Source organism: Leptosomus discolor, chromosome 7, assembly GCF_034619465.1.
Source record: "Leptosomus discolor isolate bLepDis1 chromosome 7, bLepDis1.hap2, whole genome shotgun sequence".
In the NCBI taxonomy this organism is placed as follows: domain Eukaryota; kingdom Metazoa; phylum Chordata; class Aves; order Leptosomiformes; family Leptosomidae; genus Leptosomus; species Leptosomus discolor.
The window spans coordinates 7,661,206-7,733,294 of record NC_141397.1 but is presented as its reverse complement, the minus strand read 5'-3'; the positions used below and the strand labels follow the sequence as shown (position 1 = coordinate 7,733,294).

General features: G+C 40.0%; 1 protein-coding gene across 1 annotated transcript; it reads left to right on the top strand.

Moving 5' to 3' along the window:
* The first annotated feature begins 33,873 nt into the window (after positions 1-33,873).
* On the top strand, positions 33,874-48,970 carry MACC1 (MET transcriptional regulator MACC1). Its single transcript, XM_009946020.1, has 5 exons — positions 33,874-33,942; positions 36,896-37,010; positions 39,277-41,315; positions 42,958-43,146; positions 48,755-48,970. The coding sequence occupies exons 1-5, from the start codon at positions 33,874-33,876 to the stop codon at positions 48,968-48,970; spliced, it is 2,628 nt and encodes an 875-aa protein (XP_009944322.1).
* The last annotated feature ends 23,119 nt before the right edge of the window (positions 48,971-72,089 follow it).

The window sequence follows — 72,089 nt, the reverse complement described above, 5'->3', positions numbered from 1 at the left end:
TCTTATAGCTCTTGGTAGGCTTCCCATCCAGGAACGCCAGGCAAATATTTTGTTATAATACTTTCCTCACTTTCTGGACTCTTGTCTGTTGGCATTATTTCTGATATAATCTCAGTAGTAAAGATCTGCATAGCAAATTGTACGGTTTATCAAAGGTGGCAAGGTGCCAGGCCCGCTGAGGACTCTGAAGGTCATCACCTGCAAGCAATTGTAGCATGCAGCATCTCTCTGCTGCTCCCTTAAAAAGCTCTTTCCTGGAACAAATGCTGAAAGGCACAAATATGCCTGATTTACATCTGCTTGCTTAATTTTGTGTCTAGTTAGAATATATAAGCCAGTGATAGATCGACTCAATTTTTTTAGTATATTAATTAATGTTAAGTTTTTAAGAACTTTATGTAAACTAAAACAAAGCTTCATTAGGTTTTGAAAAATCTAAGTTTTTAGAAAATGCTTTATAAACTTCTTTTTCACTTCTGTTTTCCTCATAAATAATATTTAATTCTACATCTAATGATAAGCATAAATTCTTCATTTAAAATGTGAGTTCATCAAAATACAAATAAAAGCAAAATATGCTTTTATTTCTAATTGTATTATCCTGTTACAAGGAGGCTCTATGAAAAAGCACATGCTTTTCTGGTGATTGAGTACACTGTGTTTCCAGCCTTGTGTTTCATGGGGAAAGATCTGCTGTTTCCATAGGAAGAAAAAAAAAAAGCTGGCAAAAGAACATGCCCTGGAATAGAATTATTCCACTATCAAACTAATGTGAGTTTCCAGCCGTTTTTGTGTGTGCGTGTGGAATAGAGCCCTGTTATAGCAGCTTTTTTATTGCAAAGCTTTTAAAATATGACTCATGGGTGTTTCGTCAGTGGAAACGTTTGTAAAAGATGTTAGAGTATTTTTTTGTTTTCAAGATGTCTGTTAACCCTGATGTCAAATATTTATATACAGATCACATTCAATAATTTCTTGATTCAAATCATCGGAAAGCAAGCTGGTGTGGATAAAAATTATTTCATCACATTTTTTGTTCAACTTTCCATATGACATCTGCTACAGAATAGAGTCCATTTTTAAAAATAATGGGTGTTACTGTAGAAATTTAATTTTAAACACTTTTTTGTTTAAATATCTGACATCAGAAAAGCGTGTAAATGCACACTTTAACGAAATACAAATATTTCAAGTTAAATATATAACTGAAAACTTTTATGCCCCAGAGGTTCAATTAATAATAAAAATTATCTATACCACTGTGAATTCAATGACCAATAACTAATTGTGATAATGTCTTTATAGAAGAATTAACAACAACCACCAAAGGTCATAATTCCAAGAAAGTTGTTAAGGTACACATGAAGTCATTACGCATGCTGAAATGGCCTTTTATTTTATTAAGAAACATGACAGAATCATCCAAATACTCAAAATCAAAATGTAAAATCAGAACCTAAACCTCTATTAACTCCTGAACTTATACAATAATATAAAGTTTTCTGATCTTTTATAAGTGGGCTACTGCTGGTCTTCATGGTGAACATTGAGTAAAGGATAGTTTAAAAGGAAATCAGAAGGGGAAGGAAAGGGACAGGGAGAAAAGAGTACCTTTCATACTTCATGGATGTAACCAGATTTTCTATTTAGACCAAAAAACCTCTTGAGATGTGACTCCTGGCTTTTTACTTTTTAAAGCCACTGTGTTCCTGGTGATGGAAAGAAAAAAGGACAGTTCCTTTTTGTTTGTTTAATGGAAATCTTTTACTTAGTTCTCTGATTTGGTAAAATAGTGTTTTATTTCTAGCAAAGTGTTCAGTTAAAGAAACAAAACATATTCTGTTGAAATTATGATTTAGCAGTGTACTTCTGTCTCTCTGATTCATCAGTATTTTGCTGATGTTTAGAGCCACAAAGACATTATTTCACTTCTGGTAATGTTGCTCTTTCTCATGAAAATGAACCTGAAGCATTTGGCAGGACATCTCCAAAAGTAAATAAATAGTAAGTTTTTTTCTTTTACCAGACATAGCTCTTTTTCTGGTTTCCTGCTTTTCAAAAAAATAGTAAAAAGTGAGGGCAAGTGGCAATTACAGCAAGGCTGATACTTAGTGAAAGTTTGGCCTATGCCATTTGGGAACTTCCTATGAGGCACTGAGGTAAAGGTGCTTGTGGTGAGATTAGACTATGAATAAAAAATCTGCATCAGTCTTTTGCAAAATCTGTGTGTGACTTTAGGATGATTCATAAACAGAAGGAGAAATCAGAAGTTTTTAGTCAAAACCTCCTCTTAATTACTTTTTGCTATTGGAAATATTTTTAAATAAAAGTATTCTTTATGAAGTTCCCAGATCTTTTTGGGAAAAAAAAATGTTTGCAGGAAATGTTTGTAACTTTTTTCTTTTTCTTTCTCTAACATTCTATTTTAACAAATGAGTTACAACTAGTTATCTCTGAACCAGGAAAAGGTACTTCTTCTGTGGACAAGTACGAACCTAACTTTCTGACTTTCCCTTCGTCATTCTGCTATACTCAGATTGCTTTATAAAGAACAGTTAACATGTAACCCCAAATTCAACTAAACAGTTTCATTTGTCATGAGTCCTATATATTTTAAGAAATGTAGTAAGTAGTGATTGAACAAAATAATGAGAAAGTGTAATGTTTTTCCTGAAGATAAAATGAAATATACTTAAAATGAAATACATTTTTAAAACTTTAATTAAAAAATGGGATTCTATTTCTAACAAAAAGTGAACCTTTTTTCTTGATGTAGTAATGGCTTGTACTTACCAGCACCTGAAACAAGAGCAAACAGTGCTTGATCCCAGGAAAACAACTGAAACATTTAATCAGAGGCCAGTGAAGCCTTTCCATCTGTGCAGCTCTGGGAAATGAAACCCTTCCTCTGCTCACTGTAATTTGAAGATTTTCAGGGTTTCTATTTTGAAATCTGTGACAATGCACTCTGTTTCTGTGGTCATGCAGCTTTTAATTGTGAATAACTTCTGATTAACTACTCTGAAGGAGCATTTACTTAGCCTGGGTCCTCTAATTAGGAAAGAAGTTTGAGGCATCAAAGCTCTTGCTCTTCAAGCAACCACAAAGAATGCCAGTGACTTGGTAAGTTTTCAGTATTCACAAGAGAAGAAGGAAAAAGGCAAACGATAACAAAATTCTAAATTACATTCATCAGCTTGCAAGACCAAGGTTTGCACCACAAGATCACTGTACTGCATAAGCTGAAGAGATGCCTGCCTCTCAGAAGCTGAGTGCAACTTGATTCAACCGCTTTCTGCAAGCAGATGTGATCCCGATGCTTTACAACAACAGGAAAAGGGTCAAAACAAATGCACAATTCCAGTTACTCAAAATGAGACAACAGAAGTCATGGATCTGAAGTCTGTGAGGGCTATTTTCGCAATGTTTTTTGTAAACAGTATACGATTATGGTTGATGAAACAGCAAACTTCCCCAAGAAAAAGCAACTGACTTTATTCAAGCATACATGGATAATGACAGAAGGTTCATGTAGAGTCCACAAGATTACTCAATGTGGAAAAGACATTGTAATGGTAAAGTTACAGTATTTTACTCAGTCCTGAGGCTTAACAACTGTGATGGAAACTTCTGCAAGGAAGAATTTCCAATATTATGGAAAGCTTAGTAGCGTATGTAGTAAAGTGGAGCGGGCAAGGACTCTGTTTGCTCATTATAATGCCCGTGGCTGGAATTTGGCATGGCTTCAGCCTGTAAAAATACTACTGTTATGTGTGATATCCCCGTAGTTGTTTACCAAGCTATCAAATTTAAGTTAAATGACACCAATGAGATTTTTCAGGCCAAATAAAAAAGAGTCAAGATGACCTCATACGGAGCTTGACCAAAAGAATAGCACATGTGTGGAGGAGCACTGCTTTTAATTTCTGTGACTAGAATATGCTGCAACAGGAAAACTGGGAGATGTGCAAAGAAAGAATTTAAAATGATTGTTTGAACTGATTGCAAAGTGTTGTGAGTTTTAAAAATCACCCTTCTTCATACTAGTTATATGGAAAAATTTCAAAGAGGGTAGACCTTCTTTCCAATGCAAGCTGCAGCAAAAGAAGACAATCTTATTTCTGTTCACTCCCATTGCTGAAATCTAGAAATAAGATATCAAGTGAAGATTAGCACCTTTCAATTCAAATGGCAGAACGGGGCTGCAGTAGGAGGCTTTTCATGGTACAGTTTCAGATTATGTATGCAATGAGGAGCATTCACCTGATATGTTATTCTAGAAGAGCTCTAGCTACAGAATCCTTGGCAGAGAAGCAAGGATAAAAATCTGTGAAGGGTGTAATTTCTGAACTGCCACAGACATTTTGGCAGTAATGATTTGCCAAGGGTTATATTCTAGGACAATCCACCAAAAAGATTTGAAGTTAGAAATTCTTGGAGGTGCCTGAGATTCCAAGGAAGAGGAAAGTTCCAAAGAAAGCGTGGCTGACACATAAAACTAGACACTCAAATTCATCAAAGTATTTTATGGCTTTTTCATTGGCTCGTAAATACATTTCCCAATGTCCAACACTCAATCAAACTTTGAACAGAAGAGGCACCAATTATATAAGATCTGGAAATTCATTGAGAGGTCAGCCTTAATAGAAACATGCATGCAGACATGCTTCAGATGAATGGCTCTAATTGCAGCTATGATTGACTGATTTTCCAACTTTATTAACATATTTCCTTTCAAGGTTCATCTGCTTCAATGCATGAGGGAGATTCTGGATGATGGAAAGGCGTGTGTGAGGTTGACACCTGAGTCAAAGGGGCTGACATGGAAATAGCACTGTTTTAACCAGAGAATTGAGTCCTGGAACAAGTCCTTCTACATTGGGGCAACTATTAGCTACCCCTTGTTTTCTCATCATCTGTAGCGCTCACTCAGGATGCTCCCCTGCTCTGTAACCGAATGCTCCAGGTGTAGCTGGTCAGCAAACAGACAGCAGTGAAGGAACCAGAGTGAAGGCACAGCACGGGCCGTGCAGGAGATGTGGCCCAAGCTACAGAGGAACAGGAGACCACAGCCACCCGCACGCGCCTCCAGCTCAGTGTGTGAGACCCGACAGATTGTATCTGTTGCAAGACAGTGTCAGCTCACAAGATCGTTAAAGTCAGATCAGAAATACATATATTTGTTCAACCAAACACCAATACTGTCTGCTTTCAAAAGCAGCGAAGGCACTAACAACAGGCCTGGTGGCACTGATGATGAATGCTGTTCGTGGGCGTATTTAAGTACTCTCTTCATTATAACGAACTGTGGCTTTGATCCACAATTTAAGAATCATGACTGAACTTGTATATGATTTTACATGTTTATGAGGGGAAAAACAGGATGACTTACAGCTTGCAGATGTTGCTGAAGAATTCATTTTGAGACGCTCATTGGGAAGATTACTCTCTGGATTTTTTTCAGATCTGTAAGTTGTTCTTTTCCCTCATATTTAAAAGATTAATGTTTTAATAAAGAGTATTTTACTATGACTAAATTTGTCCACTATTAATAATGTGAGATAATGAGCCCCTATTCCAAAAAGTATTCCTTTATATAGAAATGAAGTCCAAAATGCCAGTAAACTAAGCCAGTGAAAAGAGTAGCTAATAATATGAAAGAAAAAGTGTAGGTTTTTATATGGGCAAGTGTTTATAAGTGCTTCTTATGTGGTTTTTCATTTGCATTACAATAGTCTAGAAGTTTTACTGAAGTGTGCCAGCATCACTGTCCAATTTATGTATGTTTTTGAGCTTGGCCTTCAGCAAGAAATGCATACAAAGGGAACCCTCATGAATCCTCCATGATCCAAACTGTTACTCAAAACCATCTTACTTCATAGACTGATTAACTTTCATGTGTTTGTTTACTGAAATGCAGCTGGGTTTTTTTTTGTTATATTTTGAGATGGCTTTACAGCCCTTTTTATTTGCAGTTCTTACTTGAACTTCCACTCACAGAGCAGTGTCACTGCTGGTCTAAACTCGAAGTTGTTTGAAGTCAGCAAAGTCGCAGCTGTTAACACCACAATCAGCCCGGGCGCAGAACTGCAATTTCATCACCCCTGAATGATCACAGCATCCTCGCTGCGTTTGTTTTAAAAGCCAACGAGAATTGTGTACAAGATTGGAAGATGACAGGTTAAGCACTGGTTGCATTATTTTGCTGGAAAATATTTCCTGAAACCACCCATGTCATTTAAAGAAGTTTAAAGTAGTTTGTTATTTGATCTTATCCTGCTCCTGAAGGTGTCAACAAAGATAAATCATTACATTCAAAATGAAGACAACAGGAACGAACCTTGCAAGTTCTGAGTGAGCACTCCCTTGAGCCAGTCAGCACGGAAAATACTCCATGCATTGCAGGAACCTGCTTTCCAGAACAGGTTCCATAAAGGCCTCGAAACCAAATATGCTCCTATTTTCACAATTTTCAGTTAACAGAGGCCTGGTGTGCTGAAGCAATATTCCATGTTTAACAGCTTTGGTGGTAAAAGCAGGAATCAGATCCTCAGAAGATGTAAACTGGAATTACTCCGTTCTCTTCAGCAGAGTTGTTCTGATTAATAGCAGCTGAAGATCTGGCATTATTTCTTTTTTACAACTGCATTCCCAGCATACTCTGTACTTAAATCATACTATTTATTACACCTTGCAGGTTTTCTCTAAGCTGGCAAAATTATTTTTAGTCGGAACCTTTGAAAGCCTTAAAAGAGAAAACTTAAACCAAAGAGAAACACGATATTAACAGAAGATGAGGTCAGAGTGTTGTCTTCTTGCATTACTATTATTCCTACATTAGCAGCCTCAATGCAAAAACTGTCAGTACATGCAGGGAGTGCTCAGCTGCCGCTGCCTCGTATGCTGCGGGGAATGGCCGGGGGTGCCAGCCGTGGGTGGAGGGCTGCTGTACAAGCACACACCGCTCTGGTAGCGTAGGCATCAATTACAGTCATTATGGTAATCAGAGCCAATTGGCAGTATTACTGAATAAGAGGATCTCTTTTAAGTACCGTGGGCCCAGAGGTGACAGCAGCTATTCCCTGAGCTGGCCACATCTGGGAGTGGCTTTTTGGCTGAAATGCTGTTGGGTTCTAGCGCTATTGCTCCTAAGGCAGCCAGAAATGCTCTTTCCTTTCGGTAGGCAACATTAAAGACCATCTAGGAAGGTCTTGGGGCCATTATGTGTGCTTCAGATTAGCCATGTGAGGTCACTTAGGAATTAAAGCTGGGTCCTGATTTTCCCTTGCAAGGATGATAATGCCAGGCCCCTTCTGAAAGGAGCGGGGTCAGTCTGCATTAGAAGGAAGTGTGAAGTGCTCATAGTGCACCAGAAATCTCTTGTCGTAGGAAAAAGACTTCGGTTCCAGAAACAGTGGTTTGCAGATCAGGTGGGTGTTTGTAGAGCTTTTGGAAAATTACATTTCAGTTATTAAAAGGTGAGATGGTATTATCAGGATGGTGACAGTATCTGGTTAGTCTCAGTTGCTTGTGGAGCTGAGAGACACGTACTCCAGAGCTTAGATTCCAGCTCAGAAAGAAACATATACATATGCAATGTAAGTGTGATAATACTGTTCCTAACAAGCAAAACACAAAAATACACAGTTAAATATGCATCTGAATTACATCAACAACAAGATTAACTGATGTTTTGCTGACTCAGAAACTGAATTGAATACCTGAGTGATTACATAGCTGAATAGTTTCTTTATCAATGGTGGGGGCTTTTTCTTTGCATTATTATAAGATTTTTCTATTGCTTGATGTGCCTGATGGTGAGAAACAGAGTGCCTTTCTCCAGGTAGTGAGTACACAGAAAGTGAGAGCTCAGATCTACAATTCTGTATCTCAAATCCGTGACAAAGGCATAGCAGAACTTAGCTGATTACAGCCACTATAAAAATAAATGTGATCAAATTATCTAAGGAAAATAGATGAAAAATGCAACAAAAACCTCTACATTTTTAATCTACAAAAATGATGTGTGAGTCATTGAGGAATAAAACCTGATCAATCCAGGTCTCATACAATTCTATGATAGTTTTATAGATATATTGGGTTTTTGTGCTATACATGTTATCCAAACCGCAACTCCTATTTCTAGTAGTATGCAACATTTGAAAGGAAATCTTTATACTTGTTTATCTGATGCACCACACAAAATACGGCTAATGAATACCTAAGGTATTAGACACGACATACCAGGTATGGTAGGTCAAAAATGTAGTAGACCTAGACTATTGCTTCAGTTGTGGCAGAAATATGCCATCATCTGGCTTATTGTAAGTGACCACATTTCAAGGAAACATCACAGTGAGCAACAGCATGTGGTGATTAAGGATGCCAGGCGATTGCAAGAAGGGACAAGAAGTCAGCCTTTAGCTCCACTCACTCGCTGCTGACTTGCTAGTTAGCTACTTTTTAGACCACAGTTCAGCAAATCAGTTACATTTGGGTTTACCATTAAATATAGGCTAGAGCATTACTAAACTCAAAACAGGAGAAATGTTTCCTACTAAACTGAGGAAATGTTCTCAGCTGGAGGAAAAAAAAATCAACCAACCAACCCTCCCTTCACAAAGAAGAGAACACTGGATTTGTGGCCCTAGGTTTTCAGGGCTTATTAGCTTCTATGTTAGTGGAGATACAATCTGTGTTAAAGGAATGAATAATTGGTTTATAGGTAAAAAGTTATAATTATGCTGTAATTGATAGATATTTAGCAAATAATTATTCAAGTTGGTAAGAAGGTACAACACAAAAATTTTAATGTTTGAGCCTTTCCAAAATTGTGTTTTTATTAATCTGAAGTAAAAGGAAGACACCACAGCTAGTAAATACTTATTTTCAGCTTTAAATGGCATAAAGAAAATTAAATTCCTATTATTTATGCCAGTGTTTAACCTCTAACAAGGAAACAATCAGTTTTAAGTTTGTAAAGGTGCTAGGATACGTTTTTCAGGTCTTACCCTGGTAGCTCAAATCTGATTTTCAGAAGCACCTGCTTTCCATACAGGCACCTAAACAAAGGCTTAACTTTCAAGCGCATCTGGTATCTCCTGTCTCCCAGTGAGGCACCCGTGGCCAGATTTTCAAGTTCTTAACGTACTCATTGCTGAAAAACTGGTCCATGTTGACAACCTATATGGTCAAAGCTAGCCACCTACTATTTAATTCAGTAAAGCTGATTGGGATCTCCATTGAGATCAGATTCTGCTTCTTTATGTCTATGTTATATAAACGCACATAAGTATCTTCTTTTTTTCCTGTACAGATGTTGACTAACCAGAACTAAAATAAAAAGGTATCCCTGTGGGCAAGAGGAGCTTCTGGAGCTGAATTTCACATGAATTTGTGCTTTGAACTGGATTTTCAACTGTTAAAAAGGGAAAACTTCTGTGGATTTTGTGCTTTGATAGCTTTCATTTGTTGTTTTCTGCGTGATTCTTTGAGGTCTAATAGTATTCCTCCACGGAGATCCTCAGCTTTCTCTTTTACTTGGATAAGGCTTTTAATGAAACTTGCAGCATTCTACCAAATCTGAGATTTCTGTCTCTGCATTAAGCTGAACTGGCTAATGGATTCACAAACCAGTGAAGAGGAGGATCAGTCGGAGTCTTAGACAGACATAGCATGATTAGATAGACCTTGTTTCCTGAGGAAATCAGGCTAAAAACAGTAACACCAAAATCTTATTCACTTCATCTCTAGTAATCAGTTATTTTCTATGCAAGCATGGCTGAGTACAGTGTGCTAATCATTTCTAGAAACACAGTAGAAGAAGATCTTCTGAGATGGAACAGTACTTTCTTGTCTCGCTGCTCATTACTCTTTAAGACGTGAACTTTTTGGCCTGGACCCTGTTCTTTTGCCTGCCTGCTCCTGCTTGCAGGGTTTTTTTTACTGTCACATGGAACGTTTTCCTTAGTGACATGCAATGTGATCCACCTTAATGAATCCGTGGGATTTAGTGACCAGCAAGAGCAAAACCAGAGTTTTCCTAACATGAAATGTGTTATCCTTTTGCTCAGTCCAATGCCACTATGTGGCCCTGTGGTCTACTGCTGCTTCTGCCTCGGATCTGGAGGTGTCACTGCAAGCGCTTCTGCAGGACAGCTCTCTGCAAAACACTGCTTGGGCCATGGGGGTCTTTGCCTGTGTCTTATTGAGCATGGTGGTAGGCTTGCATGCTCGAGCCAAATTTGTTTTCCTTCTTTTGAGGTCACCTAGTGCCTTTTCTCTGTGGGAATGGAGTAAGTGAATCGTCCCTGCAAAGCGCAGCAGGTTCGGCTGTGGGAGAGAGAGGTTTGCTAGCGACAGAATGAAAATGGTGTAAACACAGAAAGAAATTGTTTGTTCAATGAACACACTTTGCATAAAGTAATCTAGCAACTAACCAAGCTAAACAGCTTTAGTTACTGAGGGGAAACAAATGTTTTCATGGTACAAAAGACATCTTGTGAGTCCTTCCCAAGGGCACAAGTTCCAACCCACTTGCTGTTTCAGGAGAGAATGAGATCTTTCTCTACCACCTCCGGAGCTCTTCCTCCAAGCCCCTTTGGGCAACCATATGCTCACCATTCAGGAAAGTTCCTGCCCTGATCTCTAATGTTTTCATTAGAAAAAAAAAATCTCGCTTTTTAATATCATTTAGTGTTCAATCATCATAAGGGCATGGTATACTCATTCTTTCACTAAGATGAATACTAGAGGAAAGCAGTGATTTTCTTTGAGTTGTTGATATATGCAAATGAGAACAACTGTGTTTTCACTAGGACTTTCTGGAGGTATTCCCCCCCCCCCCCCCCCCCCCCCATTTTTTTAAAAAAACCCAAATTTCGGATCTTGGTCCAGCTCACGATAGAGAACTGATTAATTTTTCTTTTTTTCAGAGTGCAAGCAGATATAGTAACTGCAGATATAGCTTCTGCTCAATATAACATCTTCCTTACTAACTTCCATGCTGCACAGTGTTGTTTCAGCTTGGTCTGTCGCCTTCAGCAGTTTCAGTACATACTTTTGCTGCAGACTTTGTCTGCAGTTTCCCCTACTGTGGTGCTGTTGCCACAAGTTCTATGCGTTCATTACAATGCAATGCCACAGGGGTTTTTTAAACCAAGTCTTTACCTTGACTAAAGTCAAAGAGATAGCCCACTGAGGATACAACATGCTTTGAGAGCTGTTTTTCTAGTATTTAACATTGCCCAGAACTGTATCCTACCCTTCAGAAACCAGGTAAAAGCTTTCTGATTCCTTTGGTTCACTATTTATCAGGAAAGGTGGTTCTGCCTGCCTGGGTGGAGTATTCATTAGTGTTTGTAAAGCCTGCTTTGTGTTAGAAAATTTTGTTAGTATAAGCAATGTCCCTTAGGAATGTGATTTTTGGCTATGTTTGATACTGGCAACAGCCCTAATGTGGACACAGAACTGGCAGAAGAAGTGCTTTTGCTGGTATAGATTATACTCAGGGTTCTGGAATCAGTAAAAACAGCCAAAGCTGCTTTTACCAGCATAACTATAGCAAACATTTTCCTAAGATAAACTTGGCAGAACTCCAAATTTCACCCCCACACCTCTCTTGGTTATTAAATGTTATTTTATTGGGAGGTATACTCAAGCTGCTACCCCGTGTGTAAACATCTTTGGTCAGAATATTCTCTGCCATGGAAGTTTTTCTTCCATGCGTGGGGAGGAGGAGGGAGAAAATATTTGACCATGTCTGAGCAGCTTATTTATACCCAGAATGGCCTGATGTTGTACCTTTGTTTCCTGTCACACCTGCATGTGTAAATCATGGTGTAGTGGCCATAGCTAATTTTCATTGGCAATAACTGTACAGGTAACTATCACAAAGCCTATGGTTTGTGGTGTCCCTGTTCTAATGGTTTGGTGGGCAGGGGGGTCATATTTGTTTTCTCATGTGCTTTAGGAACAACTGAAACAGGCTGAGAACAATATGTAATGTACACTGAAGCCTTTAGTTACTGCTAAAGTTAGATAAGTTAGAATCTTATCATTCTTCTGATAAGAACTGCAGCAAAACTGACATCAGGTCCAAAAAGATACGCTACTTTCTGCCCCAGCTATTCTATCTGTTGCAGGCAAATAGAATATGTTTACAGACAGAACCTAAGTGAGCCCTTTGACCCTGCAATCATTGATGGGTTTAGCCATCAAAATGTGCAGTTATTTAAACAAACAAACAAACAAAAAAGAAAAAAAATCAGTGAAGTGGAAAGCCCATCCTGTAATCAAATGAAAAGTGAAGACATGGATGCCACTTCCCATGTATGTTGTGTTATGTTATGTCAAGCCAGACTGTGACTGTTTACGTTCCCAAGCTTTCCAGGATCCTGCCACCGCTACCAGTAAGGTTGCAAAAGCCAAAGGATGTGGCTTGGAGGCATTCACACACTTCCAAAGTGAGGCAAGTATCCTGTGATGTTGCTTGTGCCCTGGAGTTGGCAGCCCTAGATGCTGCAGACCAGCTCTTCTGCTCTTGCTACACTATTTGCTGTATTCATGTGGACTGACCCATCATGTCCAGCTTTCATCCAGGGCTTCCTACTGTACACGTGTTCCCAGCTTCCAAACTTTACATCTCAAAATTAACCTCATAGGTCCTGCTTCTGTCCCAAAATATTCCTCCCCAAATTCCATTGATTTCAATGACAGAAATATGTGAGAAGTGGATTGAACTTAGCAAACAAAAAATGTGAAAAAGATATTGCCAAATGATCCTGCAAGCATCTGCTGTTACTTTTGTCTGTGGGTTTCCCCTGTACGCAAACAGTGCAGTTAGTTAATTAAACACACAAAATTGCTTATTAACTGTCCACATACTACTTAGCATTCCTAAGGCCTAGCAGTCTAAATTTGCTTTCTGGAAGACTTTGCTTTGAAAATGAGTCAAACTGCAGAAAACCACAATGTCTCATCAAATGATGTTCAAAGAAAAGTTGTTGCAGAGTCTGGGTTTCAGCGGAGCCTGGAAATGGAAGCTGACTGGTCAGGTAGCAGGGTATGCAGCTCTGTCTTTTAAACACCTGTTTTAGATGCCTTCAAGGTAAACTCCATTATGCAACAAGACAGAAGTGGCAGAGTTTAATAAAAATGTGGGAACTAATAATTGGTCACTCTTGTACAGAAAACCCAGACAGACTGTTAGGGCTCAAGCCCTTTTCTGAGGCTCAGAGGTGAACTGAAATCCTGTAGAAGCTTCGTGTGGGTCAGCAGGATCCCACCTGCAGGGTCCCACAAAGCTATGACTACACATATCCTCTAGCCGAGAAACAGCTGAGAAGCATATTAGATTGGTTGAGTTTTGATTCATCCCTATAAAAAGGGATGTTAAAAATCATCAGCCTAAACTTAAAGTCATTCTGTTTAAGGTGAAGTACCACTAATACTTTTTAAATTAGTCTTTGAATCAAAAGAATGGATTGTCAAAAACACCTGCCTTTGAAAATACTTCTACTGGGAACCAACATTACTGCTATGAGACAATGGTCCATTCAGAGAAATGAAGCCTGGGGAAAAGTATCATGTCTAAACGGAAATTTTAAGGAGTAGTCTGAGATGACAGAAAAGGAGTTGAAATTTAGAGTTTAAGATACCAAGATCTTAATTTATTATTAAATTCTATTAGTATAACAGTGAGTTTCAACTTGTTTGGGGTGTCATTGTGATTAGTACTAGAAACACACGGTAGATAGTACCCACCTCAAAAAAAACCCCAGAAAATGAAATATATAACGAAAATTAAATACACGCTTTCTTAATAGGTCTGAGTAAGCCACTTAGTGTCTCTGGAAATGTTTTCATTCTCCTCTTGGTGTCTGACAGGGCTTTATCTGTCCTACATTTTCTATTTCCAGATCTTGACTTTCTAAACGACACCTTTAGAGAGGCAGTGGGAGTAGAAATGACTTAATTTTTCTGTAACAGGTAGTTTTAGTACAAAGTGAATAACCCTGCTCTGTTACTCTAACATCCTGCTTCTGGCACCAGGACAGAGCTCTCTCAAGAATATATCTGGATGGTTAAAGCATTTGGAGATGGGGCATCTCTTTTTTCATCTTTGTCACAGTCAATGCCTCACTTATTATACAAAATAGAAGAGATCCCCACCCCTAAATCCGTATGGTCAGATGGGAAAGGCTGTTTTCTGGATCATAGGGGAGGGAGCATTTAGTTCTCTGAAGAAACTGAATGGTGCAACAATGGATTTAGTTGAAATGGCATTGGGACCATTTCAACCTTTTTTTTTTTTTTCCAGATGAAACTATTTGCTGAGTTTCACCCCACTTTGCTACCAGCTCTAGTCAAATAAAACCACTTATTTTGGCATGTAGCTTATTTGGTGGAAATTACCCACCAATATTGATACTATCTCCTCCATAAACAACTCAGATTCTGTCTTTCTACTATTTTTTTTTATTATTATTGTGTTTGATTTATACTTCAGCTTTTTGGAGGCAGGCTTGGAAAGCCTGTGAAGCCTCTTTTCATCAAAGGGGAGTTTCAGCTGTGAGTCCTAAGTGCCACAAAAACACAGGTAGCAAATAAAAACAGGACAGGCAAATCATCTCTTCTCCAACTCCCTGGGACTTTCCTGGTTCACAGATCATTTATCTTACCTCTCTGTGGCTATAATATTTGTCCCTCTAATCTTTATCAACTTTATTCTACAAAATGCTGAAATCACTGAGAAAAACACCTGCAGTGTAATATCTGGGAAAACTTGTTGTTTCCTCAAGCTCATGGGGTGCTTTCCCCTCACCCTCCCAAATGTCTCTGCTTTCCCTCCTCTGTAGAAGTCTTCTCAGGCTGTTGCAACCCCTCCTTCACTTGCTTCCTCATACCCAGTTGTCTGATTCTCTCACATGCACAGAGATGCCCAAACCGGTCACACAGGTTCACGCAATTTTGGTCACTGTATTAATTGCCTACTGAATCTAATTATTTCTAACCTTGACCTGTGTCAGAAGGCTATCCTTTGCCACTCTCCCAGCAATTCAATGTATCTACAACATGGTGTGTGAAAGCAGAAAACCCTAACTCTCTTCCAGAGGCACACAAGGAGCACACGCTTCCTTCTCTCCTCTGCGTGCCTATCTCCCCTCCCTAAGGCGAAACTCCCACACCACCTCTCCTGGTTTCAGGTGTAATCATAAGCCAGCTGAAGGCGATTGTGGGTAATGTAGTTCCATTGCTCCCTCCTGTCTGTTTGAACAAGTGGTGCCAGGTACCTGCTAGACTGCACATTCCAGCAGGCATTGCTCAGCACCCCAAGAGTGAGGCACACCAGGTGTGCTCCCAGCGCCTACCCGAACCCTGAGCACGCTGGAGTTTTTCAAAGCTGGAACAAGAATAAGTCCCCCTTCAACAGTGCTGATGTCTTGAGCAAAGACATAATTTGGATCTAGGAGAAAGCTCTTAGTTTCCAGAATGGTGAGTCTGCTTTTTTTTTTCTTTCAAGTATCTTGCTCTTTTTGTTTAATATACTTTGGAAGGGCTGAAATATAGGAGTAGTTTTTTACCGAGTACTAATACTGCAGCCTAATACTCTCTTTCTGGCCATAGCTAGTGCTAGGTGCTTCTGGGGAAGGTGCAGAACCTGTGTACATTCTGAATTGCATGGTATTTTACCCTAGGGTGTTTTAGGATGTGGGGTGAAAGGCAGGGTGCTTGCTAACTGCTGGTGATTGCCTTTCCTGAGAGCATAAATAATGGTGAACGTCTTTCAGTTTTAAATCAACCAATACTAAGCTGGCCTTCTCTGTCTTTTTTTCTTTTGTGAAAAAAGCTGCTGTAGTTGTGTTTGTGTGTGCATGTGTGGCGTTTGAGGTTTGGGTTTCCTTTTGTAGGTAGTTGGTTGGTTGGTTTGATTTTATTGAAGAATTAAATGGATTGAAATACTCCACGCATGCAGCAGTTGGACTGGCCCCTGGCTTTTTGGGTTGGGGATCAGGAGCATGCAATAGGATGCTGAACATCACATAACAGTCCTCCCTGCTAACAAGGCCGCTATTAGAAATCAGAAAAATAGAGTTTAAAGAGCACATATACTTCTGAACTTTAAAAAATTCATTCTCTATTAAAACAATCCTTGAAAGGTAATATCTGCAGGGTAAATGGAGGCAAGAGTTCTGTGGGGGCAAGACCTATCACACTGACAGACCTTGAACTATCTCCCTTTATGGCTAAAAAATGACAAGCAGAGCTGGCCAGTCTGTTTAAACCCAGAAACATTTAAATGAAAGACAGGAAAGAAACAGTTCTTCTTGTCTTCACACCTGTTATTACTACTCTACTAATTACACGTCTTCTTTGATAGAGATTTCTTTTTTTAAGTAGACAGCTCAAAATCCGAACAGCTTGTGAATAATTTTTCACTGGCTTTACTACGAAATGGCAACAAGTGTCTTCCTGAGTGAGTGAGAGAGGGAGGGAAGGAAGGAGGGGATCTTTCATACTGGGTAGGTCTGGGAGGTGCAAATTGCCACACTGGCAACGCTTTCCCTAGCCCAAAACCATGTATTTGACAGTGGTTAATGTGAAATGCTCTAATGCTGAACTTACACACTGAAACCAGTTGCACAGTGTTGGGTGGGAGGTATACAATGGGATTTACAGCACAAGTACAAGCTGGTTATTGTCGTGCTAGAAGCCATAGAATAATGCTTACCTTGGTATATTAAAACCAAGGAATACCTACAGTCGTATTCACTATACTCTATAGTACAACACTATCCCGTGGGAATGTGTTCAACAGGCTAATTATATGTTGCAATAGAAGGTTTATGGAACATTTAAATGTTTCATTTAAAATGCTGTCTTTATCCCCGCTCTTTCTTCCCTTATTATGAGAATGGATAATCGGGTTCAGTTGCACACTTTGTCATCCAACTTCTTTTTAACTTTTTATCATAGTGATTTTCAACCTGTGACCCAGGAATATTTGTGTTTGGTGGACTGTCTCTGAGAGATTTCTATGAAGGGTATCCAATGGAAGAAAAAACTGAAATTCACTGCCTCTGAAGTTGGATGCCTTTCCTCTCTATTCTCCACAACAGATAAACTCAAGCTCCTTGAGAAACTACACTTGTTTATGAAACTGTAAACTTTGGCATGAGTCCCTGCAGGGAAGTCCACCCTTGAAATACAAATAAAAATGTAGGCTGAAGTAACACCACAAGCACATACTATGCAGAAATATAAATCATGTTGCTAGAAAAAGTGGAATGACAGGCCTGTCAGTCTGACCTCAGTGCCAGGGACGGTTGTGGAGCAGATCACCTTGAGTGCCATCACATGGCACGTACAGGACAACCAGGTATTAGGCCCAGTCAGCATGGGTTTATGAAATGCCAGTGCTCCTTGACTAACCTGATCTCCTCCTAGGACAAGGTGACCTGCTTAGTGGATGAGGGAAAGGCTGTGGATGTTGTTTACCTGGACTTTAGTAAAGCCTTTGTTTGACCCCATTTCCCACTGCATTCTCCTGGAGAAATTGGCTGCTGATGGCTTGGATGGATACACTCTTTGGGTAAAAAATGGGCTGGATGGCCAGGTCCAAAGAGTTCAGTCCAGCTGGTGGCCGGTCACAAGTGGTGTTCCCCAGGGCTCAGTATTGGGGCCAGTTCTGTTCCATTTCTTTATCAATGATCTGGATGAGAGGACCGAGTGCTCCCTCAGTAAGTTTGCAGATGACACCAAGTTGGGCAGGAGTGTTGATCTGCTTGAGGGTAGGAAGGCTCTGCAGGGGCACCTGGACAGGCTGGATCAATGGGCCGAGGCCAATTGTATGAGGTTTAACAAGGCCAAGTGCCAAGTCCTGCACTTGGGTCACAACCACCCCATGCAGTGCTACAGGCTTGGGGGTGGGTGGCTGGAAAGCTGCCCTGTGGAAAAGGACCTGGGGGTGCTGGTTGACAGCCGGCTGAACATGAGCCAGCAGTGTGCCCAGGTGGCCAAGAAGGCCAACAACATCCTGGCCTGTATCAGGAATAGCATGACCAGCAGGAGGAGGGAGGTGATCATGCCTCTGTACTCGGCACTGATGAGGCTGCACCTTGAGTCCTGTGTGCAGTTTTGGGCCTCCCATTACAAGAAAGACATTGAGGTGCTGGAGCATGTCCAGAGAAGGGCAATGAAGCTGGTGAAGGGCCTGGAACATAAGTCTGATGAGGAATGGCTGAGGGAACTGGGGCTGTTCAGCTTGGAGAAAAGGAGTCTGCGGGGAGACCTTATTGGTCTCCACAACTACCTGAAAGGAGGGTGTAGCAAGGTGGGTGTTGGTCTCTTCTTTCAAGTAACAAGCGATAGGACAAGAGGAAATTGCCTCAAGTTGCACCAGGTGAAGTTTAGATTGGATATTAGGAAAACTTTCTCTACCAAAAGTGTTGTTAAGCATTGGAACAGGCTGTCCAGGGAAGTGGTTGAGTCATCATCCCTGTAGGTCTTTAAAAGATGTGTAGATGTGGTGCTTAGTTACATGGTTTAGTGGTGGACTTGGCAGTGCTAGGGTAACGTTTGGACTTGATGATCTTGAAGGCCTTTTCCAACCTAAACAATTCTATGATTCTATGATTTTATGATAAAAGCCAAAAGACTGGCTTTTTTGCACTGAACAGACAGTTAGTCAACCTAATCTGATGGTCTCTAAAGGACGTCCCCCTGTCTGAAGAGTTGAGCTCTACAGTAGCGGCAGCTGCAGCACATCAAACTTCTGCACCACAAACTACGGTGTGTACTTGCAAAAATAATTGTGAAAGAATAAGCATAATGCTCTCTGGAACTACAGAGTCTCCCATCCCTTCTCCTACAAAATATTGCATAGGATCCTGAATTACCTCACAGATCCCACAATGGGAAATGGAACATGATTGGAAAGGAGAAAAGGAGCTACTTCAATAGCATCCCTTTCCTTTTGTTCCCATACTCTCCTGCTACCACAAAAAGTTTAGTCTAGTTTGACCTTTTATCTTTTTAACTACTTCTTCTATGGAAGCCTTTCCCTCTCATCTCTTACCCTCTTTCTTGAATTCTTTCCAGTTCATCTCCTCCAACTTTGTATCTTCAGGAGCAGAGAGGGTTTTTTCAGTAACTGAATTCCAGAGTAAAGATGAGGTCATATATCCATGGAAAAAAAAAAAAAATATATATATATATATATGTATGCTTTGTAACATTTTACCTTATTGTCATCTCATTCTCATGTCTGTTGTTCTCAATACAGATCACTATCTTATTTGTATTTCTGCACATTGAGCAAATATCCTTGTAAAACTGCCGAGGATCATGCTATAACATATTCTTAGAAACTACAACTGGTTTAGAAATCAATGTGTATGAGTAATTTTAAATTGTTGCTCTGAAAGCACCTCTTCATGTTCTTATTTGCAGCAAACTTAATCTTATGCTGTCCAATTTGTTAGGATTTCCAGTAGTTCTTCATAGTCTGCTCTAGTGTTAATAACCTCAGTTATTTTGGTTTGTGAGCCAACACTGACAAATCACTTTCTGCTGAGCTTCCCATCCTTTCCCACCCTCCAGAATTTACTCAAAGTGCCTGTTGTATACTTCAATAAGATGAAGCACTGGAGTATTTCCCTACCAAGGAGCAGTTGTGAAGTTGAATGAGGGCTTTAAACCACTGAAATCTTCAGAAAACTGGAACAAAATTTTGTAGCTTGCAGCAAGTGATGTTTTGGGCTCTGGTTTGTTGTCCTCATGGTGGAGAGGAAAAGCTTTTAGGTTTGGATATATGCAGACATCCTTTTCAAGGAATTTTACAGAAGACATATACTGCTTAATTTCGGTAACAGTAGGAGTCCTTTCCTTGTGTGGCTGAACTTCACCTCATAAGCCAGCCTGCTCAGGAAGAAACTGGCTGATTATGGAGCTGAAAGCTGCATTATATACCCCCAAATGCTGCCTCCCCCTTGCTCTGTGGGTGACTCTGCAGGCTGAAGCACTCTGGAAACCCAGTGAGTATTCTGGCAGCCCAGAAGATTCTTCTAGGTCTTCTGATTGGGACATGTATTTGCAAAAAGTCTCTGGATGACAATTATTTGAGTCCAAAATATAAATACTTGAATCACTTTGCGATTTTCTTCAGATTTATCAATGGGTAAAGGAACTTTTGGAATTATTAGAGGGAATCTGCCTTCACTGGAGACTCAAAGTACTTAATAATCTTTGTATTCCTCTTTACAACATACCTCTGAGATAGGGAGCTGCCATTTTACTTTGGGTAAGTTCTTACACTGCGTTTAAGCTGCTGTAATGGTTACCTGCTGCTGAATGGGGTAGTCCCATTTCTCATACCTTGCCATTATTTCCTACAGGCCAACACAGGCGAACACTGACTCATCGTGCCTGGGCCAGCTCCCTGTGAGACCAGATAAGCACCAGTGTGGATGCAAAGGAGATATAGGACTGCTGCTTTCTGGAGCAGCCAGCCAGCCAGCCACCCAGCCAGATGGCATCCCCAAGAGCAGGCTTAGCCTCAAGCGCAATGCCAGATGATCTTGTCTGTTGTCTAATACCTTAAAAACTTGGGAGACTATCCCAGGCTTGCTCTGAATTAGTTCTTCTATTTCTATCTCTCTCTCCACGGAGACATATAATAATTTCTGGCATTAAATGGGAGTTCACAAGTATTTAAATTGATTCTAAAATGTATTGGCTCATACTTGAATCTGCACTGACCTCTAGTTATAATGGTATTAATTGAGGTTGTGTCTTTACTTACGAACTGCCAACAGCCTTGCTTGTCCATTGTGCCAGTCATCTTGTGATCATGCCAGAGCAAGCAGCTCCTTTCCCACTGACTGCAATAGGCTGTATCACAAAACATTCATGCAAGAACTTGAGGAGTTGTTCAAGTTCCCACCTGAGCCCATGGCTGTAAAAAACCCAAAAGTTTCACCAGTAGACTCAAAGCTTGTGACCCGTCAGTGGCAAATCCTACAGCCTAATGTTTGTCCTAATCTAATTGGGGCTGAACTTTGGATATGTATTTACATGGAGAGTAAACTGTATTTCTACATGTACTAAGCTGCGTAATTAAAAGGAAATGACTTTGTCTGAAATAACTGGGGGGAGGGGAGGGGCCGCTGGCAAGACTTTTAGGTGGTTTGTTTTTATTCATACATGATCTCATGCAATACCAACTCAGAGCCCTGAAGAAAAGCCTATGATGTGATGATAACCTTTTCATGAGTTCACTCTCTCTGATCCACTAGCCTTAATTTAACAAGATCTCTGTAAAGGTGGGAGGGGTGTGACACAGCGGGGAGACAAGAATTCTCAATTTATTCGTAGTACTGCCCTAATTCCTGCAGCACAAATTGTCACCTGTTGCTCCTTGTAAAATTATAGTGCTACAAGCATGAGTAATGCCAGTTTGTTCTTCTGCTCAGTGATTTTTTTTTTTTTTTTTTCCCCCCTTTCGTTTCTTTCTTCTTCCTGTCTGAAATTTGGTCTGTTATTTAGTGTGGACACTAGTCCTTCAGCCCTGGATTGTGACTGTTAACTTGCTTCCGATGAGTTGTATACAACCGTCAAGCGAAATGAATAACATCACAAATATATGAGTAAAATCTCATTAGTTTTCCAAGTGAACCTCTAACAGTTCTCAGTAGAAGCAGCTGTTCATAATAGCTGTCCTAATGGGTGCAAAGAGGGGAGCTGTACTCAAACCTGTCCCCTCACTTTCCATATATAGGACAAACAGACAAGGAGCAAAGTTGGCTAGTCCTACAGCTAGATGGTACACAGGACATGGGTTGCACGAATTGAACCAAGCTTAAAAGCCTCCAAGCTAAACTCCATATAGTTTTGAGGAGAGTGTGGGAAGCTCGTGTGGCTTCCCCAGTGAGATAACTGCTTTCTTTTGGAGCACTCAGAAGCATTTGGACTCTGAGGTATGTGTGGGATTCCAGTTGTAAGTGCTTAATGCATGCATCATCCTAACATAAATAACTTAATTTCTTTATCTCATCAGTGGAGAGCAAGAAGTGTATTTAATGGCTCTCAGAGTTACCTTTTTGTCTGCCAGAGCACAGGTACTTATGCTCTGCCAGCTGGATTCCACCCACAGTTTCTTGCCTGGCTTGCGTTGTTGGGTGGATATTAATATGGCTGAGCAGAAAAGTGCTACTAATCTGGAAAATATGTAAGAGAGCCCTTCACACCTTGGAATTCCCTGGTGTATTTTTACCGGTAATAGCTGTACTCCAATCACAAAACACACAGGCAGGAGGTACTGTATGCACTACTGACATGCTCCCCAGAAAAGTAGGAATTACCCTAGATTTTTCCTCATCTCATGTAGTACATGGTAGCAGAAAGAGAAGGTCAATTTGCCTGAAGTCTGAACTTAATGGAGGTTGTATTCACCATCACTGTGATTTTTTTTTTTTTAATTTTATAATTTATTTTACTTGTTAAAAAAAGTAATAAATGACCTGAGACTTCTAAGTTTGGCTGCTGGTCAGTTGTTTTATCAGAGAAATGAAAACATGGGAGAGAGAAAACAGTGTGTGGGGGGTGTGTATATGTCACTGATTTTCTGCTACCTGTAACACGTAGCTACAGTTTACTTGTATCTGATTTTGATATGTGATTTCTGCGCATAACTGGAAAGGGAGGCCAAACCTAGCAGTGATGAAGGCTGTCAGGAGGTGTTATGAATACCTGGCTTGCTCTCCAGTTAATTGCCTTTTCAGGGTGTGAACACTTTGGGACAGAGAAGGGTTCTTGTGATATTTATGCAGTTACTTTCAAAGCCCTGGTCTTGGTGGCAGTTTTCTTCCCATGGCACTCGCACATCCTGTGCTCTGTCAGTGATTTCCTGAGTGGTCTGGGACAAGTTGTTTGGAGCCGGATTTTTAAGGGGTTAGCACATGTTTACTCAGTTCTTACGGCAGGGGTGGAAGACACTGGAATGTAGCTACCAGTCTCTTTGTGTTTTAGTATTTCCATCTCTAAACTTGTTTGTCTCCATTTTTCCCCCATCCCTGCCCTTCCTTGTCTTGTGCATTAAACAATCAGAGCCTTGTGACCAGGCTGTGCTTGCTATGTATTTGTACAGAGCTTAGCAGACGGATGCTATTCCAGCTAGTTCTACCAGTATATAAATGTAAACGTAAAAGAAAACCCTGGTTTGGATCCCAATAAACATAAACATCAGCTCTGGGGCCCAAAATTGGATTTTTTTTTTTTTTTTAAAAAGTTTCAGTTCAACAAAAAGTATTCAACTTGGCACAATAACAGCTAGGTAAAAGTCTGTGGCCTTGATTTTGCATAGGAAGATTAAAGGTGATTGCTTTGTTTCTTTTGGCTTTGAAATCTGTGAATAAATCAAATTTAGTGATTCTGAAACAGTCTGGCAACTATGGGAGCTAAGAGAATTTCAGCTTCTATGCCTGTGGTGCCAAAATCTGTGTGTCTCAAGCCCTGTTCCTCTTGGGACAGCTAGATCTGGGAGGCTGAAAACCCCACACGTTTCTCAGGTGCCAAATCGCCTCTCTCCTAATATGGAGAAAGTGGAGCGAAAGCTCACTCTCTTTCCCTTCAGGCAAAAAGATCACATACGGATTACAGGTTAAGCCTGAGGGTTTTTTTTAATGCTAATCTCTAAAAAACTTTAAAATGAAATTATTTGTGTGGTCGCTAGTGGTTCAGCATACTGAATGATGATGACAGACATTGATTTACCATTGTAAAATCTTGCTAAAATCAGCAATGTGAGTTGGGTTTGCACTGTAAAATAAATGATCTGAAGTAACTTTCACAACAGAACAAGCTGTTTACCTGTGTTTATCAAGACCGTCTGGGCATCCGGTCAGTTCTGCTTGGTGTGAAGTTGAGTGAAATCTCCTGAAGTTCTGAAGATTAGAACTTGCGCCAAATTAGAGAAGTATCTTCACATGTTCTCACTGATGATCTGCTGACTGATACTTCTGGTGGATGTGACACAGCTATATAATAGCTAACAGAACACCACTACATTATAGTTTTTTAGATCATGATGATTCAAGTTTTGAGCAAAGTTTAGATGAAACTTTGGAAGCACAACACACTTAGTTTGAGTTTTGATTTTCATACCTCGTGCCTTTCTTTCCCTTTTTGTACTAGATAGGTCTTTGTTGGAGAATCCTGTGCTCTGCAGATATCTACTTGTCATCACCAATTACCTGAAGCATAGAATAATAATTGCCATAAAAGGGAGACTGAAAATCTCATCCAATAAATTGCACAACCAGGATTACATGTGTCTATAGCAAAGAGATATAATAGGAGTCTCCTGACTCCCTACAGATGAGGATAAATGTCTTAAGCAAAGGAACTTGCCATCACACATCAAGGTGTGCGTTTGATTTGACATTTATAAGTTAAATGTTAAAATGATATCTACACATTATGACGGTTGTATACTTTGATCAAGGAACCTTGACAGTAATGGCAAGGATACATGTGTAATGATAGGAGTGAGCTGCTTGATCTAAACAGTCTTTCAAATGCACTGTACATGTGTGGTGTATGTTGGTCACCATAGAAAACTCATAAAATACCAAAATTTGTTAGAAAAAAACCCAAAGAGTAGAATTTTGCATATATGATTCTGCAGTATTTCACATAACACACATTTTGAACCCTTATTATTTTGAGAGGTACGAGCTAGTTAAAGGTATAAAACTCAAAACTTGCTGAGGTAGGGAAATGCTTTGATCATCAAAGTCAGTGACCTTTTGGAAAAGCTGTGAATGCTTCCTCCCACGTTTCAGTACAAATGGAGCAAGGACAGTAAACTTATGAAGATGAAACCAGAAAAAGCATTTCTTTACGGTTGGCATTTGGAAGGTGTTGCTGAATAGGCTGAATTCTCTGAGCTAACACATGGTGGGTGCCTTCAGGTTCCTAATTAGGAAAGTCAAAGTCCTGAAAATCTGTTATAAGCGTGGTCTGGATTTCAGCTTTTCACTTGTGTCCTCGTACCTGGTTTCTTTCTGTCTGAAGGAAAGGTTATTCTGTTTTTACTGGTCAGACTGAAACTGGCCAGCTAGAAGAACTCCAGCTTCATAGAGGTATTGATACCAAATGAAATGGCCCGTGCTGGTACCTTTAGGGACTTTGCGTGCTGGGCTGCTTTGTGGTATTTGAGACAGTTGTCTGTTCCTTTCAGTCTGCTATAGTCAAGCTATGGGACATTGCTGCTACTTCACTGAGGCAGGGAGAGGTTAGCCTCCCCTCCTGCAAGACCAGCTGTTAGGAAAACCTCAACTCCAGGCAATACATGAACATTTCCTTTCAAATAGTTGTGAAATTAATGCGGGTTTGCATGATATTTGAATCTCCTAGTGGTCTCAAATCAATTTTCTGTAACTTCTGTGGTCTGGCAATGGCCTATATAGCAGTTTCACTTCATGGACTAGGTGATTATTCTTTCTAGTGAATGGAGCATCATATGGCTGCAGAGGTGGTTTTGGATGATAAATGATGCCCAAGGTTTTTCTGTGTAGGAAGCCTGTGAGGTCGAAGAACTGCAGCCTTTTGGAGTCTTAAGAGCATAAAATACTGAGCTTCCTCAGTCTATACGAAATTGGAAGGTGAGCATGTTCAGTGTCTGTGAAGGGTGAGGCAGAACAAAGGATCTTCACAAGGCTGGGCAGTGGTCAGGTCTCGCAGAGACTGCCATATCAGTGAAAATGAATTTACTGTACATAAAAATTCCTGAAGGAGTGCAGGACTGTCTGGAGTTGTGTGGGCCTTTTCGGAGGGGGGACCGGGCGGGGAACAGACCGGGGGGGAAGCTGAAGATAACGTGTAGAAATGCTGTAATTATATCTAAGAGTTGCTGATCTGCAGCCCTCCACTTCTGCTAGAAAGGCAATAACTTCAGCTGCGGTGAAAAATAGTAAAGCTTGCTAAGCAGAATAAATGAAATAAAAAACTGGGCACACATTTTGAACTGATAGAGTACAATCCACAGCATTTCTGAATTGTTTTCCTGAAGATTTTCTGCAGGGTTATCTGAGAGGCAGTTTGGGAATTTGATAGGTTTGGGTTTAGTCCAACTTTCTGAGCAACTTGTAACTGCATCACTCCCGCTATTATTTCTATTTGAGGGTATCAGCCAGATTTGTTGGGGCAGATGAAGGCTTTTCTTCAGCTAAACTGCCTATTTTGGGTATAAAAGGATGATATTTGTGGTAATTTAGGTGTTGGTTTTGTTGGTTTTTTTGATTTTCTTTTTTCCCCCCTTTGACATGTGATTTGAGTGAAGAGTGTTCCTTATTATAGAGCTTGAGCCACCAACCCCCCTCATTTTCTGTCCTGTGCTAACTCCCTCCACATCTCATGCTATTCCTGAGCAATTGCAGCTTTCTCAGCTGCTTCATCAAATTTTGCCATCAAAAGTTAGTGATGTTGGCTCAGAAGGAAGAGCTGGGACCAGTGGGGAGGCAGGGTGCCTGTAGCACCCTGAGGGGTAGGGCTGTTAGGAAGAGCAAGCTGGAAATGCACTGTTGCTTTTGGGGGTGAACAGAGAAAATGGGAGATTAAAGTCATACGAATGCTTGGGCTAACGTGTGGGGCTTCTCCGATTTGTTGGACAATCATTGTTCATTGATTGATTTTGGAGGTTAGCCAACTGGCTGGTGAGAACCTCAGGAATGGTTTCTGCCTCTGAGCCCAACAGGGAGGCAGGACAAGGGAATTATACAGCCTTAAAACACTTCCAGTGGGTAATACTATCCATCACAGCATAATAGTGTGGTTTTCCTGGATGGGAAAACTAGCTTTCCACTGAGGTATTGCATCCAGGCTGATGGTATGCATCACCAGAGGGAGAACTGCTGCTGGAAAGAGAGTTGGGCACTGTGGTCCAACGGAGAGAATGAAGGTGCTTAAAGAATATAGGGATTGAAGGAAGAGGAGACCTGGAACAACTCTCTCGCATGTTTCTTTCCCTTCTGAAAAAGAACAGAAGAGAAAATCTTTGAAGCAATGACTTTGTCAGTGCTGCATAAAAATGGATGAGATTGGACATGTTACTCTGCTTATCGTACCAAACAGTTAGGAACAAGAGTATAGATTCCCTCTTCTCAACAGGTAGGAATAGATGGTTCGAGCAACGAGCCTGTAAGGCAGCTAGATTTAAGAACTAAATTTAGATGCATAAGGGTATGCAATTTGTTGGGAACTTGTGGCCTTAAATCTTCTCAAATTTGACTGTTCCTTTAGAATAAGATCCACAGTGATACTGTAGACTGATCACAGAGTCACAGAATGGTAGGGGTGGGAAGGGACCTCTGGAGATCATCTAGTCCAACCCCCCTGCTGAAGCAGGGTCACCTAGAGCAGGTGACACAGGACTGTGTCCAGACAGGTTTTGAATATCTCCGGGAAAGGAGATTCCACAACCTCCCTGGGCAGCCTGTTCCTGTGCTCTGTCACCCTCATGTTCAGATGAACTTCCCACGCACCAGTTTGTGCCTGTTGCCCCTTGTCCTGTCACTGGGCACCACTGAAAAGAGCCTGGCCCCAACCTCTTGACACCCACCCTTTAGATATTTATAAGCATTGATAAGGTCCCCTCTGTCTTCTCTTCTCCAGGCTAAAGAGCCCCAGGTCTCTCAGCCTCTCCTCGTAAGAGAGGTGCTCCAGTCCCCTCATCATCTTCGTAGCCCTCTGCTGGACTCCCTCCAGTAGTTCCCTGTCCCTCTTGAACTGGGGGCCCAGAACTGGACACAGTACTGCAGATGTGGCCTCACTAGGGCAGAGTAGAGGGGGAGGATGACCTCCCTCGACCTGCTGGCCACACTCTTCTTCATGCACCCCAGGACAACACTGGTCTTCTTGGTCACAAGGGCCCATTGCTGACTCATGGTTAACTTGCTGTCCACTGGGACTCCCAGGTCCCTCTCTGCAGAGCTGCTCTCCAGTAGGTCAACCCCCAACCTGTACTGGTGCGTGGGGTTATTCCTCCCCAAGTGCAGGACCCTACACGTGCCCTTGCTGAGCCTCATTGGGTTCCTCTGTGCACAACTCTCCAGCCTGTCCAGGTGATGTATCTTACTTTTTAAAAAAAGATGGAATCACTCCTGTTTTGGTCATAAAACTACCAGCAATACTGGAAGCCTGTCTGCCTCGTTTTCACATATAGGACTTCTTACTTCTTCCTCTGAAATGTGTCGTCTTCTGTGACCAGAGATGGATTATTAAATGAGATCTGATATTGCATGGCAGTTTATCTTCCTCTGACTTCGTTTTTGTTGCTGGATCATTACCATTTTAGAGTTCATCTGGCAGTCATATTTTTTTTAGTAAAAGTATTCTGTTAACAGTTATGTTAATAAGATGAAGTTATGAGTACAATTCAGAGATTCAAATGTCCTTCATTAGTGGACAAACTATCCATTTAAACATAAATCCCATTTCATAGAAATAAGAGGGTTTTTTGGTTGTCAAGTGCATGTGTAATTGCTATGTAAGGGAGAGTCTGCAATTTAACGAGAGGTATTCGGTTTGGCTTTTAGAGAACAAAATACATTTTTATGAATTCCTCTCCCTTCTTCCCTTCAAAATTACAGTGTCAAAAATAACTTTAAATATTGACAGTGTAAGTTAGTGGACAGCTTAGACTGTTATTAACAACACGGGCACAAATATTGTAAATGCGATGACGTCTTGCTGCAAAGTTCCGACCAAACTTTGGGGTTTATAATTGCCATAAAAAGCAATAAAGAAAAAGTGCACTTTCTGCAGTATACCTTGGAAAGTGTCCCTGCGATTAAGACTCCCTCTCTGATGCTCTTTTCACTGTATTCCTAAAGTGCCAAGGACTATTAAACAAGTTCTGCGGTCAAAACAGATCAATACACAAAAAATAGGTATCAGTCTTTCCTTGTAAATATTATCGCAATCTATCAAACATGCTATTTGTGCTGTTGCATATTCCCTGTGCCTGTTGTGTGGTCAGTCAAGCAGAGCAAAATGTAATTTGTGGATGCACTGAAGAATGATTATGCTTACAGTTATTAACTCTCTAAACCAACCTCTAATGACAACCAGAGGAGTCCTTGCCAAATCGATTTACTTTCTTCTACCATACTTAATGGAATTATTTTCCCAATACAGGTGGTTGCCTGTTATATTCATTTTTTTTCACATGTTGAGCTGGTCATGTGTCACTCATCTTCCATCGTTTCTGCCCTCTCAGTATCAACCTCCCTTTATATTCCCCAGGAGAGATGAAACAAGTGACTGACTTGCGTCCTGCCCTGTCTCCCTCTCCTGCCCTCCATTCATGCACTACACAACTGGAATTTCTTCTTGGCTAGTTTATACCTTTTGAATATTTGCCTGACGTAGTTTAAATATTGCAAGACAACCTCTCTGTGTGTATTGCCATATTAGCTTATTTTTTTGGTGGGGCTGTGTGTTTTGTTGTTTGTTTCTGTTTTGTTCTGTTTGTTTTTTTTTGTCCCCCAGAAGTTAACCAACACCAAACCAAAGTGGTTCCATATAAAAAAGTACACCTGACAGTGCAGGTTTTCTGACTTGTTTTGCCTTTCCCCTGGAGGAAAAGCCTGTCATGCTCATGGAAAGAGCCCTTTCTAGTCCCCTATCTCATCAAAAGCACAGCACACTGCAGTGTCCCACTGTATCTTTCTCCATAAACTCATCTCAGTTTGCTGAAAACAGAACACCAGAAGAGTGAAGGCATCTTTTATGTGCCTGGATATCAGGCTCAATTTACTTCAGGGTTCACATTGCATGTTTTGCCAATACATCTTCGATCTACATCTGTCCAAAATAACGTCAGTATCCAGACAGCATACTGACAGGCAATTTAGTCCCACAGTTGGATGTTCAAGACTGGGTCCTGGCAGTCATATCGCTTTGTTATATCGTTTTTAGCCTGGAACAGCAGAAAAAAATATCCTACATATTTACAACATATCCAGCTTATACAGCTACTTAAAATCTGTTGTTAATGTTAATTACAATTATAATTTTAAGAACTTTAAGAGCTGTGAGCAAGTGAAACACTGGCCCGTCTCTGCAGATGGGTTCCTTGGTGCATTCTGCTTTACCCTGATGCTATGAAGAGGGCACAGCTCTCGTAGGATTTATGTTATCACATCACTAGACCAGATGAGACAATTAAATGTTGAAAGTCAAGAGGGATTTTTCCCGTGCCTGTGCTCAGACCTTAAATTTAAGAGTAATTATTTATATGAAACATGTAACTCTAAGTGCCTGATTGGCAGTTCCGAATGAAGAACTACTTTACTACTTGACCTGGGCTTGAATGTCTGGAAACTGTATCCTTTACTTGCTTTTTGGGTGGATAGTAGATGTGCTGTTTCTGTATATAACTGGAAGAGTGTTAAACAGGCATACTAAGGATTTCTGTTTTTTAAAAAAAGAAATTTCCTTTATTACCCTCGAAGTTAGCTCTGAGATTGTAAATCATTCACTACTGTTCATGCTACTGCTGCTTCTGTCCCCCCCCACTGCTTCCTGCCCTCAAAGACCACAGCTTATATCCGTCCCTCTGCAAAGCTGACTTTTGTCGTTAACACATGGAGCCATGAGCCTTTCCTGGAAAAAAGCACAATAAGTAGTATGCAGAGTTGGGAGTGCTCTCTAAGCCAAGCTGGTGTGCAGGTACCTAAGGCTTTATTTCCACTCTCCACTAACAGGTAAGCTGCTCAGTTAAAGACCCAGTGTAATTCCTGCATGCAGCTTGGATGTAAGTCTCACTAAATAGAAAGAGAAGAAACCAGGGTAACAGAATAATATATTAAAGTAGTTTGGAGGTACTCTGTACTTACATCAATCACATCTGTAGTTCACAAGGATCCAAATAGCAGAGGTTATGAGATTCCCAGTTGCTCCCACTCCTCTAGGTTGTTAAAAAGTGTTGACAGTTGAGGTTTTTGTTTCATCCTAGCAAACATCAAAAGTACCGCAAGGATGGGCAGCAGGGCTCTAGTTTACATGCAGAACATGGTACATAGAGGCTTTGCCTTTGCTCTGCAATGTTGCTTGTATTGTGGTGGCATTGAAACTCTTGCAGCATCTAGAAATGGAAACTTTTACTGTTTCATGAAACTGCTAAACAAAAGGGCCTCCTTAAAGAGCGCTTTCAACACCCATTTTGAAGGAATATCTCTGTTGACATCACAGTCAGTAATAACTTGTAGTGTTGTAAAGGAGCCAGAAGTGTTTTCATAGGACCTCCAAAAATCAAGAAACTAGCTATGCTTCCAATGCATGCATGGTTACATACAATAAGTGCATATCCAGTGTGATGTTTAACTATTATTGGTTTTAAAGGCTTTTGAGAGGTGGTAAGGAAACGAGTTCATAGAAAAATTAAGCTAATAAACTTGCAAAGTTTTCTCTGTTCAGCAAAAAGAAGAAATATTACAATTTAATAGTAAAAAGTTGGATCATTTAATTCATATTTGTTAGCGATATCTTTACTTTCCATTTCCTGTTCTTTAAAAAGTTGCTTAGTAATGTACGTAGAAGGCAACATATTTCTTTTTTTCCTGAGGCCAATGGGAAATCATGGAGTATTTCAGAGTGGTAGCTGAAACCCAAAAGACAACATCAAAACTTAACTACACATCCTTGAGGCTTCTGGAAAGCGATATTCCCAAATGTAAAGTTTCTAATTGAAAATAAATGCTCTAGCCCTTATGCGAACAACAAGCATAGATGTGTGGAATGGGAGGAAGGATACCTGCCTTGTAGAGGGAGTGTCTGTGGTATAGCCATTTTTGCTTGCATAGTGTTCCCCAACTGGACTGTCAGTTCTGGGTTGTGCAGAGCTGAGCAGAGGCTATAAAAACCCACTTGTGAACATGTGGAAATCTACTGAGAGGATGACCCACTTCAAGTCCCATTTCTGTTGTGCCCAGACTACTCGCTCTGCCCTTTAACGCTAGCTCAGATGAAGTATTACGAGCCGTGATTACGTCAGTTACAAGCAGCAGCGTAGACATATGTTGGGTCTGCAGAAAGCTTAAACCCTGCGTTCAGGGAGGAGTGTGAATGGCTCTGCAGTTCCCATGGGGTGATAAATCTTCAGAAGTTTGAAAAAGCAGGTACTAAAGCGTTAAGATTGCTGTCAAGCATTAGTAAAGTAGGTAATACAGGGTTGAGATCTCTTGAGGTTGAACATTAAAAGCCATTTCTGTCACTGTTCAGAGTAAGATATAGCTGCATTTCCTTGACTGTCTCACATGCACCAGACTAAAAGAATAAGTCAAAGAGTTTATCACTTCAACTGAAGGTCTCGTTCTCTATCTTTTCCTATCACTCTCTACAGTATCACAGTTCAACCCGGTAATCAAAGATTGGTAAACTCGCATCCAGCTGCCTCTCAGCAAACTGTGCTCTGCGTAAGGCTGTTCCAGGCCACAAGTAATGAGGGCTTGTTAAAATACGACCTATTACTGTAACTCAAGTTTAGCTAGAAACATGTTAATCTGCTGAGAACAGGCAGTGTTTTAGGTTTGCTGGTGATGTGTAGTGCCTTCTGAAACCGTCTCTCTTCTGTGTATTGCTTTCTCTTTAGAATTCCTTTTCTTCTCTCTATTTAATATAATTTAAATAATTCAGTATACTCGGTATTTGGTCAGATCAGAATCACTGTATTTAACGTTCTGGTGAATACACCTTGCTCCTTTTTCAGACATAAACTTGTAAAGTAAGTCCCACAACCCAACCTATATAACTCAAGTAATTTTTCCCCATGACACCTAAAAGTGAGCGTGAGGAATGAGGCACATCTCCATCACCTGCTTGTGTTGTTTGTCCTGTCTTTGCTAATGCATAAGCTTCATCTTCTGGACACAAAGGCCATGAATCACTGTGAATAATGGTATGGCTGAGTAGCACTATCTGTGCAAGGGACATGTAGGAGTCCGTGGGGAGACACTGTCACAGAAGAGCTCTGCTTTTAACACAACCTGCTTTTGAAGAAGGCCAAACAGGTTTAAGGTTGAATGAAAGGCAAATTGTTAGTGTTTTGCTCTGGGATGTTGATACTTTAAAACCACAAAGGAATGTGTTCCCTCATTTTTGAGGGCAAAGGCAGTGGGGAAGTGTTTGCTTTTGGGCTTTTTTTATTTTCTCCCTTACCACTATTTTAAGCACAGCAGGACATGTTTTCTTTGGTAGAGAGACTGGAAAGAAAAAAAAAAAAAAAGGAAAAAAAAAAAAAAAAAGGCACTTGAATTTTAAAAGACCTGGGAGAAATTTCTGGAGTTATCACATGCGGTAAAAATCCCATTTACAGCAAATCTATCTCCTGACTTCTCTGAAACGGAACTTTTTGTCTGAGACTTTCTTCTTCCTCTAATGCATTTTTCTTCCTCTGGTAACAGTGCTGCGATGTGCCTGCCAGCAGCATTCTGGGTCCTGAGTCCCCTGCTCTTACGGGTCAAGCAGTGCACTCCAGGCTCGAACAGCAGAGTGCACCTGGCAAGCTCTTTCTTGCCCTTGTCCAAGAAAATGCCACATCTCTCAGCAGTCACTCAGGTTCACTCACTGGTCACCCCCACAGCTGATGTCTTTCCAACCTATTCACTTCTTCATTCCCTGCTGTCTTCACACTGTGAGCTGACGTACCATCAGTCAAATAATTCTTTGCATCATTAAGCATTTGCCAGTTTGCATCTTTCTTACTCAGTAGCTACAGCAAATGAAAAGCTTAGCTTCTGATTCTTCCTATGCATAATTCCCTCTTTTTGCAGCAAAAGGGTTTCATACCTTTTCCCTTCGTCACTGATCAGCATGGCTTTATATCCCACATGCATTGATCTCTCTCCTCTTGTGGATCATCATTCTTCTGGATTTGTCCAGGTAAGTTCCCGATTAATAGAGTTGTCCTATCGAAAGTTTCATTTGGGATGCTATTTTGTCATAGAATGTACCCATGGAAAAGGGGGAGCATTGGGTTTTCTTATTTTCCTAGTCTCATAAAAGGCATTTGGGATTTCTGCATTCCCAGCACTAAGGCTGGAACACAGGAGAGGCAGGACCCAACCGTGGTGTCAGATCATGTAACTCTATTCAGGAGGCACATTGCCCGGTACCCGATGGCGTGCGTACAGCTTGTCCCCAGCATTTCCCACATCCCTTGACATGCTGACCAAATGTGGTCATCTTTTGCCCAGGAATGTTTATATCTCCCCCCTTCTCTCATCCTCTTCTTGGCTGGCCTAAATCACAAGGGCTCCCTCATCAGGCTCTCATACCAAGGAATGCTTTCAGAGGTGGCGGAGGGGGGGGGCACGACTTATTTTGGAAAGTGGTTTTCCTTTTCAGTATCTGTCTTTTCTGTCTTTGTGCCAGGCTAGTGGAGAAGTTTTTAAGGAGTTCCCAGAGGGAACTTTTAGGAAATGGCTTATTCTATGCACAGAAGTTCTTAGCGTTTATAAAACTTCTACACGCAATCTTGTTGCCATGTCTCTGTCGATATACTCCCACTGTGTAAAGAGATTGTTTTTCTTTCTTCCTCCCTCTCCCTTCCCCCCAGAGTTTCCTGTTTTAGCACCTGTGCATCTACTTGCACTCCTGTGCTCTTTCCTCATCCTTACTTACTCTCTCCCACTTCATACAGCTACCAAAATAATTGTGGTGTTTTTTTTTTTAACTATTTAAAGAACTGTACTTAGATTAATATGTCAATTGATCAATAAGACATCAGAGATTAGTGCTGGCAACAAATACACTGGTCTTGTGAAAAGTAGACTTTCTTTTTGTACACTTATTGGAATTTTAGACTATGGATACTTTACACTCGTGATTAAACCTCCCCAATCCCTGCAGTAGAATCCTGAGATAAAAAGTTTTGCATCTGTGTGTTCAGTTTTTCAACATTTTGAGATGCAGCAGAAAAGCAAAACTTGTTTCCTTTGAAGCAATCAGTACACATCACTAAAGATACTGTCCCTTAGTAGAGATGGGAGGAACAGTGATATTTTTATACAGGTGTGGGGTGTCAGATCTTGGAGCCGCAGTGTTGGGGTTAAGGATGTATTTTAGTTTCCAATTTGTTTCTGGTGAGGCATTAATAGCAGAAACCACAAAGTATGGCCCTGGAGGCTGGCTTTCACTACCATCTGAAATCAGGACTTCTAAGGCCAACACCTGAGATTTCTGGTAACAGAGGAACCTGAAAGTCCATACAGTCCTGTGACAGCAGCGTGGCTGGGTGACTGTCAGGCTCAGCCTGACCTCAGCTTTGTGTCCTGCCTGAGTGCAAATCAGCAGCTGAACAGATTGCCATTAGCTGAAGGTAGCTCCTGTGGGAAGAACAAAAAGTACCAATTTACATTGGCAGTGGAAAAAAAAGATGTCTTAAACCATTGCTTTGTGCAATGGAAACAGACAGCTGACTTCCAGTTTCTGTTCAGTAATGCTTTGATATAAGGAATGCTTCCTTTTTCCCAGAACTCACCTACTAGAACTGTAACTGAAAATTCCTTTTTCTTACAGCCACAGTAAAACCAGGCCCAATGCAGCTTTTTTTTTTCTTTTTTTTTTCTTTTTTTTTTTTCCCCATTTTAACATAATAAAATGAGATCTGCTAAGGCTACAATTGCTGCTGCAGAAGTAGCAGGCAGCAATGTTTGCAATGTTTCAGCCTCCTGAATGAAGCTGGCTATTGTATTCTGTGGATGGACACTCCCGAAATTATGGCACTTTTACCTTTTCTTCTTTTCTCTTTTCTTTTTCCCTTTTTTGTTTTGTTTTGTTTTGTTTTGTTTTGTTTTTTTAAACAGCATGTCTTAATGTATCTATGCCCGTCAGCATTTATACCCTACTATGTACAGGATCAGTCAGAGGATTCTGTGAAAGTCACTAAATGATCTCTTGGTTTATAGCACTAATTTTAATGAGCCCTCCTGCACAAAAAGATCTAGAACATTTTTTGTTTCTGGGACACAGTGACTTCAGCATGTACGATACCCAACACTCCTTTGAAGACCTGCAACTCCTCTTTCTGGGCAGCTGAAAATAGCATTAGGCAATGGTACCTTGAGAGGCTCATCCTCCTGTTGTCTGCCTCAGAGGGATGCCCCTCTTGCCCTACCCTTGTCATAGGTTTGCTGTTGACTCTCTCTCTTTCAACCACAGCATCTGGTTTACAGCTCTCACGTGGCCCAGTCCATGTGCAGACTGCGTCAAAACCAAACAGAACTTCTTGTAGCCAGAACAAGGAAGAGGAGAGACCTGAACATCCTCTCTTGGGCTGTTGCTGTGCTGGCCTGGGTCCTAAGGAAGGGTCATTATTGTACAGATTAAAAGGAAAATCTGACCTGATGTTCAGTCAAGGAAGAGAACAGGAAGAATAAGAAAGCAGAAAAAGCTGGAAATATTTTATATTAATTGGCAAAAGAAGGAACAGATCTAGCTTTCCCCTGTACTGTTTCTAGTCAAACTTATCTGAAAACAGGAATTGGGATGTTTGTTATTTTTTTGAAAAGTTTTTATTCAAGACCTTCTGAACGGAAGTTATTGTACAATTGGCTCAGTTCCAATTGCAAGACGTCTAATTATGTGAGTTATTGGACTGGGGTACCGCATTGTACTGCAGCTGTAGCATCTGGTGTTTTTGCTGCAAATCAGATAGTAAGACTCAGTATTGTGGTGCTCTTGGGAAGACTGTAAATCTACTCCTAAAATGTTACTTTACTTCTTTTCTTCATGTGTGTCACATCACAGGACCAAAGCTCAATTACTCTTCGACATTTTCCCCTTTTTCAAATTGCATACTTGCTGATGTTTTATATGTTTAACTGTTTCCTAGGAGGAAAACACTTCCAGTAGTGGAACAGTTTCCCTAACCAGCGGGGAGATTCCACGGAGCAGGTCAGAGGGGACTTTGATTGATGTGGATGACCGGACACCTTCAGCCGGCTACAGTATGTCTCTTCTGCCATTTTCTGTACAAAGGCTCTCCACCTAGAGTCTGTATTTCTGCAAAACTCTGCACAGTGTCAAGAGCTATAGCTAGCTACTCTGTACACCCTTGTACACCAGGTTTTTTCATTATTTTTTTTAATTATTGCTTGTGTTTTGCACTGCTCAGGCCATTGTAGATGTCACTGGAGTCAGAACACAAGGGGTTGTCACAAGGGCCCCTAAGAGAACCTTGCTGGCATGTAAGAGAAGTCCTCTGTCCCCATAGCAAACATGGGTGAGGCAGGTTGGAAGGAAGAGCTGGAACCTTTAATCTTGCAGAAATAAATGCTATTTGGGCTATGTTTATTGGGGGCTGAGAAGAGGGAGTTATTAGCCAAACTACATTAATTTACAGTTTTAAGAACCAGGAAGGCAAGCTAAGGTTAGCCCAGTTTAAAAACCTGAGTTATAGCCAGCAGAAAACTGGGTTGGACTTCAACTGTTAACCTGAGTTAAAACCAAAGTTGTTTTAATCTTATTGCTATTTTAACCCAAAAGTTAAGAAAACATTCCCCTCCACCAGGTAGGCATTCTCTAAGCTTTTTGTCCAGTAGGCAATATGAGTAACGGTGGGTCTGGCACTTGCTGTGGGAGTTGGGGAGCAGTAATTATTTCCTCATTAACTTCCTCCACCCCAGTAATCTGTGCTATTACCTTGGCATGAGAAAGGGTCTAGCTGAACGGCTCAGGCTCTGCCAGAGTTCTCTGCTGACACTTTTCCTGTAGAAACATGCACTTTAAGATGGGGAAAAATCCAAACAGAAGCCTTAACATTTCTTTTGGGATTAATTAGTTTATTTTTTGATAGATAATAATGAACTGACTAATAGCATCACAGGGCAGAGAAAGCTTTTGGCCTGCAGGCAGAAATAAAAGGACTTTTCATCTGGTTCTTGAGCAGCCCAGCCCTGCCTGGTGGCCCTGGCCGTGGCTGGGTGCTGTGGTGGGGAGAAGGCCACCACTGGGCTCATTCTCCACCCCCAGCAGCTCACCCGGAAGGCTCTTGTCAAGACAATGTTAAAGCCTTGCAGGTGGGCATCTGGGAAGCACGTAAATTCCATTTTGGTTCTTCCAAATTGGGATTTTTCTGGAACTGTGGAAAAACTTCATGGTTTTGGCTTTTTTGGTCACAATTAATGACAAACCAAAAAAAGTACTAACATTGCAATTTTTAGGTGTTTGGTTTTTTTTTTCTCTTTGCGGCTCAATGCACTGTCATTCTTGCAATTGAACAATAATTAGTAACCTTGGAGACTGGAGGTACTATGGAAAGTGTAATAATGAAGGATATAGATATGCTGAAAGAATAGCAATGCTGAATTTTCTCTCTAAAATTAAAATTCTTTACAAGAATGTACAAAGAAGGGATGTTGTAACCTCTGCACATAGAAAAATAACGGCAAACCGAAGTGATAGCAACCCTTAGGACAAAAAGTTGCAGATACTCTATTTGTTGCAGGAAGTATGAGTCTTAAACAACCTATAAACCAGCTTCTGTGAACAGCTATTAACATAAAATACAAGGACATCTTGTCTTCGGAGCAAATAGACATTACTGTTAATAATGAGTATTTTTATTAAAAAGCATATTTAAATATCACTTATACACCCCTATTTTCCTATTTAAGTGCAATCCTAGAAAAATTAGTAGCCAGAAAAACATTTCTCTCCAAATTTCAAATTGTACAAGACCTCATAAATTATACCAGTGAATGCAAAGCCAGTATAACAAATTCCACACACACTGAGATAAACTGTAAGAGTGCTGTTACCAATTAAATGCATATGCACTAGCATAAAAGGGAATCCTGAATAATACATTTATCTGTACTGTCTACACTGTTTGAAAAATGAAACTGTAGTTGCTTAATCTTTGCAGAGAGACAAAGACAAAGGAAAGAAATCCGTGGCATTTTGTAAGAGGCCAAAGATTACTGGAATATCACTGTTTAAACCTTATGGGTCCTTAGCATACTCCATGCCAATTAATAGTTTTAGGAGTTAATAACCATCAGCACCTCACAGAAGATGCTATACATCCTTCAGCACTAATTTGTTAGCACTCTTTCTGTTACCAAAGATTCTTAATGCTACTTAGAAATCTGTATTTATTTTAAGAGGATAAATTTCGTCACCTGCTAGCTTATCAGACTATCAGTTGGAAATGAATGGAATGTCTCAAGTCTTTGTGCTTTAGGAAATGCTTCTGTTTTTTCTTTTAAACAGATGTCAATGAAAGTAAATTGGATTTGGATATTGACTGGTCTGATGTATTCAAACATGCCTGTGCTGTTTCCAAGACTAATCCTTTCTGGAATGAACTGTCAGCCTCCAACCCTTTCGTACACGACATAGCTGCTTCAAATAGAAATGAAAATAATAAATACCTTTCGATCTTAAAAGAAAAACCCTATTTATTCTCTAAAGTTTCTAGCAACAGGGATTCTTTGGCTTCCTCAGGTGATGAGCTAGATATTGATTGTCTTCTAAGAAGGACTTCAGCAAGAAGATCTGGACGATCCAAGAGCATCTCTGACTTCCTGGATATTGTTGATAACCGAAGATTTCATCCCCGCAAGGCAACACCTCAAAAAACCATAGCTCCAGACATAACATGGCTTCAAAATGACCGTGAAGCTTACAAGATGGCTTGGCTGAGTCATCGACAGCTCACCCGGTCTTGCCTAGATTTAGAAGCCATGAGCCATAGTCCTGGATGGGCACAAACGCAAGCTACAGACATTCACGTAGTTTGTAAACTGAATCATGAAGGGGGTTCAGTACAGCTACCTGACTCAGATATTAACATTCACGTCCCTGTGGGTCATGTATTACCTGGGGAATTCCAAGAAGTTGGCTTAAAGGCTATCCTTAACCCTCCATCATCGTTTAACAATGAGCTGTCTAGCACCATAAGCCCTCTGATAGAACTTACGCTGAGCAACCTCAACACGAGGGAAGCCATTTTCCTAGAGGTGAAAGTTGCGGCTAAAGTAAAGAATGATCCACTCAGCCAAGTTATGAGTGATATTGTGTGTTTTTATAGCCTCAATAAAGAAGGGCCTTTTAAGAAACTAGAGAACTGCTACACTTATCAAGATACCATACAAGTGAAGCTAACAGACCTAAGTCACCTGATGTATGCAGTGATTGCTGTACAGGCAAACAAAATCCAGCCTCCAGCAACTAATGTCTGGGACTATGTTCATAGAATGGTCTCAGTTGGAATTTATGGTCCCAAATATATTCATCCATCTTTTACAGCAGTTTTTACAGTTTTTGGACATAACTACATTCCTGGAAAACTCACGATTTGTGATATAAAAAAGGGGGGGAAAAATATGCCTCCCGTTGTGTTTCAGCTGTGGGGAAAACATACATTTCTGCTTGAAAAGCCACAAGATCTAAACATTTCTTTGGTATCCTGTGATCCAGATTTTGAAGTGAAGATGGAAGACCAAAGCAAAAATATTAAAGAGGAGGAGCTGAAAACTGGTGAAATGGTCCGCCAACAATTCCTGTTTTCCATGCTTGGATGTCGGGAGATGCATTTCTTTGTTTTCCTCGTTCAGATTAAAGTCTTAAAAAGTAGCCAAGTAACACAGTTCCATGTTACGACTCCTGACCCAGCTCCAAAATTAAGTGGAATTATCAATAGGCCAAAGCGTTTGCAAAACCGAAAAGAGATCAAGTCCGCGCCTTTGCTTTTAATACCCACAGTTAAATATCCCAAGTTTCAAGATAAAACTTTGAGTGTTAAGACTTACGGAGTGGCTATGAAAACTGTGTTACGTCAAAATAAGATTGACTATTTGCTAGAATATTTTAAAGGGGACACAATAGCACTTCTTGGTGAAGATAAAGTAAAAGCCATGGGACAAACTAAAATTAAAGAGTGGTATGTAGGAGTCCTCAGAAAAAAGATTGGTCTTGTACATTGCAAAAACATAAAGGTGATTTCCAAAGAACAAGCTATGGACACTGCTGATAGTGAGCTAACAACCAGGAATCTTGTTGAACAAATTGCACTGCCATTCAAAAAATTGACTTACATCTACTCAGTAGTTCTGTCTACAGTATCAGAGAGCGTTTATGACTGGAGAGCTTTGGCTGAGGTGCTAGGATATTCACATATGTCTTTGGATGACTTTAATGAGGCACATGCTGATAAAGAATCGGAGAGAGTTGCACACGTTGTGAAGAGGATGAAGGAAGACTGCCATGCTAACAAAAAAAAAAGACTATTTCTTTATGAGCTCATTGTTGTAAGTATTGCATGAACTAAGTTGGTTCTGAATGTATTGCCAAGAAACTGCTCAATAGTAATGTGTGAACAAGAAAACATAGTCCTGCAGCCTTATGGGAATCTGTACAAACCTGACCATGTTACTAAAAGTTGTAGACACCTATAGATGGAAAATACATCCAGACTCTCATGAAGAACAATACTTTGATGAATTAATTCTAAACAGTATTCTGTAAATGTTCTAGGAGCTTTGCTCATTTAGTAGGTTGACTGGGTTGACTTTTTTGTTTTTAAAAGGCCATTATTGAAATAGTTTTCTCTTTTGTCACGGAAGTCATCAGCATAAATTTCTTCTCTAGGCAATTCACATGCCCATTGTAAAGTATTTAGTAACCTTATAGTGTGGAAACTCCATTATTTATACATATTTGTGTACCCTAAGGTGCATGTCTAAGTTAGCTTCATATGTTTAAAGCAAGGAAATCCTGACCCCCATGTTGAAGACAAGATTTTCTACCCACATGTGACAACTTCACAGTCAATGTTGTAGTGACCTAAGGACAATATTGCAAGTATTTCGGTACATATTTTCATGGCCTTCATTTGTAAGCCACTGGACAACTTCTGTGCAGTTCAGTACTGTTACATGTGAATCAAAAGTGGTTGTATTCTAAATTCTTCCAGGTAATAGGTTGCATTGTTAACCATCTTAATTTAGTTATGGATCTGTGAGCAAATTAATTTGGAATTAACGACTACTCAATACTGTCCTTGGCTCTGACTGAAAAGTCTACCAGCCTATTTAGGGACAGTTTGCAACCAGGATTTTTATGGAAAAATGTTTTACAATTAAATCACACAAATGTCTTGATTTCTGCAGAAATGCGTGACATTTTATTAAAAATCAGTATCTAATAACCGAGGAAAGATTCTGCATTTTGTTCTTGATCTTTCACTGAAAAAGTCAACATTTCCAGTGGAACATTTTGCTGTTAATTTGATGAGAAGAAAAAACCAGCACCTATTTTTGTCATTAGCTCTTATCTAAACAAATGAAGAATGGAGAATGCAACATATCTGCGTTTCTGGGTTTCACTCCTGGAACTGTTTTAATTTGTTTGTTATCAAAAGCTCGTTTGGCATGGGGGAGGGAAGAGTTTTGTGCTTGCATTTCTGCTTAATGGTCATCAGATTGTCATTTCTGTGGGACGAGTAAATCAAAAGGTGCTGGCCAATGTAATCAATGATTTTCCAGAAAAGCAGTAGACAAAGAACCACACATTAGTATAACAGTCCTCTAACTTCTTTTTTAAGTTTCATGTCATACTTTTAAGAAGTTAAATTTGATGTCCCAAATATTTTTGTTGGAGAAGCGTATTTTTCCTTTAGGATCTGTAAGCTTGGCAGGATCCACTTGACACTGGAATGCTGAAGCAGCTGAATGCCAGCTTAATTTTTTTCTTAAGCTTGTGGGCAGTTTTCCTGTGAAACTGTTGGCAACACCTTTTTGTAGGGAAAAAAGCTACATATTTGTAAGAACACAAAATAGACAAAAAGCCTTCCTGTCTGCTTAGAAATGCAGAACAGTGCTATAAAAACAAATCGTGATGTCCTGCTTGTAATCAGTGGTGAAGGAACACTAATGAGAATTATTGTTGCAGGCACTTTTGAAAATAGATTGCCAGGGATTAGTGGCACGTCTTACCCAGGACACCATCATTTTGACTTCAGCTGTCAAGCTTGGCAAATACTGGCGGGAGCTTGCAGAGAAGCTAGCCCGACTCACAAAGCAGCAAATCGAGGCTTATGAAGTACCTCACCAAGGGAAAAATGGAGCAGTAGCTCTGGAGGTAAGGTGCTGGTGTAACGGGGAGTGTACACTTACTCCTTGGCATGAACACAGCCAGGGACATTTCTTCTTCCTTGCTCTGTGCACTTCTTTCCTTTTGCAGTTCGCCCTACTTATTTAATTTTTAAGCCCTTCCATGCAAGGAATTCTCACCAACCTTTGCTCGCCTTTATCTAGATATTCCTTTGAGGCTGGTTGTTCAGTGTTACTGTGCCAAATTAATTTGCTGTGGAGGTCCTGGTCTCTGTCTTGAGCTTCAGCTCTTTACTCCCACCCCAAGGGCCATGTTCAGTCCTTTCTTATCGTCCTATCCGCCTGTCAACCTTACTCACTCCTCTGCTGTCCTTTCAGGCACAGTGAGGAAGACCATCCAGTCCTTGCAGGAGCCACTTCAAATCACCCTCAGTACAGCTTTTGCTCTTTTCTCTGAAAGGAAGCTTCCCTCCACCATTAACGCTTTTCTCTTCTGAGCCTGTGTAATTGTCATCATTTAGCTCAAGTAGCATGACAAGAGGTTGGAAGCTCTGACACCAATTCCACTTCTGTCCCTTTACATGAACATGGCAAATCCATGGTTTGGTTTCATAGCTCGTCAGGTAGGTCATGCTAATTATTCTCCTTTGTAAAGCACTCTGCTTATACAGAAGTATGAGTTCTAAATACAAGTCAAATTGTCCTCTTGGATGTATTTTAGTGTGTGCACATCTGAGCAGCAATTTAGGTGCCTAATTATATCTCTAGTGCCATTTGAGGTGCCCAGAGGTACCCATGGCATCCATGCAATGTCAGATATGAGACTTAGGGTGGGCCCTTGTCCACTCCTCTGAGTTGAGGGCCAGCCTGTGCTCCTGGCACAGATTTGGCAGGGCAGCCAAGTTTCTTCCTCCATTTCTCTACTCTTACTTTAACACCGAAGCATGCAGTAGGTCCACTGCTTCCTACCGAGTTATGTGCCAATGACTTCTAGATCCCAGGCTGGGTTTTAGCCTGAACAACCTCTTTTATAAGCTGCGCTGAATGATGCTCAAGCTGACCTTTCTGCCTTGAACATTTACATTCAGGCTCAACTCTCATTCTGCCTGTACATCTTTCCCTGATTATTGCAGGTAATGGACGTGATCTAGCCTGAATTCCTTCTCTCTTACCTCTCCATATCAAAAGAATCACTATTTCCCATTCACAGGTTCACAACTACTCAAGATATAGTTTTTCCTTCCTCTTTCTTTACCTGTAGCTGATTCTTCCTGTTCCCTGCCAAACACATCTTCCCTTCCGCAGTCTGAATCCAGAGAGTCTTTTGTCTCAGTTTTATCTGCCTGGTGGTAGCTGTCAAGACATTTCTGCTCTAATTATGAAACACTGTCTCTTATTCCCTTTGAATGCTCCATCCTCCCTCCTCAATCAATATTTGACCAAAATTCCACACATTTACTCACCAGGTTCTGCACTTTTCTGCAAAATTATCTCTATCGTTTGCAACACTGCCTCCTCCTCTGATCTTGCTTTTTTCTTTGAGCTATTTTGTCTATTATTTTTTTTTTTTTTGGTTGTTTTGGGTACATTACTTCTGCCTGGATGCACGTTCCTTCTTAAATTTTTTTCCATAAAACTCTCATCTCTACCAATCCCTAGTCTACTACTCTCTTTTACTGAAAAAAAATCACCGTTATTGACTCGGTTTTTGCACTAGCTTATTCTAAACTACTAAAATCAAACAGAATGTGAATGCTTGTCATTTCCATTAAATTTTTTTTTTACTGTTACGCTGTACCTTGTCTAGCTAGATTTTTGTTTTACTTACTAAGCTTTCTGTGTTTGTCTGACAAAACCCCAGCTTTCTACAGAAGGAATTATAGACGTGAACAATGTGCAGCTCTACTGATCTCCATGGTATTTGGACGTGTTTTCTCTGTTGCTAACAGACAGCAGAACTAAAATAATCTTAAAACTTTTTCCAGCACCATACCTATTTATTTTATATATATAAAAACATAGAAATATATTAAAAAAATATAAATTTGCTTTGTTTTAAATGGGTGTCTACTTCCATGAAGCCCATCTTCTGCCTCATATGTCCTATTCTTTTATTTTCAAGAGTTTTTTACATTAGTTTTATGATAAATCATCTGCAAAATTCTCTGCCTTTTGGTGACAGTGTCTTCTGTCAGAAGATAGTACAGTCAAATTCATCATAAAAAAAGCCAATAATAAAGTATGCTCTATTTTTTAAGAGAACATTCAACAAGCAATCAAAGATCAGAATTGTGCTTTATTTTTATGTAATTTCTCAAGGCTAAAGATGGGCTCATGGGGAATTTATTGGTTTTGTGTGAGCTTTGTAATAATGCTTGTCCACATAGGTATGAGTTCAAAGCATACCAGATTTCTAGCACTGGTATCTCATGTGAACACTCAGCATCCTCACTGTCCTGTGAATCTAACCTTAAATTTCAGTACTTTCTACTGAATTTCACTGCTCTCTGGTGAATTGAACTACATACAGAAAGCAATATTCTGTTTATAAAGTTTGGTGTATGTTGTTCAGCAAAACGAATGTAGCTAATGCAGTGTAACTTCATACCTGTGTGGAGGTGCCCCCAGCATAATTACCAGGTTAGCATCAGCCTGAATAATTTCAGAATGATTGCTGATCATCCCATTCACTTAGCAAGTACAAAAGAACCCTGATTAAAATCATATTATCCCAGCCTGGAGTTTTCTAATAGAAAAACATTGTCATTGACAGTAGTTGTTGGCGTGAAATCAGGAAACCAAACAAAGATGGGGGAGTAATAAATTTCGAATAAGTATTGAGGATTATCTGAAAACATTCACCAATTTGTTACCCATCAAGGACAGTTCTACCATCAAGAGGACTGATTGGTTGAAAAATGTTTCTGTTTGAAACTTGATGTTTTTCTTAGGGGGAGAAATCTTCTCTCAGATGACCACAGAGGCAACTTGAGGTACATACAATTGGTGCCTAGATTTTGAAGTGCTTTTCATCAGTAAATTCCAAATCACTTTACAGAGGATGTAGGTATCATTATTACCTACTCAGCAGAGGCAGTGGGAGCAGAGTCCTGCACACAGCTGAGATGAGACTTCCCAGGATGCTGCAGTGATTTAATATTTTGCCTGAAAATCTGCTTTGATATAATTCAGGAATGTCAAATGCAATTCAGTTCACCCATTGCATTACAATATGTGGATGTGGAGAAAGACCTCCCTTAGAAGCCTGGTTCGCAGTTTTAGTTCAGTGTGGTGAGTGTGCAGGTTATTGCTGAGTTAATCATGGATCACTGATGAGCAGTTTATAAAGCTTTTTATCCCCTACCCCCCCGCCTTTGTCTTTTCTTTTCTTTTGTCCCAGGGAAAAAAAATAATCAATTGTGAGAGAGGAAGCCAGGGTTTGTGTTTTAGGCATATTTCAGCCAGTTCTCTGATTGCACAGTGTCAGACTGACCTTCAGCATAAGCCAACGCACAGCATCTTTTCGTACTCACTGTCTTTTCACATTCTAGTGAAGACAGAAGGCTGTACCCCAATTCTTCCAATATCTTGGTCTAACAGGAATGTAAGGATAGGAAGCAGGAGACAGTGAACAGGCATTGCCAGTGGCAGAATATCAGGAAATCCCAGCTTCTCTTGTTGGCTAACTTAATTATCAAGCTAAAAATAGGAATACAGAAACTTTCTGGTCTCAACATAAATAAAACAGTGGCGAGCTGCTTCGGTCCAGTAAAATATGTTGTAATATCTAGTATTTACAGTCATACATTAAAAACTTCTTTTTCAACATAGTCTGCCTAATAGAAGGAAAGAAGTCATCACACTCTCCCCATCTACCACCAAATTACTTTTCTTTCCTCTTTTTTAACCTTATGGTTATGTCTTAATACAGATTTGCTTAAAGCCAGAAATAGGCACCATTCATTTTGGGTAAATGATGATATCCTTCCCTCCTGTAGACCTAACATGAGAAACTTCACAGAAAGCATAGGCACATTTTATGGCTTAAACTGAAGGCAGAAGCAAGACTAATCAGAATGTGAGATATCCTACTGGGGATATGAGTTTGGTGGGTTTTTTCCATTTGGGGATGGGGTGAAAGGCAGCAGAAGGTGAGGGAGATGTTTACAGAAACTACAATAGAATCAGTCTTGGGTGAGTTGAGAGTTCTTAACCCAAAGCAGAGAAAAGCTCAGAATTGTGAGGAAAGAAATTCTCCTGCTACTCAGTTCCTCAAGGGATCAGGTAAATAAAGCTTAAATCAAGGAAGTAGAGCTTTATGTTGTGTATTATTTGTAAATTAATAGGATTAGATTGAGGAAATAACTGATTTCCTCCTGAATTATCCTTCAGAACCATGAAAATTGCTTTTCCACTAAAAGAGAAAAAGACGTTTAAAAAAGTCTGGACTTCCTGATCACTTCTGTGTGTGTATATATATATATGTATAAACGTGCACTCATCAATCTATATGCTTTTATTACTATGCATAAGCGTGTTTCTGTTAAACCAGTGCCAGAACCTTTTAGGAATGTGATGGGTGTCTTTGTGGCTTTGTGTATTGTCCCTGCAATTGCTAACTCAACTGCTGTTTGCAAAACCTTTATTGCCAATAAGGAGTAGGGAACTAGAAAGTGGATAGCCTAAGTTAAATTTGGAAAAGCAGCAGCTGGGAAAACAAGCTTTTTTGTTTGTAAACTGAGCAAACTCACTCTGGACATCAGCTCTTTGAAAGATGTAAGTCCAGCTTGGTATCTCAATCATGCTGCCATAGCTTAATTAATGTCACTAGACCAATGACAAATTACATCTGCTAAGGATCTGCTCCATATTTATTTGGCATAAAATAAACATATTGTAGTTTGAAATAAGAAGCACTGGTAACCTATCTTTTCATTTCCTTTGTTTCTTGAAGGACACTTTTTAAATAGCACGTCCTGATTTTAAAAATGTAATTATAAAAGCTTGTGACTGTCTTGCTTTTGGAGTGTTTGGGGTTTTTTTCTTTCTTTCTTTTTTTTTTTTTTTTTTTTTTTTTTTTTTAAACAGATATTTTATAGATAGATTGTCTTCCTGCTGCTGTTACCAGAAAACATTTTTATGAAGATAAGAAGCACGTTTAGAAGTTCTAGGCTAAGTAGAAGGACAGTGGGATGTTGATTAATCAGACAAAGGGAGGCATTAACCATCAAGAGCACAGACAACCTCTAAATAGGGAAACTGCTGCTGGGTGTATGCATTGCAAAAATGACCAAAGGGAATAGTGTTTTCCTTCCACCCTTGTTCTTTGAATTACACTTTCAGACAGGGATATATTTCGACTTGGTGATAATCATCTGAATGAAGAATTTACTTTTCCATTATTTACCCCTCCATTATTTGAGAGTTTCATAGGAATGAAGTACATAAGTTTACTGGAATTTTTAAATCAACGTGCCTTTTATGATAAAGCATCTCAGCACGGCTAGGGATCAAGCACTTACTTTCTTTTTTCTTTTCTATGATTTTTCTACCATTGGAAAGAATTAGCTATTTTTTGCTCAATAATGCAGTTTCTGCAATTAAGCCTTTTTTATTTTTTTCCCCTTTATTTTCAGATGATGTGGAAACCTGCATATGACTTTCTGTACACGTGGGCTGCCCATTATGGAGACAGTTACAGGGATGTCCTACAAGACCTGCAATCAGCCTTGGATAAAATGAAAAACCCAGTAACAAAACATTGGCGAGAGTTAACTGGAACACTGATTCTTGTGAACTGCATGGAGGTGTTAAGGGCAAGTGCTTTCTCCAACATGGAGGAAGAAGAATAGACTACCAAGATATATTTCTGGAAAATCTCTTGGGGAAACTGTACTCCGGATATTGGCGTTTCAGTGATGCTTGCAGAGCAGGACAGAATGCAGTTTGTTTCACCTGTGCTGACGTTGAGTCTAGCCTCACGGTTCTCAGCTATAGATTACCCGAGCTTGCTAATGGCTACTGAGTAAATAAGAAAAGAGTTAGGGATTAAACCAGTGAGGTCAACAAAAATTACTTGAATTCCACAGGGCAGTTTCTCCGAGGAGCTATTTCTGATTGCACTGAGTCCTAGATGGAGATCAGTTTTAAGAACAGAACTATGCATGGATGAGTTCAGCCTGTGGGGCCTAGGTTTACATTGTTTCAGTGACCTATTAAAATCTAAATATTTTGTACGTTATTTTAATTGGCGCCCTAAACCCTCAACTCTAAGTCAATGGGTGCAGGTTAGCCTAGAAAAAAACCTTTAGGATTCTTTCATCCTCAACTGGGACAAAATTAAACTCATCTTCTCACAAAACAGGAATCCAACAATTATTTGCACGTGGAAAAATACGTGTGTGCTGCTCAGCCCTTCCAAAACAGCTTCTGGCGTCTTTTTTGAAGACTGGAAGATGGACAGGCAATGTAATGGTTAAAGGTGATTGGTTTTGATTAGTTTGTTGATGTAACTCCACAGATTTCAGATTTGCTTTTTGGTTTTGTTTTTGTTTTTTAAATTCCAGCAAATTTGTCTAGATTCTGCAGAGTGGAAATTCAGGAAAATTCAGGGGGCCTTCTTGATATTCGCTGTCCATGCCTCTGACCATTCGCTTATTCCTACTCTGTTGTTATTAAATAGATAAATAGGGAAGAGTGGCTTTGTAGATAAAAGAGCTGCAGACCGTTCATACCTGCTTCTGTTGATCATTTTCTTCTGCCTTACTGTATGAAGAATATGGGCGATGGCTATTATTTTCTCAAAAAAAAAGTTAACAGTGGGGTGCTTTTTAGATTAATTTATTTATGGAACAAGTAATTATCTTTAGTCATATATTCTAAAAAGAACCCTGCCGAGATGCTATCAATAAAAAGCTTTCAATTACAGAGTAGCTTATTATAAATACAGAAAATACAGGCTAAATAATGGCTACAGGCTAACCAAATTTATTTCATTTTTTTAACATAAGATGTTAAATATATTTTTAGTTAAGTGGTAGATCTAAAAGGTTAAAGCTGTTTTAAGCAGCTTTGATCACATTCATTCAGAAACATCAGCAAATACTCATGACAGCCAGTTGAAAAGAAAATTGTCATTCTGCCATCACTTGCAGTTGACAAGACAAAGTCGAGTTCTTTCAGGAGTACCACAAAGTAGCAGCATTTCAGTCCAGAACCTGTGCTTCCACTGTTGTCTTAGCTGTTCTCTACTAAGAAGGGAGGTTTTGTGATTCTAAAACAAACCAGTACCTTTAAACACTTTTCTTCCCCTCCCCTTTCCTCTAACCTGCTTTCTTTTCTACTTTCATTAAGCTTTCCCCAAGCATGCATAGCTCAGGAAGGAGGCTGAGGAAAGAGCACTTGCTCCAGGAACAGGAAAGCTCACTCACCAGAAGACCCTTTAACATCAGGGCATGACTGAAATAGCATGCATGCAAGTGATCTAGCTTCTGTGGGCTTGCTCCTGATTTGCAACAGAACGAGGAATTCGGCCCGCAGAACAGTTATTGGTTTTGCTGACCAAGGAAAGGTGGAGAAAAAGGAGTCAGATTATCAGAGCTCCCTGTTGTTTCAGGTGCTAGCACCTATTTTCTATCTTGCCCTTGTGAAGGTTTAAAAAGAGATGCAGAGAAAATATGAAATAACATTATCTTGTTATCTGTACTCCAGTGCAGAGACCAGCTGTTCCTTCCTTCTTGCAGGCAGGTAGTGAACCCACATAAAGAGACAAAGTATTTGTTATCTGTCTCTTTTTTGCTGCTGGGTAAGGAAAGGGTGAATACTGATTCCTTTTAAAATAGGCTTCTTTAAAGGTAAAATGATAACATCAAATATTAAAATTAAATATTAAAAACAGAGATTAAATTAAAATAAATTCTTTAAAATAATATTCCCACTGTATCACTGCATACTCCCAGGGAAATTTTTTTGTAGGCTTCCCAGACTGCTGCTGCGTTCGCCTTAGACCCTGCTCATAGCAGTATGTGAAACCTGAACAGGATTTTGCAGTGGTGCATCAGGTCACACGCCATCTCCCTGCTTAAAACTGCAGGGCAATACTTTTTTGCTCCCTTAGAACTGAAATACCAGAGTAGATCACGAAGCAAACCTTTCAGCTTCACCATGTTCTCCCAGCAGCTGATCTTCATGCATCCCAGCAGCCTGTGCTCCCTTACTTAAAGCCCTGCTAAGCCACTTCCCGCCCCCCTTCTTTTTTTTCCTTCCTTTTCTTTTTTTTCCCCTCTTTTGTTAGCCTGTCTGCAACAGCTAAGCAACTCAGCTTACTCCTGCTTCTGAAGACAGGTCTCTGCTTGCATCCTTTTTTTTTTGCACATCTTAATTTCTTTCCTTTCATAAGAATGTGTTTACTACATGCCCTATCGAAATAGAAAGTAATTTCTTTTATTCTCATGGCCAGGCACATTCATTGCTGTGAAGTTGTATCCGTCTTGAATGAGAGTTGAATTTGGCCCAGTAGATTTAGCAAATATTGACTTAGTGAGTCAGTGTTCTCCTTAGCTTGCAGAATTATGCCACTGATCCTCCAACTATGTTTCTTTAAAAGGGAATTTATATCTGTCTGTAGTGCTGTACTCCAGGGTCATGGACTGTGGGCTTTGGTTGCTAATTGCACTCCCCGTTTTTGCTTTAAGCTTCTGCTCATGTGAATGAAATGCGCACTCGTGCAATATTCTGTTTACTTTAGCAGCCCACAGTGAACATATTAAAAAAAAAAAAAGGTATTAAACCCCCATATTTTATTTAGTGCTCTAGTATTCAAAACCACAACATGCCAGCTGGGAGTGGAAGCAGCTGCACTCAGCAGCAACACACAGCTAGGAGCACATGGCTTTGGTAAACACACTCTGTTCTTGACCTTTCTCCTTTCCTCCCACCCTGACAAGAGAGAACAGCTTTCCCATGAGCCTGCACACATACCTTCTTGGGTTTCTGCGAAGTGGGATGAGATTAACAGCTCCTCCTTGGGAGGAGACAAGGAATGATACCAGCCATTGGTCCTTGCCTTAAATGACCCTCTGTTTCCAGGTTTCCTAATTTCTTTCTGTAGCCTGGGGAAAAGTGCTGTGTCAGCTAGTTCCATTTCCCTTTGAACGGGTAGGCAGAAAAAAACCAAACCCTTTTCACCATCCTTCTGACCTCTAAATAGGTAAGTTTGTTAAGCAAACAAGCTAATGAAAAACTTGTGAGCACACCACCTACCCAGGAAAGCTGGAAAAATGGTTCCCTCAGGTGTGGCTGCACCTGAATGGGGCAGACACCTTACACGGTGGGCAGCAGCAAGGAAAATCTGGCTGTCACTCATGCTAGAAATGTTGTTTTTCCAATGAAGTTGGAAGCCATTCGTGTTGTTACAGTGCAGAGGGCACCTCAACTCTGTGCCATGCAATGGCACGTTGCGGTGACATATTTCTGAATTAGTAACAGTCAAGGCAAGAGAGAAAAGGCAACTTATCCCCCCACCTAAGTTCCAGTCCTCCAGCTGGATTTGGGGAAGGATTCAGTTGCTTAAGTTTCACTTGTTTTTTTTTTTGGAAAGCAGAGGTTTAGGGAAGGAAAAGGAGGTTTCTTTTAAAATATAAGTAAAGGGCCACTCCCCAAGCCAGTCTCCAGGCAACAAGTTGGATGCCAAGAGCAAGCTGTAGGTTGAGGGACATTCATTGTGAAATCGTTCAGGGAAGAAAAGGGGAGGAGGCATCAGCCATCCTTCTTCCTACTGAGGACAGAAAAATGAGGAGAAGCGGGCAACTGTCTCTTAAGTCTCTTCTTTTGGTGAAAACTACTGATTTTCACAAATTCTTCCTGTAAACCTAAACTGTGTGAAAAGTGACAAACACTAAGCAGCTCCAAAAGAGCAACTTTGTTTTGTTGTGTTGAGTTGACTCTATAAAGGCCTATTCCTAAAGCATTTCTGGAGTCAGTAAGTGATCCAGCTGACAATGACCTACTAAATAATAAAGGCTATTGTTTAGCATTGCAGATAGCAGTACCTGTTCCCAGCTAAACCCAGTGATCCTGCTTTTTCATCAGCTAATAGCCTGTTCAGCTATAGCCAGCTGAACCAAAGAGGGATAAAAAGCTTTGCTAGTTTGCTCTGTTTGTGTCATAGCTATGAAAATTACCCATGAAAAGACAATAAAATGGAGAGTAAGGGAGTCGGGTCCCCTGCCTGCTCCCCCCACTCCCCTGGAAGAGAATGTAGCAAATAATACTCTTCATGTTACGTGTGAGACACCAACCAGTCTCTTAAATTCTCTGGAGAGGTCCTAGAACAATTGTAGATATGTAAAGAAAATGTTAGTGCAGTGTGGGTGATAACCATTGTTCTTGATAGTTCTGCTGCCAATAAAGGTCTACAGGCAGTATGGGATATAGTTATTAAAATAACCTGTGATTATTCTTAGTACAGAAAGTGCCATTTTATATTTGTTGCCAATATGTATATATATAATCTATTTTTTTTAACTTACAGTATATATTTTTAAACAAAATAAAGAAAGGAAAATGATACTGTCCACTGGAATCTTTCATGGATTTTATTTTGCTTTTGTAAGATGAAGAAGAGAAGACGAAGATGGCCACAGGGCAAAAGATCATGGTTTTGTTAATACCAGGCAAATGAGCAATGCCTCATTTAAAGATTCTGTGTGCTAAAAAGATGAATGCACACTCCTTTTAGCATGTTCATAAGCAAAAGTAATTTGCTTATGTTGCTTTCAGAAACAGAATGAATTCGTTCTTGAGAAGAGGGCTGTCCATGAAGCTTGCTAGGGAAGCCAGGCCTCCTCACAAGAATCTGGTCATGAATCTTCTCTTTTTTTTTTTTTTTTTTTTTTTTTTTTTTTTGTTGGAGAATCATGAAAGTAAATTTGAAAAGGCGCATCTTTGTTTGAAAAGGTCAGTCAAAACTACACAAGCTTCTGAACCTTCAGTAGAAAGAAATAATACTGCTGATTGGTTTTAACTGAGCATTTATTTCAGTTTTCTCAAATCAAATTGTTACTTACAATGCTTTCAGCACAAATTGGCCAGGAATACAGCCTATATCTTAAATCTTAAATTTATGAGTAGGATTTTAATTTAAAACTAAGTAGCAGGAATTACTATACCGATGGGAAGGTCAATTTACATATCCATTCTAAATCCCAGTTTTTAAAATGTAAATGAACTGGCCTGCCAGGAATAGGGATGGCAGCACAATAGTCCCAAGACAGCAGACAAAGCTGAAGTGCTTTCAGCTCCACTCCACAACTTCAGAGCTTTAAACCTTACGTTTGTGGTAAATGCAGAACAAGATCTAAAATACAGCCTTGTCAAACACAATACCCTGAGAACAAAGGGAATCAGGAGTGACAGGGAGGAAGTGAATAAGCAATGACTGCTCAGTATGTCTCATAACAATGAAGTTATCAGGCAATGGGTTTAAAAATAAGCGAAAGTACCTTTCCACACAGTGAGGAATGGGGGAATGCGTTGTTGTGGGATATTGTAGAAGACAAAAGCATAAATGGGTGCAAAAGGCAATTAGTCAAATTTAAGGAAAAAAGGGCCTTGTGGATGTGGTGGTCGGTGTACAGCCACCAGCTTCGTAAAACACAGTGTCAGATGCTGAAAATGCAGCAGGGAGAAATATTACCCTGCACTCGCTCTGATTCTCACACCCTCCCATGGAGATTGCAGGGCCAGAGCAGGCACCGCCCTGATTTTCCCAGCGCTCTTATAAGCATGAGACTCACACAGTCCTTGCACATCCCAGTAGGCTCCTTTCTAGCACCCCGTTGGCTCCTTTCTAGCACCCCTCCTCCCTTCTGCACCAGCCATAGCGATAGCTGGTTAGTTTATTCAGCAAGAACCATGGGCCCTCTCCTGGTCCCTGGCCTCAAGTGCCAAGAGCAGCTGGTTGGACTGAGCTGTGACCCTCTAACCGGCTGCTTCTGGCAATGGGGTCACTGGTGGGGCTCCTAAACTCTAGGCAGCGAGGCAGTAACCTAACCAAACTCCTCAGGGCTGGCCCTGCCCCATGACCTTTCTTCTCTCTCAGGATCCAGCACAGCCCTATTTCATGCATCTGAGGGAAAAACACAAAGAGGGGGAAGGATGAGGGGGGAAAAGGAGTGGCAGATTTTAAATGAAATCCCAGACAAGAAAGCTCGTTCCTTAATTCCACTCACAAGTAGGAAATGTTATTATTACAGTCGGAAACCATTTCATATAATGCCACCCTCTATTCTTCATACAAAACCCTCTATGGCTATTAATAAACGAGGGTTTTTTTTTAAAAAAAAAACAGCTAATGGATGGTTTAATAATGCTGCTTATAAAACTAATTGTGTGTAACTGCAAAGCTCTCCCTGAGGCCCCATTTGCAGGAGGGTTAAACAGGATTATCAAATCCAAAAAAGAATAAAAAAAATCCCAAAGCCCTGAAGCCCGAGCAAGAAAATGTCACAAAGCAAGAAAGAGTTGGGACATTTTGCTGAATAAATTACAGACCTTAGTCATTAGTGCCAGGGGATCACAGAAACGGAAACCTGAATTGGCTCCATGTGCCTGCAAGCATCATTAAAGGTTTTAGGTCAGAAGCTCCATTTTCATACATACAAACAAGTCTCTCTACCTGGAGGCCTCCAGCCAGCAAGATGACTTCAGTGGCAGTCCATATACCCTGCACATCAGGGTATCAAACATATCAAACTATTGTAGAAAAACTAAATGGACCTTGCCCTTTCCTTTTTTTTTTTTAATTTGCCTACACAAGGCCTATACTGCTAAGTAAAGCAAAAGTAATGGTGGAGCTGAGATGGGGAGAAGGAGAGTGAGCTGTGCAGACTTGTGTGGGAGCTGTCTTGTGCACATCTCCCACTGCAGGTGCTGGTTAGAAGAGTTCACATCCACACCTCGGTTGCACAGACCCCTTTGTGACCCACGCTGCCAGCCTGCCTTCCCAGGCTTGCGCATCCCTTCAAAACCCCTTGCTCCTCTCCCCAGAGGTGTCCTCTCCTTGACCTGGCTGGCAGCCATCCCACCTCACATCTGAGCCACCCTTCCTTGCCCACCACTCTGGGTCCTGTTATTTTCTGAGACCTCCATTCCTCTGACCCCCAACCCTCTGCGCTTTCTCCTTCCCCCCTGCAAAGCTCGTCCTAAGCTGGACCCCCACCTCCAACAGCTTTAGCTCCCCAGGCTTTCTGTGACCTGCAAAGTACCTCTGTGAACTTCTCTCGAGCTCTTGACTGTCCTGTGCCCACCACCTCACAGCCCTGAGGGTCCTTTCTGGGTTTTTACAAACCCTGCTGTCACCCCTTGCTAGTCCCCTGGTCAGCTGTGTGTGATGCTCTCCTGTTAGCACCACAGTAGCTGAGCCCAGCCCTTCATTTGGCTCTTTACTCCGGAATAGATTCCAGGATCTGGCCCCTGATGAGGCTGAAAACAACCTGCACACAGGCTGCCCCAGCCAAAAAATCTGCCCACACATAACTTTGAAGGCAGGAGAGAAGAATATATCCTGATGAAAATCAAAAGAAAACACAGAAACATGATAGTCCTGTCTGTTCATAGGCAGAAGCCAAAGATAAAGGATGATTTTTGACCCTAGACAAAAGGCACCTTTTCACAGGTTTCTGGTTTCTTGTTATTTCATACATTTTTTAAATGAATTAAGCCAAGAAATTGAGCAGCAGTACAGTAGTTAAGTCAGTCTCCCATTTTAAACCATGCCTTTAACCTCACATGGCTTTTGTCCTTTTGAAAGACTTTTTACAAGTAGGAATTTACTTTGGAGATTGGGTTGCATAAAGGTAAGCACTGCGGGCACAGGAACTCAGCATGTTAGAGTCTAGGAACAATGTTGATGGAGCTCACGTGGGACTATGGCACTCCTACTGAAATTCGTGTCATGTTAATTAGCCAGAGAAGGAAAATATAACAGAATACAGGATGGGGGAGACATAGTCATTAAAACCACTACAAGACATTAACAGCCAATCAACACACTTCAAGCCCTCTTCACAGCTTATTTTTGTCTGCTCTAAAGTATGTCTGGAGAGGAGGGGAAGGTAAAACAGGAGGGGTGGGGGTGAAGAGAGGCTATTATTAGTTGGATGATTATTATTGTTATCTATTTGTACTACATCAATGGCTTGTTTGATGCTGAAGATCTACTGCACAAGAAGTAAGCTGAAGCTAGAAAAACTTTGTTTCAAGTTCACTCAAAGGTTGTCTCCAGGATTTTTCCACACTGTAGTTCAGGCCTTATCCATTGGGCATTCCTGCCTCTATAGTTAACTGGCTTATCGTGAAGCAGTACCTAATGATTCTACGATTCCATGAAATACAGGTCTTTTGGCTGCAGCAAGGTTCACAGGTTCTGCACAGGAAGCATTTACAGGCTGGATACAGTGAGCATTATTTCTGTGATATAACCAGACATATATCTGTCACCTAATCAACTGTGGGCATCCTCTGCACGTGGGATCTACGCATCTCCCTGCACTCGGAGAAAGTACCACCAGTGATGCACTCATGTGAGGGGTCAGTGATACCCTCACACCGTGTGAATATGTGGGATGGACCTTTAGGAGAAAGGAGGTAGGCTGGATCGCAACTGTAGGCCGTAAAGCGTGATGAGCTGTAAGAACAGCTGTGTAAGAGATGTTTTTCTTCACTTACCAGTGGACCTCTGAGACAGGACGTTTTTGCAGAAATCCTGACTGCTGTAATTCTTTTATTTCAGCCTCAACGATGTATATGTGGCCAATAAAAATAAAAGCTGGGAAATATCTTTAGCAGACAAAGACGTTCATAGAGGAGCCCTTCTGTCCCTCTGTGTCATACTCAACTGCAAGGAAGACCCAAGACTAGCACTGATCAGCAAGTTTGTCTTGAGAAAAGACAAGATTTAAATAATCCAAAAGTCTTTCTAAGTAATGTCAGGTGCATCTCCAGAATGGGCAGCAATGAGAATTTTGACTACTTTTTAATCATTGAAATATTATTTTGTTGTTCACTATATAATTGAATCATTCCCAAAGTGAACAGCTTTCTTGTAACTATAATTTCAGATGAGCTCTCTCTAGCAGACTGGTTCTGTCAAAATGAATATTGCTGATTACAGGAAAATATCATCGCAGGGTAGTTAGTCTAAAAGCAAAATCCTGAATCTGAGCCCACCTACAAGCTTCCACATAAGGTACTGGCTTTGCATTCATCTTGTTTTCCCTCAAGTTCAATTATTTTTGTCCTCAGGGATACCCTTTAAATTAGGATATTGCTGCTAGCTCTCTCTTTTTCTCATTGAGGCAGAAGGGACTTATTAAAAGATGTGTATAAGCTAAGAATGCTCTGGCCCTGCATTAAGTACAGTAATAATAGTTGTCACTGTACCTCTTAAAATATCTTTTATATAGCCCCATTTGCCTGTATTCTGCCGGTTTTGTGTTACCAAGTGTTACACTTTTAGGAGTGTAGTCTTGCAAATGCTGACAAAATCTGCCCCCTGCTCCCCCAAAAGCCGCACTATTTCCCTGTACTTACCTATACAGAATGACCTATACCACAAATAATCTTTTTTTTTTTTTCCTCTTTTTTAGAACAGGAACTGAAAATTCCAAATTTCCTTTCCTCCCATTCCTCCTCCTTTTCTGTGCATCAGAAGGATGCAGCACTTGGTATATAGTACACAGGAACATTTTTGTGGGAGGTACTAATTGAAATACTGGCAGCACATGACTAAGATTATAATGAGCTCAAAAGTGTGTACACAAATGCTAAGAGGAAGCCAGCATAGTACAGAGTAACAGGCAGAGAAATAATTGCTGAGGTTAGTTATAGAGTTCCTGCATGATGTTATTAGTTATGGCCCACCAAAATTTTGCAAAACAACTTGACTTAAAAGGAAACAAACAGTAATGTCAGCCATTGTCTCAAGTCACAAACTAATAAAAACCAGAAAGACACTTCATCATTCTGGAGTTATTTATTTTTCCTGTGTTTCATTTAGGAAAGATGCCTCACAGTTTCCATGCATGAATGCAATAATAAAAAAATATGGATTCCTTTTTCTAGCCCTGTTTTATTCATATACATATCTGGAAAATATTCCTCAGCGGCTAGTACTCGGCTCAAGAAAATAATTAATTTCTGAGCACAATAATAATTTCTGAGCACAGTAATGAAAGTCTACCTTGCATAATCATGCTTGTGCTCCTATTTGTAATTAGCTTAATTAATGAAGGAGAGGATCATAGGTAAGTTTAAAAGGTTTAAGTATCTACAAATACCTACAGACGTTAAAGTGGTGGCATACAAAATCTCAGTCTTCAAAATTCTCTCCTTTTTTCCTATTCCAGTCATTGCGTTTTTTTTTTAGTCTTTGGGTTTTTGGGTTTTTTTAAGACTGGTTTAGTCTTTTCCCCTTCACATTAACATCAAGACTCACTAAGATTACTTTAAAGGCAACACATAATACTACAACCCCGCTTTGTCTTTCATTTCTCTTCTGTTACATCTGCACCTCCTTCTGCCTCTTTGAACATCTTGGATATTGATGTAAACAGTGAAAAAGCCGTACTGTAGAGATTTGTAGTCTGATGCTGGTAGGATGCAGCTGAAGGTCAGGAGATAGTTTAGACCAATATATTTAAAGGGATTTATTACTGTGCTATTTGTAGTAACTGATCCAGAAACAGGCAGCTTCAGTACTGTTACGCTAGGCATTGCATGAAGTCAGAGCAAAAAGCAATTGTCAAGATCTCCTTAAAGCAACTACAGAATTCAACTGTAAAGGGCACAGAGAGGCTTTTCATCCATGCAGAAAGGTCACAGACGCTACTAATTTACAACTGTCATAGTCCCTTTGATCACAACTGTTGTTTTAATACCATTTGCCATCTGATCCTGCAACAGCAGTTTGAATACCATGGACCTAGTTCTCCCTCAAGCAAGGACTGTACACACATGAATGTTCATGATCCACTGCATAGGACAAGTCAAAGTGATTGGCATGAAGTAAGAAACTCATGTGTTCTAGCCCCAGTCATTGTCCCAGCCGATGACTTGGCTCCTCCTGTGATGTTGAACAAGTGACAGTCAATATTTCCCTAAAATGAGGGTTCAGACTGACACAGCTACCTTGTTTTGAGGACTATCAGTCTGTCTGCTGCCGTTACTCACTTGTCAGAGCTCCATAACTGTCAGCATAAATGATGAGGAACAACAAATGCAAGCTCTTTTCAGAACCGTCTGCTTCGCTGAATGCTCTGAGCTACTTCTGGAGGAGACCTGGAGACTAAACATGCATCTCACTGTCTTGCTACAAGTTGAATTGTTTTCATGGTCACCACCTTCCGTTGGAAGGAACTTCTTCTTTCAGACAACTGTGGTACCAGATCTTTTAAATGGCCCATGCTGCTGGAACAGTGCAGTCAATTTACAGGTCCTCTGGAGGGACCCAGGGTGCTTCAGCACAGAGATTTGTCACGTGGTTATATAAGGAATGCCCTCCTATTTTCTTACCATGAAGTTGCACTTCTTTCAAGGCAAGTGAAGGTAAAATTCAAATGAAAGCACAAGTTCATATAACTCCAAAGTCAGCAACACAGTTGCACTTATTTATACAAGACAGCTGCAAATTTGAAAAAAACCCACCCCACTGTGCCTAACAGACTTAATAAATCAGAAATGTCTCTCTATACCCCTTATAAAACTGGTCTACTGTTATATTACTAAGGAGATGTACACCCCAACTTCCCACTGTTGGAGAGTTGGTCATTAGGCAGCTCTTATCAGAAAGCACACCTGTGTCAGGGGGGCATGTTGACTTTTATAGCCAGTCTCATCTTCAATGCCTTCCAAGGAATGTGGATAGAATGAATTTTACTCTTTAAAACTCAAGGAGGAGATTTCCAGCTAACCAACTAAATGAGTCATTGCACCTTAAAGGGTCAGTGCCCACAGGTGTACGGCCCTTCTCTCTCCTTTGGAATTCTCTGAAATATATCTGAAATTTTCTAATCTGAATGAAAACCAGTCCCTTGTTTTCCTGAGTTAGTTTTCTACCAAGTGAGTTGAACTGGCTGCCTTCAGTGTCAGGGCACAGCTCAGCTGTCTTGTGAAATCCCACCTTGAATCCTTTTTTTGCCCAGGAGATGTCTGGCCATTCTGAATTAAAATAAGCATGGTGTCATTTTCTCCAAGAAAATGACAAGGGAAAGGAGCAAAAGAAAAGGGGCTAGGGTCATCAACAATCTCTTCCTTTTAAGGACGGCAACACACATGCTAGTACAGGTATTGTGACATGTAATCATAATCACTCAACTGGAAAACCTTGGCTTGGTTTTCCACTGTTGCAAGATTTGAAGCAGCATCTGCCCACACAAAACAGGAGAAGCAATGCTACACCAGGCATCTCAGTGTAGCAGGACACAAAGTGAACACACTGAGTTGGGAAGGTTAAGGAAGGAGCTATGGCCCTCCTAGGGCAGCACCATAAATCTGTAGCTGATTCATTGAATACCAGAGGCTACCTTCAAATTTTTCCACTTAAACTTTCTGCCTGTAAAACAGATACAAAAGTGCTTATCAAACTCACATGACTAGTAATATAAATCAGATGCACAGCATCTGTGTGTATTAGCCCAGCATCACTGATTTCAACACTAAATAAGGTTGGATCCAAAGTTTTTAAAGTGGTAATAAATATATACAAATCATATAACATAAACCCCTCCCCCCCCCCGCTCTTAAAATAGTTTTTAAAACCTGGTTGCAAGTATGCTTCAATTTTACATCAGTGATAAAGAAGAGCTAGCCACCCCTTCGCCACCCAAACCAGAAGCAGGCTCTATGGCACTCTGGAAGCTGTGGAGATTGCTGTTGGAATTTTATTGCAAAAGCCAGCAGGTATTTGAAGACATGTTATAAATGGCTTGCTGTTTTTGCTAAGCTGCTTTTATACGGTTGGCTTCTTGTGGGACACATACATCTATGACACAGCTGAGGTAACTAACTGTAAAATGTCCACCTGATGACAGCAGCAGAATGGCAAGAGCGGGGTAAGCTGGATAAGATTTAAAAGCCATGCCCCTGAGGGCAAAGCACACTAATTATTTTTCAGTAACACTCTATTTGTTCAACTGTGAGCTCTTTCCTTTAGAAAATAGTCACTGATCATAAACTTACAGTGCTGGGATCTTTTTCACTCTTACTTTTATGTTGTAAAATTAGCCAAAAATATGTTTAAAATGGTAATCAAAAAATATTGGTGTTTACTCAACTGCCTGAAGTGTACAGAGTATGGTTCTCATGAAGGATAAAACTCAAGTCCAGGTTGGAGTGTGAGCAGAAAATATTGGCGCCACTCATTGTGCTCTTGACAGCTGGGCCTCAGACCAAGCCTTTTGCACACAGCTGGATTATACCTTGGATGCTCACCATCTTTAGATGTTTAATTCACTCTTTGTGAGGGCATTTGCCAGGCGCTGAATAAAAGGAAGAAATTCTTCTCTCTCTCTCTCTCTTCAAACAGGTGCCTTTGCAGAGAGAAAAAAAATTTAAAAATACAGAACAATTTTCAGAGATGTCCAGTTTGGCATAATTTTAACATCTTGGTTTAGGAAGGGGTATCACCTACCCCTTTATGGACTTTGAATGATAGCTTAATTTTACACCATAACAGACCATAACAGTAACAGTTGTTCATTCTCAAGTCAGCTGAGGGATGCCTAACTGTGCACACGCCATATGGCCCTGGTAAGACTTTCCAGCCTAATTAAAATGGAAAGCAAGAGAGAACATATTGTTTGTACATTCTTTATTCTAAATAGGGATGTAAAGTTGTTTAGACACAGATCAGAAATTTTCTAAGTGCTGGAGGCTATGTTACTTTATGTTGTAACTAAGCCAAATGACCTCACTAGGGTTTTCACTGTTCATATCTGCGACGAATTTGACTCTCTTGGGCAAGTATCTTTTTCCTTCTTTTAATGAAAACCACAAGTAACCCAAGTCAAACGACTGAGCCAGATTCCACCTCTTAGGTGCTGACTTACCATTTACTAATGTTAATTGAGCAACAAAGATATAAAATACTACGAGCTTATAATAGTAGTATTTTATGCTCAGAGACTACTGTACAAGATTTAAGCTACCTCCTGTTGAGTTCTCACTTGCAGCTCAGCCCAACCTCAGCCCTTTAGCTTCGCCATGTTAAATGTGTCTCCATCATTCCTCTTTTTCTAAAAATTCTGTTTTGCGCTATAAGCAAAGTAGGGCAGGGGAGCTGTCCTGTAGTATGAAGATCTTCACACCCACCTTCAAAACAGATGATGAGATATGCATAATTAAGAAGATGAATACCACAGACTTCTATAGTAGAGGAGGCAGCATCACGGCAGGAGATCCAGGTTCAGTTAAAACAACTGAGAATTCCGGTAACAACTACTCAGTTCGGGGTGATGTTGTCTTTTTTGAAAAGAACCACGGGCCATATGTTTTCTTTTTCTTTTTTTTTCTATTTTTCTTTTCTTTTCTTTCTTTGTTTCACACAAAGAAGCAGCTCATCCTGATTACACTAGCATGAACTTGTTTAGAGGGGGGAAGTAAAAAGCCATCTAACACTTCAAAATAGCCACAGATCTTTAGAATACTGCTGTTAACTCTCTTAAGCTTTTTATTTTAGACTGCTTAGGTCAAATATTCATCTCCTTGTCATGTTAAGGCTTGACCATGTATTTCTTCACATAAAAACAAACAGGGAAGTTCTTCCTCCATAGGGAAGTGGTTGTGCCCCTGTACTCGGCACTCGTGAGGCCGCACGTCGAATAGTGTGTGCAGTTTTGGGCCCCTCGCTGAAAGAAAGACACTGAGGTGCTGTAGCGCATCCAGAGAAGCACAACGAAACTGGTGAAGGGTCTGGAGCACAAGTCTGGTGAGGAATGGCTGAGGGAACTGGGGTTGTTTAGTCTGGAGAAGAGGAGGCTGAAGGGAGACCTCATCATTCTCTACAACTACCTGAAAGGAGGGTGTAGTGAGGTGGGGGTCAGTCTCTTCTCCCAAGTAACAAGTGATAGTATGAGAGGAAATGGCCTCAAGTTGCAGCAGGGGAGGTTTAAATTGGACATTAGGAAAAAATCCTTTACTAAAAGAGTGGTCAAACATTGGAACAGGCTGCCCAGGGAAGTGGTGGAGTCACCATTGCTGGAGGTGTTCAAAAAACGTGTAGATGTGGTACTTCAGGACGTGGTGCATGGGCGTCTTGGGTCAACGGTTGGACTTGATGATCTCAGAGGTCTATTCCAACCTAAAGACTCTATGATTCTGTGATAAAGATCCATTTACTCAATTTTACTATTTTTTAATAACTTTTACTATTTTTTATTAATTTTAACATGAATTTTCATTATATTATATTTCATTTACATTGACGCATTTATTAAACAAACCAGGGTGATAAATATCTTTTTATTTACACGATTAAGTGTAAATCATGCTTTTGTACAAACAGGATTTGAAAAAAATTGATGAACTGCTTGAATGCACATTATATGTAAGAAATACATAGTTTTAGTAATGACCACTACACTCTTTAAGACAAACTTTTATGCATTGCTTCGGGGGAAGAAAGTAAAGAAACTGGAGTTCAAGGTAATTCAGGGATGATGGAAAAATTTCTGCTATGTATTCTCTGTTAGTCCAGTTTAATAAGTTGACTACAAGCATCCTTATCAACAATAATATACAGCTGGCTCTTTTTTATTACTCTCGTAAATGAAACATGTCACATCACATGAAATAATGTGAAAGATGTCAGTACAATATACAAGCTAAGAGCCATTGCAGCTACAGTGTAACTAAAACATAGGGTTAATTGTTCCTTTATTCATTCTTGCTATTTTAGTCAGATAGCTTTTACATTTAACTGGTAGTCATTAGACCTAGATAGAAAAGTAAGTCTCTTTTTGTGCTTTCTCACTTGAAAAATGCTGTAGCAGAGCTGAGAAACATCACAAAACTTGAACCAAACTTAGTCTTATCAGAGTGCCTGAATATGTATGTGTACAATGGTTTTAAAATAAGGCTGGTGGGCTCTGGAGAGGTGAAATGACAGCAACAAAGGTGATTGAAATATATTTTAGAACTGATGGACTTGAATATCATGTTTTTCAATGATAGTTCATTGAGTAACTTGCTTATTCTTTTAGGATTTTTGCATTGTGTTGTCATGCAGATTTTATCTGGCTGCTGAGCCGCAAGTACAGGTTACAAGCCACACATGACTTGTAGTTGAATGGCACTTGGTCAGACTCACTGAACTCAAGAGTCAGTATTAGTGTGTTAAGTAATAACACCAATTTGGTACTAGACATGATATTTTGCTGCATCTGAAAGCAAAGCCTAGCCTATTACTCTGTGGTCAATTCCCTAAGTGCAAGGAGCCTTGCCTTCTTTCTGTGGTATAAAGTACGTTCAAAATGCAGTCGTATCCTCATAAGTGCCCTGAGCCACAGATGTTTTATGGAACCTCTCAAAAAGGAGACAGCGGAGGATATCTTTTATCTGTTCATGTTGAAATGAAATCATACACTTCTGGCACTATCAAAGACAAAAAGCCAAGTCCTGCTGCTCAGTGTGTCCACTTTGTGCTGCTCTCCTCATCAGTTTCTTATTTCAAAGGAAATAAATTAGAAAGTAATAAAGACAGCTTCTGCAATGAATTAGACATATTTAACACTTTATTTCTTACATACAATTCCACATGATTAAATTCATTCCAGAATATTTTGCTTTTGATAAGAAAAATCTATAATTTTAAATAAGACAGTACTTCAAAGGAAACTACTTTGAAAGCTTTCTGCGTACCTATTTCAATACAGCTTGCAGCATTTGTTATGATTGCGAAGTCTGGATGACGAATGTGATTTCTAGAGGACTAATCAATGCCTCATATTCAATGTACGTATATATGCGTATGTGTGCGTATATAAACTGAATGTTACTGAATAAAGAATCAAAAAAATGATATTGAAAAAGTGCTTATAGCTTGGATCAGAGCCATTGGGACCACCACCAGAAAAACATTTTATGTTTCTGCAACAACAACTGCTTCTTAAGGCATGGAGAAGTACTTTCTGTAACAAAAGCAAATGAAAAAGAGACATTCCCAGTGTGTAAGACACAGGTGCCCTAAGTGCTTAGCAAAAGCCAGAATTTGAGGTAGTTGTAAAGCTGCTACAAACTATGTATCAACCCTTCCGATTTCAAAGAGTAAGTGAGGAGCAAATCTCACAGGATTTTCTTTTCCTTTTCTTTTCTTTCCATCTTTAAGAAAGATTTTTGAATAATTGCCGTGGCTTTGGAGCATCCTTGCCCCCAGGCTACCGCAGAAATGCAAAGCCAGAAGGTCTTGCTTTGTTTTACACTGCAACTGAGCTCAGACTAGCAGGGGCTCTCGAACACACTAACCAGTGTGACGAATTTTGCTGCCTCCTCCATCAGCTTTGGCGCTGTCTCTGAAGAGGGACACCAGGACTGAGAGAGTTACATCCCAAGAAGAAGCAGGAGGAGAGGGACACAGGTGACCTCCCTGTACCGGACATGATTTGCCTGACACCACATGCACTCGTGGCAGGAATTACAGTGGCCATGTGCCAGCAAGCAATCACAGTCATTAATTTTTATTTTCACAACTGTATGGTACAAACATGACTTTTTGTCCCACACTGACTTTAAGGGGTATCATTCTTTTTTGGCTAATAGTTGGCAAAGGGCAGAGACTGAAACAAGACGTTGCACACAGGTAACACCAACTTCATGTCATCTGCCAGAGAAGAGCACTGACCAAGTTTCTGAGCACCCTCACTGTCAAACCTGCTCTTTGTGCTGAAGGAAAACAAAGAGATGACTAATGAGATTCATTGCACTGTGTGTTAAATAATAAGATTACTGTGAGCCAGAGAACCCGCTGGAACAGTAGGTCCCACAATCAGCTAAGGCATCTGATGGGAACCAGGAGGATCATGCAAAATACTCAGTGGCAAAGATGCTGTGTGAGCACAAATCATATTATTCAGTCGCTCTAGTATACAAACTGTAAGTGCCTAAGATAGAAACTGCATTCATTAGTTATGTACTTCATTAGTTATATAGGTGAGTCAAGACTAAAGTAGAATTACAACGTCTAGAGAGCATAACAAGTCAATTAATTCTAACCAGCATGAACAGAGTAATTGGGGGCTAGTTTTGGGATGCAAGGCCACCTGTACATGGGTAATTGCACCAGTAATACCACACTGGGCTGAGTTTGCCTAAGTAAAGGTGTTGGAAACACCATATTTAGATGTGCAGGTAGCATAACTGGGACCAATGAGGAAAACATGAGCAGGATGGTAGGTAGAGTGGTGAAAAAGATAACAGAAACTAATAAGTTGTTGACTTGAGCAGAGAAGAGAGAGGAGTGGTATCTTCCGACACAGGGAAAGCAGATGATTCTGGTGGTGGTGAAGATGACCTGCACACCCAAGCCCCATGGGATGCTGAGGAGAACCCCTCCTGACAACCCACTGGGCTCCCCAGCAAGTGTGTGTCCAAAAGACTTGGCATGACAGGGCAGGGTAAGCAGGAACAGACTTGCACCCTAATACCAAATAGAGAAAAGAAAAGAATAGTGCTTGTGCGTGACTGCAAGGGTTTTCCATAGCAGTGCAACTGTGACTTAATACTCCTAGTAATAGAAGTGTGTTTTTTAGGTAATTAAGGAATTGGTAGTTTCTTGGTGGTATGTTAATTAATTAATAAGCATCATAACAATCTAAATCAGTTACCTCTCAAGTCTCTAGCCTAAAGGATTCTAGTAAAATCTTGGCAATAACAGTTGCTTTCCATATTAACTGGGGAGAGCCTAAGGCACAGTTATAAACTCTTACAATCTTAATCTTTAAACCTCCAGTTTCTAGAAGTTTATGATTAAGAAAATCTCAGTTTATGTTTTTAGGATCTCAGTTTTTATGTTAACAGGAATTTCTATTCAACTGGTTGCAAAGGAAAGGGTACAAAATATATCTGAAATGCATATCTGAAAGCTTAGAAGCCAGAGGTAAATATAAAGCATTTAAGATGTAGTTTACAACCTTTTTTTTCCAGATAATCTCATCTTTTTCTGAGACTTGTCTTACAATTACAAAACTCTTGTGACAGACAAGTGTTAGTATAGACAACACTTGACACTTCTGATATCCTCTTAAATATCTTTTTTCTGCTGCATGCTGTGAAAAAGTAATGAATTGGTGACACTTGCATAGAAGCAACTGAAAATAATTTCTCAAGTGGAGACTATTAATCACCACAGGAAATTAAAAAAAATTGTAAGACACAAGAATGCTGTCTGATAAATCAGAATATAATTGCACACGAGACATTTGTATCTAACAAAAACAGCCACTTTGGCAGCCATGTAGAAATACAGATTTGGATTCAGCACTGAATTACTGCAGCGTATCAGTTCAAGCAGCAGAAGCTCATTTGTAAGCAGACAGATGAAGAGTTTTAATAAACTAATCCCTATAATAACAGGCAAATTTTCTTTAATAAGATTAAAGACAGAAGCAAGAATGAAACATCTGGGCAAAAATAGAAACTTAATTCTAGAATCCTAAATCCATATTAAGGGTATACTGGGTGGAATTCTCAAAAGTGAAAATAAAATTAAAAAAAAAAAAAAAGATCTACTGAAGTTAATTATTTTTGTTTTCTTCTATGGTTATAGTGATTTAAAATATGGCTTCTTAATTTTTATCAATACTGTTTTATTAGATCAATACTATTTCCTTAATAATATGTTAAAATATTTGGTTACATTATATTAAACTTTTAGTTACCTTAGAAAACTAATTCTGACTGGACAGATTGAAAATCAGTATAATGATTGCCGTAGCTCTCAGAGTTTTGATTCAAATCTTTAAAATCATGGACCATCTTGTTACAGTTTCATTATGACAAAATCATCCTGCAATACATTTCTGTGTTTTAATGAAATGAAATGGAAGATACCACAATAGGCTCGCGTGACAAAAGAAAAAGCTCTTCTTTAGCATCCTTCATCCTCCCGTCTCCTTCCAATGAGCCAAGCTTTAGAGATGAGAAATGAGCCCGTTCCAGATGCCTAATTAGCCTCCCAGTCCATTCAGCCGTTGAGCTGCTTGGTAAGACTACCAATAATGGAATCAGATTTGACAGTGATTTTTCGCTTAACAGTGATGTTAAGCTGATTATAATGCTAAAGACTGGACTGAGCACAGACATGCATTTTAAACAGACCACTGAATAGAGCTAGGCACAGCTTTAAACTGGATGATCTATTTAATCAAAACTCTTTTACAGAGAAATCCTCCCCTCTCCCAATTATTCAAAATCTTAGCACAAAATTAGGAAAAATTTAGGACAAATTTAGGAAAAACCAAAAATGATGGGTAACAAAAAGCCTCCTGAAGTATCAGAATATTTTTTGACTTTTTCTAAACAGAAACAAATTGGCTAATTTAGACATTCATTAGAAAAACATAACTTTCAAAAGCAGAAAATAAATGAAAATCAAATGCATGGGGTTTGGGGTTTTTTTGAAAGTTATTAATTTTAGCTAGGGAAAAAAAAAGAGTATTTTGGGTCTACCTGATGATTCTATTTGATCAGTCATTGAACCACAATAAACCAATCACAGAATGATTGGCATAGCTTCGCTGGAAAAATTCTGGGATCCTAGTGCCAGAAGGATTCTGCATCAAGTATGCAGGTCTGGTCCTGCTTTTGGGATTTTAAACTTGCCAGGAGATTGCAGAAGTGAGAGTTTTACCAGTGCAGTGTCAGAATACAGCTTGCATAGCTAGTGCAAGATCTCTCTCTCTCACCCAATACATTTAGAAGGAAAGGACAGGATTTTTCTCTATTGTCTGTAACACGCTCCCTTTCCAAAAGCCAGCTCCAAGGTAACCACTGCACCTCATATCTATTTTTAAATCGTTTCCTGTAACGGTAAAGGAAGCATTTACACTATGCACTGCAGCATGCAGTAAGTAGGGGTGATCAGGAAGGGTGATGCTGTCTCAGCTCGGGGGTCTGTATTACAGTATTGATTTACTGCACAAGGTTAACACTGAGCCAGCCCTTCTGTTCTGTACTCATTTTTCAGATCTTTAACTGTACCAGTATTTGTGTCTAAGCTGAAAACTATCCCAATGACTTATGCTGTAGAAATTGCTTAGGGTAACTATCACGTCCTACATTTCTGAAGGAGAGTTTATAAAGAGCTTTTTGAATGCAATGGATTCACCAAAATATGGTGATCCAGTCTAAACTGAAGACCAAGATTTTCAAGATGGATTAATGACTTGAACTAGCTAGTTTTGAATCACCAATCTGAGACAAATTTATAGATTGTGTTTCAGAAAATGTTCTTCTAAAATTGGGCAATTTAAGTCTTTAGTCTACTAAAAAGCTTGATCAGGTTCAATGGTTTGGACCACTCTGATAACATTATACTGGTGACATGAAGTCATTTACTGTTCTTCAGTGGCTTAAGCCACAATGAAAATCTAACTACTGTTCTGTCAAGTTTTAACACATTCCTTTCTTTAAACGTCTAACCAATAAAGAATTTTAAGAATGTTTTTGGATAGGTTAAATTACCATCCAGTATTAAGTTTCTAGAAGGCACCATACTTTTCAAAACCTCTAGATCACTAGTATCCTCATTCTTGAGCATCTGATACACAATACACAACACTTCAAGAAACAGGGAGTTAGATTTATCCTTATTTTACAGCTGAAAAACTGATTTACCTGAGGCCAAATAGGAAGTCTGGAGCAGAGCAGTGCACTGAAGTTGCCTATCCCATTCACCTGCCAGTCCAAAGCCTGGGGTAGCCTTCCTTTCCCTATTCTGCTCTTAACAGTGCTGGAAAGAGAAGGGAACTGTCTGTTTCATTATTTCCACAGCTACCAGACATACAGACCGAATACCTAGTGTCTGACAGTTAGGATGTAGTGGATATTTTCCCCTTTGACAGTTTTTTTTTTTTTTTATTCTAGAGAAGTAACATAGTAATGGCAGAAAGATGCTGAAGAGAAACTATTAACTTTCACTCTTGATAAACTCCATGAGTTAGGCTAAATGGCAATTTTTATTTTCCTCACTGCAAAATGGGTATTAACCAAATTACAAGTGCGTTAAGAAGATTCAGAGTGCTGAATTGCTTAACTTCCACTGAAATCAAAGATGTTTTGTTCATCCTTAACATGCTTTGCTAAATTGACCCTTTACCATCACATCTGTAGTATTCACTACAATGGTGAAATATTTATATTGCACTGTATATCAACCTTTAATTGTCATGTTTCTAAATATTTTTTTTAGTGTAAACCAAATTTGTAGCACCAAAATGAATGTAAAGAATTGATTCTTGCAGATATTTTTATATTTAGTTCAGAAAAAGAATCACAAATAAAATATTGAGGCACTATATAAAAGCCATCTTGCCTGATAAAAATCACTAGTTGTCAAACTAGTATGTTACATGAAGCTTTTCGGCCCTCACTCTACACAAGATTTTGTAGAGTGGTTGTCAAAAAATATGAAAAAAAGATTCTGTCTTTGATATGATTCTAATTGGATCAGTAGATATTGAAGCTACTTTTTTTTAGGGAAGATATGACTATCGCCATTAACAATTATTTTGGAAAACTTTACTTCTGCTTGATTACTTAAAAAGAATGCAATTAGAGAACTGCAATTATCCTAAGCATCACAGCAGGAGCAGAAACCATCTAGTACCACACTTTCTTTTCCCCGATCTATTTTTCAGTTGCACCTCAATTAAAAAAAATGTTAATTTAGAGGATACTGTCAGCCTCCTCACTTTCTACTTG

Bases quoted from the DNA above. Each gene is read 5' to 3' on its own strand.
- MACC1 (XM_009946020.1), top strand. From the start codon at position 33,874: ATGGCTTTATATCCCACATGCATTGATCTCTCTCCTCTTGTGGATCAT. The intron at 41,316-42,957 runs GTAAGTATTGCA...TTATTGTTGCAG, and splicing joins TTCTTTATGAGCTCATTGTT to GCACTTTTGAAAATAGATTG. The intron at 43,147-48,754 runs GTAAGGTGCTGG...CTTTATTTTCAG, and splicing joins ATGGAGCAGTAGCTCTGGAG to ATGATGTGGAAACCTGCATA.